Consider the following 72,089-nt stretch of genomic DNA (forward strand, 5'->3'; position numbering starts at 1 on the left):
GAAAATGTTTGTGAGTACCCATGTTCTAGCCGAAGACAACCATCAGCACTCCATCTATCTAAAGACAAGGAGCTATGTCCTGGAATGGTTTAACCCACTGTAGCTGCAGCGTCTTTTAAAACTGTGGTCTACAAAGCACCCTCGTAACCGCAATACCCAATGCTGCCGCTACCCTGTATACAATCACAGGGGGCTTGGCTAGTTGATGTGACCCTTGTATCAGACAATAAGACTGCCTTTGTGTCTCTATCATGTCCCTCAGCAGAGTCTTCTCCCTGTGATCTCCCCCCACACACCACTGCACCACATGCTGGAGTTAAGTTACTATGTAGTATAACTCCAGCTCCGGTAGCCCAAGCCGCCCTCTGTTTTATCACTTTTTAGGTTTCGCTGAGCCCAGCGCATGCGCTGGCTCGGAGAGACATTTTGTATGTGTGTTTTTTAAGTGCTGCTGGCTAGCCTAGCGCTTGCGTGCACGTGAGCGTGCACGCACCCAGCCGCCATGCGCTAGGCCAGCCAGCAGCACTGCATCATCGCGATCACTTTCGATTTCACAGCGATCGTGATCGCAATGTCTTTCGTGGCCAATGCTTGTTTTTATTATCTCTGCCGATTATCTCCAGAGAAAGCAGTCCTGAATGCGCAGCAAGTAATTAGACGCTGGTGTCAAATCCAATATGAATCCTGCCCGCACAGATCAAACCCTGCCTTAATTTGAATCCCGCCTGCTGTTCCAGCGCCTCGGTCCTGCCAGGTATTCGAGGACCGTCCATTTGGACAGCGCTCATTCGGAACAGAAACCTTCTGTTTAGTGTGCGCCTGGTTTACTCCAAGGTTTTCCAGAGTTTCTTTTGTGGCGCGCTGCACCACATCTGACGAAGGAAAGATAACACGAGCAGAGCCGAGCCGCCCCCGCTGCAGGCCCGCGGCCTCCTTTAAACAAACCCTGGAGCTGCCACTCCTGTGGAACATGCCACTCCTGTGGAACCTGCCCCCCTGCCACTTCTGTGGAATGTGCCACTCTACCACTCCTGTGGAACGTGCTACTCCTGTGGAACATGCCACTTCTGTGGAACTTGCCCCTCTGCCACTTCTGTGTGCAGCCATGCGGGTAGGCATTTGTGTACATCCGATGCGCTCTCCCTGATGCATTTTACATAGTCAGGTTGGCCAGTTGGGATGTTCTCAATATTTGAAGGGAGAAATCTTAGATGTGGCCCTTTTCAAACCTACAACTTTCAGATTGATTCTTACAACTGTTGCGTCGACCATATGTAATATCCACATTAAGTAATTTAAGTAAAAAACTGTAGCCATATACAATCTAAAATGCAGACCTTCTCAGTCGTAGTAGTAGTAGAAAGCTTTATTCGATTTTTCAAGAAAATGACAAAAGTATACACAACAAAAAAAACAACAAGCATTGGCATAGCCAACAGGTCTCGCTTTTGGGATCTTATATGTATTTAGTTATACAGCAGAATATCCTTGGTGCAACAACATCAACTGTTGCATGGCTAAACACTTATAAGTTCCCAAATGCGAGACCTTTGGCTATGCCAATGCTTGTTATGTGTATGAGCTGTACCCCATTCCTCTTACTGGCACACACTAAAGAGGACAACAGCTTATCAAATGTCTTTAAGGTTGCCTGCAGAATATGATTAATAGAATTCTGGAAAGAGTAAAGACATCTAGGGAGGAAGATCCTATTTGCCAATGCTAACCTTCCAGTCATGGAGACTGAGAGTTTATTCCAAAACCCGCCCGGTGTCCCCAGCCACTCAACCACCCTTCCCATATTATAAGAGGATTGCCACTCAGCAATGTGTGCTGTCTGTATCCCCAGATAACTAAATTTGTCAGTTTCCCATACCAGTCCTAAATCTGGCAGCTTCTGCGGTGGTCTGGCGTGGACAACAATTGGGAATAGGACTGTCTTACGCTTAGTAAATTGCAGGCTTGACAATCTTCGAATAATAGTAGTTCATGGAGTAGATCTGGGATCGCTGGCTCTGGATGAGACAGATACATTAAGCAGTGGCAGCTGGTAATCTTTGAAACTGGTGAGGCGTAATGCTTGCAGTGAATTGAAAAGAGCTAGCCCAATTTCTGCTAGAAGGGCTGGGAGTGGAGGGTTTCTTCCCTGAGAAAATATTGAAAAAAATGTGGTCTGGTAGTGTATTTTAAAGCGCAGTTTTCACATTAGAAACAAAGTATAAGCTCTGAACTGGCATTCATTAAATATTGAGTCTTTCATGGTGTGGCTAATCAATAAAGCTGGACTCTCTCTAGGGGTCGATGCCATTTTTTCAAAGTGTGCAATGGGTGCTAATATATATGAATAGTTACTCTTATTTTGCCAGGTCAACATTTTGTCATGGAACCCTCCCATGTGCATCTTACACCAATAATTACATACAATATGCTAGGCCGGAAATTTTATGTTGACTGCATCTATATACCATTTGTGACCCACATGTTGAAGTTTACCAACAGTATGCCAAGGTCAGAATTTTGTAATGATTGGCCATCTCACCACAACCCCCTGTGCACCCCAATGCTAAGAATTAGCGCCAGTATGTTAAAGCCAGCATTTTGCCACGAGTGTCCTGCATGCCAAAAAAAGTACCTCTACCGTGTCAGCGCCTGTATTTTGCTATGGGTGCTATAGCCAAAATGTACCTCCCACTTGCCACCATTTTGCCATGCGCGTGTCTCCATAAGCCAAGAATTACCTCCGGTGTGCCAGGGCCAGAAACTGACAGACAAGCAAAATACACTCACGCTGACACAGACACTTACATTCATTCACTCTTATTCTCAGTCAAACTCGTCATCACCCAGACATCTTAAAGCAACTCAGACATATGATGCCCGGAAAAAACAACAGAAATAACATTTAGAAAAAAGTAAACTCCCTGGGAGAATGCACGATGAAGAAAAAGTTGTGAAATGGAAAGAGTGACTCAGTGACTGCGTTCTTCACACGGATTACCTTAAGGGCTTTTGTAATCATCAAGAAATCGTTCTGTGCTTTTGCTTTTAAGTTAAGGGAATAAATGCCGAGGGGCCCGTTTCAAATGTAGTTTTGAATTGCTTTCCATAGAGGGCCGCTTAGCCACTGGTCATGGATTAGAGAGGGCTTGAAGGAAGGTGGAGGCCTGGGGAGAGGCCAGCAGGACGAGAGACTGATCTGTGATGGAAGGCGAGGTGAGGCCAGTCAGCTTCTACAGCTGCAGTTCTCCAGGTGATGCTGTGAAGCACAGCAGTGCTTAAAGGCGAAAGTAAAAGCATGTGGCTTGCTATTGTAAACAAATAAACCACGCACAGCTAATGCACGTGCAGTGTGCTATCTGCTTACTGCATGTGACCCGATGTCACAGTCATCACAGATCATGACTCTAATGACGCAATGGGACCCCGATCATATGGTTAAAGACTGACCTGCCCTCCTACCCACACTCAGGCAGCCTCCTGCAGCAGTCAGATATTGATAGGTAGCCCCGAGCAGTACAGGGCAGAAACACTCACCGCTCGGCTACCTAACAATGTGACACTTGATGCGCGTCATCTAGTGCACATCACCAGGAGGCCCTGAAGATGGGAGGACAGGACTGGAAGAAGTTAAGCCTTGACTTAATCAAGTCAAGCTACCATTGGTGGCACATGCGCACTAGTGCACTTGCTTGGCAAGTGCCTGACTGCCAGACCCTTGCTAAAGCGAGTGTCAGACAGTAACAAGCCATGCAATACTAATTTTCTAATTACTATTGTGATAAGTATAACAGTAATTAGAAAATTAATATGATATTCTTGCAAGGAATTTGGGTGGGCGGAGCCTCTAACACAGAGGAAACTAGCTGCCCCTTAAATGAATGAATCATCCGCGGACAAAGATACCACATGAAGCATGTTTCCCACCTTATTTTTTTTTTTTGAAGAGTTTTATATAGCGCGTACTAGACCCGAGACATCGGGTATCAGAGCGCTTTACACGAGCACCAGTTTCGTTACATGAGGATACATTCATTTTTGTTAGGCACAGGGAGATTAAGTAATTTTGCCCAGAATCACACGATGTTGACCGTCGTTACCGAGACTCGAACCCGGTTCCCCAGCTTTGAGGTTGACCGCTCTAGCCCTAAGGCTACATCCTCTCACCTTTTATACCCCCACCCACTCATGCACTCCTGGGGTCCAATGGCCAAGGTTTCTGCTGCCAGAGCAAATAGCAATGGTGAAATAGGGCAGCCCTGTGTCATGCTTCTCTCAGTGATCCAATGTTCTGAGACGTAACTCCCGGATTTCAATCAATCTATCAATAAGGGAATTGTAGCGTGCTACTCACCCGTGAGGGTCTCAAGGCGCTAAGAGTGGGGGGGGGGGGGGGTTCAGCCGAAGAGCCAAGTCTTGAGAGCCGTCCTGAAGGAGTTTAGGGAGGGGGCGCGTCTGATGTCTGTCTGCAGCTCGTTCCAGGTCTTGGCTGTAATGTGAGAGAACAATCTTCCGCCTGCTCTGGCTCTGTGGATGTGCGGGGTTTCAGCTAGTGAGAGGTTGGCAGATCGGAGGTTTCTTTTGGGTACTTGGAAGTTTATTCTGTCATTGAGGTATTTGGGCCTGTTGTTGTGTAGGCATTTGTAGGCGTGAGTGAGGATCTTGAACATAATCCTCTTCTCCTTGGGGAGCCAGTGGAGTCTCCGCAGGTGTTGGCTGATGTGTTCGTGCCGGGTGATGCTAAGGAGGAGTCTGGCTGGTGTTCTGTATCATCTAGAGTTTGTGAAGTAGGAACCTGTTGATGCCGGCGTAGAGAGCGTTTCCATAGTCCAGTCTGCTGGTGATGAGTGTGTGGGTGACTGTCTTTCTTGCCTCTGGGGAGGATCCATTTGAAGGTCCTTCGAAGGATGTGGAGAGTGTTGAAGCAGCTGGAGGTGATGGCGTTGACCTGTCGGTTCATGGTAAGTGATGAATCGAGTACGATACCAAGGTTTTTGGCATGGTCTGAGGGGGTGGGTGGGCTTCCAAAGAAAAACTTGTTGAGAACATTTATGTCTTGAATCATCTACATGAAAGGATCAAATTCACTCACCAAATGGACAAAAATGAATTGGCATTTCTGGATGTAAAAATAACCAGAAAGGATGGTCAAATAAGCACCAATGTACACATCAAAGATACTGATAGGAATAGTGGTCTTCACTATGAAAGTTTTCATCATCATTCACTGAAGACACATTTACCTTTGTCTCAATGTATTCGTTACAAAAGGATTACATCAGATCCAAATGATTTGTCCTCCACTATCGATATGCAGATCCAAAAATACACGAAACGCGGATATCCAAAAACTGTACTCCAGGAGTCAAAAACTAAAGTTTTATCCATGAGCAGAGAGTCTTTACTTAAAAAGAAAGAAAAAACAGATAAAAAACTTACAGTGTGTGTATTGAAGTACTCAGTGCAAACTGTTCAGATCACAACAATCATGAAAAAGCATTGGTCTCTTATTAAAGAGGAACCGGACCTGCAATCACTAGTCGCAAACCAAATCACGTTTGCTTATAAAAGATCTAAAAATTTGAAGGAATTAATAAAGAGTCAAAACACTAAGAGTGAGAAGATCACACACAAGGGAATGAGAAGATGTGAAAATTGCACGCATTGCAACAATGTGATAACTGGCCAACATTTTACGCATCCTATGACTGGTAAAAAGATTCCCTTATTTCATTCAAGCACCTGTGACACTAGAGGAGTAATCTATGGCATAAAGTGTCCTTGCGGGAAGTTGTACATAGGACAAACGGATCGTAAGATAAAAGTAAGAATAACCAAACACAAAAGTAATATCAGGAATAAGAATCAGAAGTCTACACTGGCCATTCATTGGATGGAAGCAGGTCATAACATCTCACAGCTACGATTTACTGTATTGGAAGTGATTAAACCACACCCAGCTATGGATGCACACAAACAAAGACTTAAAGCAGAATATTTCTGGATCAGGAAAATGGACAGCATGCAACCGTCAGGAATTAATGACAGGATAGAATTATCCTGCTTTCTTTGAACAGTAAATGAGGAGAGGGATATTGCACTTTTGCATAAACATGATACACTATCATCCCAATTCAAAATGGCTGAACTTGTAATACTACCTTGTAATTATATTTTCGATTGGTTTTCCATGAAAATATTGTTTGTATAGGGTTCCAAAATCATCTTATATTACTGTGCTTGATATACGCTAGTTAAAATTCATGTTTTCATTATGAAACGATTTCTGAATATTTGAGCGCTTATAAGGTGTAATGTTACCGTTGATAATCACTGATGCGATTATAAAGTATCTAGGAAGCTTAGCAGTGTCAAATTAATGTTTATTAAATCGTTTTTGCACTGATCGGGACCAACCGTGACACGACATCGCGATTGGACCAATCAGTTAGCAAATAAATAGTGAGGTTACGCCAAGGTTTACAAACCCGATTTTGATTGGAAGACTGAGACGCGGGAGACTTTTTCACACGGAAGTAAGTGTTCAATGTGGAACGCTATCAGAGTACCGTTACGATATTAATGTTGTAGTAACCTGGGAAGTTTTTACGATTAAAATAGGCTCACAAGCTGGTTTCATTATGTGCAACTAAACGTTGATAGAAAAATATTGTAAAACACGAAGGATTTGAGCGCACTGTTTTATAACAAACACTGCATGAGCATCATATTACCAATAGTGGTTTTATCATCGTCGTAGAAAACATGAGCAACAGCACTTGTTTTTTCAACTAAAATCGTTATATTGCAGGTGGCCTTTACAATTAGATTTTTGTTTGAGAGTGATACCGTTGGAACCAATTTGATCTAGTTAGTTTAGTACTACATTATGATGGGAACTGAGGTGAGTTATGAATGCAAGATAATTAGACTGTTGTGACACAGTTTACTCAATAGACAGTGAAGCAATTACAATAGATGTTTAAAAAAAAATTTATTAATTTGTTTTATGTCAAAAAATGGCTGAGTAGCTCAAAATATTTCTTTGTCTTTTCCATTTATAGACCCCTGAGGAAGGGTTATTTTTTAACCCGAAATGCATTGGGTTGTTGTGAAAATGTAATATATTGACGTCTCAGCAAAGAAGGAATTTGCGAAAAACAAAGAACGTCAGTAAGAATGAAATAAAATATAATGGATTTTGAATCAGATTGAAAATTTGTAATAATCTTAATTGAAAGTATTGAACTGGAAGTAGACCTTGATAGGTCTAAGTATATTTGTGCGCGCCTCCAACCTGGAAGTGGAAACCCCATTTTCTCCTAACTTACCTATTTAGAGATAGTGTTTCGAGACAAAACACTGGGAGGAAGCAGCACACAATAATAGTGGACAAAACTAACACAAATATAGTTCACACGAGTGCCAGATGGATTATTAGAAAGAGTTCCACCAGGTGTTGTCCCATGCTGAAGGGGTGGTTCAAAGGACGAGGACTTCTGTCTTTTGGGCATTGAGTTTTAGGCAGCTGTTGGTCATCTAGACTGCAACGTATTGCATTCCTCTCTGGAAGTTGAGTTTTGCAGTGGTGGGGTCACTGGTGAGGGAGAGGATGAGCTGTGTGCCGTCGGTGTAGGATACGATGTTGAGGCCTTGTCGTCGGACGATGGCTGCGAGGGGGGCCACATAGATGTTGAAGAGGGTCAGGCTCATTGATGACCCCTGTGGGACTCCGCAGGTGATTTCTGTGAGGGCAGAGAGGAAGGGTGGTAGCCTGATCCTTTGGCTTCTTCCGGTGAGGAACAATCGTATTCAGCCCAGGGCAGTTCCTTGTATGCCGACATCTTGTAGTCTGTCGACTAGTGTGCGGTGAGAGACTGTGTCGAAGGCTGCAGACAGGTCGTGGAGGATGAGGGCTGCGGAATGGCCATGGTCCAGGAGGGTGTGGATGTCATCTGTGGCGGCAAGTAGGGTGGTCTCGGTGCTGTGGTTGCTTCGAAATCCGGATAGGAACGGGTCGAGGATGGCATTCTCTTCGATGAATCATGTAATTTCCCTGTTGACTGCTTTCACTGCCACTTTGGCTGCAAAGGGGAGGAGTGAGATGGGCCGGTAGTTCCTGAGGTCGGTGGGGTCAGCCGTGACCATCCTCCCCATGATGTGGCATCCAAGCAGAAGGATCGATTTGGGAAAAAGGGGGTGGTGATGGACAGAGTTTCTGAATGATGCAGAATACTCTTACCAAGTCAAGAGATCATGGTTTTAATCCATCACCGTTTTTTAGCTCACTGCACCATCCCAGCTCAGAACCTGGCTACATGCAAATTAGTCTGTACCTGTCCCAGTGCATGATGGGAACAGGGCAAACCAAACTACCAAGCCAATTCTTATACTGGAAAGGAAACAAGCTTCCGGGGACCGGTTTCTGGCATCACAGCCTTCGTCGGCCCAGCTTGCCTGAATCCTGATGGTGCAATGAGCAAGGGACTCACGTCTGAGCATACCCTCCCACACTGAGTGTGGATAAAATCGATTTGGGAAAAAGGGGGTGGTGATGGACAGAGTTTCTGAATGATGCAGAATACTCTTACCAAGTCAAGAGATCATGGTTTTAATCCATCACCGTTTTTTAGCTCACTGCACCATCCCAGCTCAGAACCTGGCTACATGCAAATTAGTCTGTACCTGTCCCAGTGCATGATGGGAACAGGGCAAACCAAACTACCAAGCCAATTTTTATACTGGAAAGGAAACAAGCTTCCGGGGACCGGTTTCTGGCATCACAGCCTTCGTCGGCCTCTGAGGCCTGGCAGGGAGAATGCCACAGCCCCAGTCCCGGCCAACAACACAGTCCATGGCTTGCCAAGCCATCTATCAAGGGTGCCAAGATTGGCCCCTTCCTCAGCTCACCCCTCCAATTCCTCCGGCCACCAGTTAAAGAGCAAAGGCGTAATTTTCAGCCCTGGGCCCCCACAGCAACGCATCCATGTTAGACAGAGTTCAAATCCTCAGGGCCATGTAAGGATCTGGCAAGTGGCCTCAAGTCCAATTGACCATCCTCCCCATGATGTGGCATCCAAGCAGAAGGAGTCACAGCCTCAAGGCCCTCAAATCCAGGGCGGTAGGTCCAGAGGGGCCATAGTCCTCCAGACAAGGCTCCCAGAGATCTTTAAAGACTCCAGTCAATCTGCTGCCACTAAGCACTAAGTACTGGGAGAGTGTTGCCACTAAGCCAACACTCTCCCAGTACTGCTAGGCCAGCAGCGTGCTGCTTTGGTTCAAATGACCTGTGTTGTTAGGCGAAAGTGTCCGCTGTCTCTCGTCTCGCCGGGCAGCCAGAGCCTCTCCCTCTGGGTCCAGCGGCGGCCAGCAGGTCCAGGGCTTCTTCTTGCCTCCTTCCGCGACCTCATCAGGCAGGATCCATAATCCAGCTGCCTGTGGGGTAACTGCTGCACCTCACCTCGATCCGTAGGAGTCCAAGGTGTAAGCAGGGCATATAAGAGGTGATGGAGTGACTGTATCCATAATGTGTCCCCTCATGATTGTCTTGAGAACACCATGTAGATTTAATCTCACATAAAGTTACAATAATATTCAGATACATTACAATATGGCTTGCAAATATTCAACATTAGGTATAAATACAAAGCACTATTTTTCCCTTTAACTACATTGTAAGAATACAATGACAACCTACATATTAGAAATACACATATTAAATGAAAGTCTGCACTATATATATAATTGATTCAAAAATCAGACATTAAATGACAAACAAAAAGGCTGTTTGAAGTCCGATTAGAATAAACAGCCAACACGTTTCCTCTACTAGATGTCCTCGGGGTTTTTATGGTATGAAGTAAAGAAACCACCCACAAGCTGGAACCAGAACATCCGGAATATGATTTAAGAATCGATAAACACAGCATGTAATTGCTCTTTGTTCACTATAATAAGATGGCACAAGAAAGGACCACGTGCAATTTTAAATTCCACACGACCAGCCGACAAACGCTATTTTACGTAAAAACCAAAGTGGATAATGTCGTACCGGAAGTCAGAATCGACATAGGAACACTCTGTAGTGCAAGTTTGAAAGTTACTTATTTACAAGTGACATCCGTGACTTGTGATATATGATGTCAGCTCTACTCCTTAATGGCAAAATTGAACAATATCATTCACTTACCCCAGATATCTATACAGAGAAGGCAAGACAGTGTTTTTTCTATCCTATAGCTCTCTTCAAATCACTTTTACTTTTCGGACGAACAAAATTGTGCATTACAAAATCATGAAATATGCTTTCACACAACTCTTGAATTATGGACCGTTCTAAAGTCATAACAACTATTGTCAAAACGTCTAAGCTGATATTCTCAAACCTATGAGTGAATTACCAGGATGAGGAAATCTCTGGATCCTACCGACCACTCTGCAGAGAGGTGATCTATATTACATGTAATGTTAGATACTAAGTAATATCTGAAATTGTCATCAGAATCCATTGATTGCTCCAGTGAGTTAATAGAATATTGATAGAACCCAGGTGTGTTTGAGAAACCGAGTCACACTCAGACACTCACAATCTTTGCATATAACTATTTCCAGTTCCTGCAGTTGAACCGCAACCGAGACATTTCCTGAATCAACATGGTGAAAGAGGGAAGGCTGCATAGTTTGATTAAATCGTAAACTCGAATGAAAATACATTTGACTTTGTCTCCTCAGGGAAAAGCAATGCACAGGGGCAGAGGCAAAAGCCTCGAGTGACTAATGCCAAATGTATATGTCAGGTAAAAATAAAATTATTTCTGTGTTTTTATTTTTACCTTCCACTCCCAAGAGAGCGCATGGAAGAGCAGACAATAAAACCATCTTGGTACGCGAAATGGCAGCTCTCCTGGCACCCGATATTTTCCTGTTGTTTCTTCACCACTGAACAATCGAGAACACTAGAGAGAATGGAAGAAAATGCCAGTCTTGCCGGGGAAAAAATAGCGAACATCAATAAGAGGTGCGGAGAGAGGATTTGTCAACAGAGGGAGAGAGGAACAAAAACAATGTGAATGAAAAATGAAGAGAAAGAGAAAGAAAAATAACAAAACAGAAAACCCATGTTCCTCTTTCTTAAAGGGGTATTCAATTAGGCTGCTACAGACTGAGCCATCATACATGCATGTGGTGCAGGTTTCTTACTGTAGCACAGAATCCTCCTTGAGCAAGTAAGGAAAGAGGCCACTAATATGCACCGATGTGGTAAATAAAAGCCTGGTGCTAGAAGCAAGGTGTCCGCAAGGTGTCCACATGGCATGCAGTCAGTTGGTAAAACTAGCTTTCGTGCCTGACCAAGGTTCAATTATTTCACCTCCATAAAGTTGCACTAACAAACACGAGTGAGCCGAATGCGCAAAGGCTCTTTGCACGGGGTTAGAGTTCACATGATCGGCTTTCCAGCTGGTTTCTTCCAACTGAAAAACAGGCTTTAAAAACCCAAACTCGCACTTCCCCACTTTCAGTGCCAGGAAGTAGGATGTCCCCTCCTCACCAATCAGACAGTGCCTACTATTAAATCCCTCGACAGTGCCCACAGTGCACACATGATAAAAGACAAGGACATGCAGAGGGCTTGACTACTTGCTGAAGGTCAAACCCTCTGCATTATGGTAGGAGCAGGTATTCATCAACTCCAAACGCACCAGTTCAGAAGACAGGAGAAGAAGTTGCAGTGATGGAAGGTGCAAGACTTGCCGACCCTAAATCTCTATCTCTGTATCGCCTGGAGAAAGATGCCTATTGAGGCCAAAGCTGCCCACTAAACAACCTTCATCAGCAAAGCCTTTGAGAGGAGCAGGACTCTTTGTAAACCCCATGTTGGATTTACCACATTGTAAATATATGTGTCCCTTCCCAACTGATTAGGGGCTTCCAGTGCACCGACTAGTGTCGATTGTTGACATAACCATTTAGAATTTAAAAAAAAACATTGGGGCATATTATCAAGACAGGCGATAAAATTAGCGCCGCTTTAGCGGCAGAAAACTGCCGCTAAAACGTCGATAATGGGCTTGATAATATGCTCTATGGAATTCCAATTGAAGCCCAGGTTAGATGTCCTTCACATCTAACATGGGCTTCAATTGGAATTCCATAGAGCATATTATCAAGCCCATTATCGCCGTTTTAGTGGCAGTTTTCTGCCGCTAAAACAGCGATAAGTTTATCGCCTGTCTTGATAATATGCCCCATGGTTGTCAATGTCTCTGTGTCCTAGGCATAGCCCTGTGAAGCTCCCTACCTTTGTGTTTGAGACTGAAAATGACACCCCCAAATTCAGGAGATCCTTAAAGACCAGCCTCTTCACTCTGGCATTTGGTTAATCAACTTCTCTTTATGACAGCCCTTTCAGCTGTACCCATAAGTCCTACCTGTTCATATGGCTAAGACCCACTTTATTTGACTCACCCAGGCTCTCAGGACTGCTGCTCATCTTCAAGGCACTGTTATCAGCTTGGTTTGTGGACATATTTGACTGTGGGTATATTCAGGCACAATCTATCCTTTCTGAATGATTGACTAGTTATCCACCACTTGAACTTTCATATGTACTATGCTGCATCTCACCACTCCTTCCTATATGCAGCCTACCCTAAGAACTCTCAGCAGCAGTGGCCTGTCTGTAGAGGACGAGGGCCATGCCCCCACTGTAGGAAGGTGAAATCTGACTGCATGGTTACACCCACTTTTTTTTCCTGGTGTTTTGCTGGTTTTCGACTAGTCTGACTGGGATCCTGCTAATCAGGACCCCAGTTTACCTGCTTTCTCCCTAAATTGATAGCATGTCCATTAGGTACACTCCAGATTGGATTCTGGGGTACCCTTATAAGCCCCTAGTATATGGTATACTATGTACCCAGGGCCTAGGTACCCCAGAGGCCTCCCAGGGGCGGCAGCATGTATTGTGCCACCCCTGAGAGACCACTCAAAATGGCACCACAGGTCTGCTACATCAGCCTGTGTAAGGTGGTGCATGCACCCCTTACTTAGATATAGGTTCTCTATTTCTATTCTATATCACTGCACATATAAACCTATCAGTCACCCTCACCACTCCTTCCTATATGCTGCCTACCGTAAGAACTCTCAGCAGTAGCGGCCTGTCTGTAGAGGACAAGGAGCCATGGCCCCACCTTTTTCCCAGAAAAAAGACTGTGTGTTAAGTTGAACAAAGGTCAGCGTGACACACACTCTTCTGTTTTTGAGGTCAGTCAGCCTGGAGCTGGACATGTGCAAAATGTGCATGCTCCTGGCTGCCTGGGCTGAATTTTGTCAGGCTGAGGATTTCACAGCTCTGTGGGCGTGACCTCCTCAGCCTGTCAAAAATGCCTCGAGGCCATGCACCACTTGAAGAGGGGTGGTATCACCTATTGCCTCAAACCTGGGCACTACAGTTTTAAGCCCTGAAGTGCCCGGACTTAGTGTCAATCAGTGACACCTCATCACAGAGGGTGGCAGAGTCAGCAGTCTCACTGACCCCATCCCACTCTGTGACGAGGTTGGGAATGCTGGCTTCCCTCATTCCCTCCTGGGACCGCAGAGGCTTTCCTCTCGGAGATCTGCAAGTAAGGTTCTTTTTATGTTTTATTTTTTTATGTTTGGCACATGTGTGTAAGTATGTGTATTTGTGTTAGAGAGAGTTGTGAATGTGTGTGCGTGCGTGTGTGAATGCATGGGTGTGGTTGATGTGTATGTGTGCTTGTGCGTCATGTGAGGAGTGAGAACTAAATCATCCTGTTATTTTCAAGTTTCCCTGGTGGTCGTTGTTTTCCATGTTCGCCGAAAGGAAGTGCTGGAAAGAGTTGCCATTATATATATATATATATATATATATATATATATATATATATATATATATATATATATATACATATTCACTGAAAAAACCACAGGTTTCAGGCACGTTATAATTAGGAATTAGCATTTAAAAAACCTTAGAAATTCACTGAAAAAACCATAGGTTTCAGGGGCGTTATAGTTAGCTGGACATTTCCCTCATACAAAACCCTAGAAATTCCCCTGTTATAGTTAGTTCAGCTAACTATAACTCGCGCCCCCGCAATGCACTGCTGGTGACGTCACATATTACATCACTCATGACATGGTCAGTGACATCACTGATGACATCACTGATGACATCTCAAATGACATCACTCATGACATCACTGAACTTTGAATTTTTATATTTTGGAAAAAAAATTTAACATTTTATAGTTTTTTAATATATTTAAAAATCATTGTGTGTATAATTATACTTATAATTGTCTGTATTCACACATCTACTCCTGCAAATTGCAAAATATAGATATTGGATTAGAGATGTACATATAACAATGACTATGTAACTAAAATGACTTGAGAGCATAGTCTGTTGTCCCTATTTACTTCTGGGAGGGGCCAATGTTCAATTACACCTGTATTTAAACACGTAGGTGATCGGGGCATGTCATGTGATCAAGACCGGGTTTCCCGGTCGAAACGCGTCATGCTGGCTGAAAATATGGAATAAAGCACTGAAATTCAAAAGAATACTTGGCTGTGTGGTGGTCCGTTCCTGCTCTTTCGTTTAACGGATTTATGCTGGATCGTGCTCGATTTATCATTTTGGCGGTTTTTTGTTACAACCGCCACATACGGACCCCTCTTCGGAAAGCGACTGGCTCATGGTAACAAACATCGCGTTCGCGATTTGTGGAGGAACTCGGAAGGAGTATTGAGAGCCAGCCCCCCTGAAGTCACATGAGTGATACGACAACTGATTGCTGATTGCTGTGTGCTACGGCGAAACCTCGTAGGAACAACGCGGGAATTACTTTGGAGTCGGAGGACTGACCGAGGTGAAACCGGGGCGTTCTGAGGTGAGCCGCGCGCATGCAATTACATTGAACAGTGTCTACAAATAGTGACGTTTAAGAGGGTGAAGAGATTTAACACAGTCCAAAACAGGCAACACGAGCCGAGCGGAGTAAAAGCATATATACTCTTCGGCAAATAGTGCACAATACAAGTTCCATACGGAAAACGCCGTGATGGCTACAGCAGCAGACGTGCTCCGTGACCGCGAGGCAGCTGCGGACGCATTGTATTTAAATGTACCAGAAAGCAGCAATATAAACACTAAGAGCGTTCCAAATACCGATAATGGGGAAAAACAAAATGTCCAAGTACTTTTGAGGAAATTGGAGAAACTACAACGCACGGAACTAACAAAATGGTGGGAAGGAAAATCCCTGCAGAAGTACAAAGAGGCAGGAAGAGTTCCAAGGGGGTTGCGGGTCCTAATTGCACCATCGTTTGAAAACCCCAACCCCCTGATGCTACAAGAATGGGCCACAAACAATCTTGATGCATCAATGAACATGGTATGCATACTAATAAAGTACGCGGAAATTGACAGAGCGGAAATAGTCAAACAAATAGATAAACTTAATCAGGAACTTGAAACCATGGATCAACAAGATGTTATCAAAAAAGGAAAAGAGGACATTAAGAAACGTTTAGATAAACATGAGACTGTCATCAAGGAGCGAAAAATTTTCAAATTTGCGAGGGACAAGAAGGATTATGAGATGGGAAAAATATTCACTTTCTCCAGAAAGTTTGAAACTGTGAAAAAACAAGCTCTGGGTCAAAAAGCACCAATAACCCAAACACAAAATGACGACAATGCTATAGTTTTGACTGATACAGATGCAAGTTCTCTGGTAAGCAGTGGTGAATCAGATGAAGGCAGTCTTTCAAATGAAGGAATAACCAACTCTGCCAGTTTTACCCCATCTGAAGAATTGGGGTTTATCATAGAGGACCGAAAAAATACCCTAAGGCCCAGGATACAACAGAAACAAAAAGGATTAAACGAAACAAGCGCCGCAATGAGAGGCGCAAGCGGAAGAGGCAATTGGAGAGGCAAAAGAGGAAGGGGGAGACCTCTCCAGAAGTAAGCAACAAAGAAAATAAAGAAAATAAAGAAAATCAAGAAAACAAAAACACTGTAATTAACCTGACTGACTTGAACCTCGACAAGGCAGAAATTCAACTCCTGGCCTTAGGACTTTCATTCTGCCCCAAATCAGGATTTAAGTATGTACAATCGCGAATTGATGTTTTTAAATTTATACGTAAACTGAAACTTGTAAAATTTCACAAACTTAAAAGAGCAACTAACACAGCTACAGCGATCAATATTGAGACTCAGCCGAGTAATCAATTCCAGGTATCAGATGTGCCTATGTTGAGAAATGTCTATTCATTAGCAGGCCATGCAGATGAAACAGTGGGAAACACACAGGAGGAGCTTCGTGAAATGGGGATTAACAGTACCAGCCCAGCCACCAGCCCTTTCCGTTCCCCATCAACTTTCATTCCAATTATGCCACGGGATGCTATAGACATTTTCAGTGACTGTGTTGTTGATGAATTAAAAACGTTGAACAGAAATATATCATGTGAAAATAAACACAGAAGTTATAATGAACAACAATATTCGAGATTAATTAAGAAAATCAACAAGCAAAACAACATAATTGTGAAAAATGCGGACAAAGGGGGCAATATTGTGCTCTGGCCACGTGATGCCTATATTAAAGAAGCCTATAGACATCTTGGGGATCCATTATGTTATAGGAAGGCAACTTTTTCTGAATTAAGAGCAGTAAAAGATCTGGTCTTTAGGGAATTAGCACAGTGGAAAAGAATGGGTCTTATTAGCAAAGAAGAATATAATTTTCTGAAAACTGATCACCCATGTACCCCGACGCTGTACTTCATACCTAAAGTACATAAACAAATAACCCCGGTACCTGGGCGACCTATAATATCTGCCCAACGTGGACTACTAGAAACTATGTCCAAGTATGTTGATTTTTTTCTTAGAGATTTTGTGGAATTGCTTCCTTCATATATAAAGGATACTGGTCATTTTTTAACCAAACTTAGGGAGATTACATGGAACAGCGAATATTGTTTTATTGTGATGGATATATGCTCCCTTTATACCAGCATCAATCATGAAGATGGCCTTAAAGCCACAAAACAATATCTCGATAGCAGGGATGTAAAATTCAATGAACATAACAAAATGTTATTGACTATGATACATATATGCCTGAATAACAATTACTTTTTGTTCAACAAAGAAGTTTATCAACAACTACGGGGCGTGGCGATGGGAGCATGCTTCTCCCCCAGCTATGCATGTTTGCATGTAGGCTGGTGGGAGGAGCATGTCTTAAAACACATCCTGACAAACTCAGACATATCAAACATAGTAAGATGGTGGCGATTCATAGATGATGTCTGCATAATATGGCATGGCACCACTGAATCAGCACAAGAATTTGTTGACATTATTAATATCAACAATCTTAACCTGGAATTTACAGCAAACATTAGCAAAGAGAGAGTTGAGTTTCTGGATGTTGAGATATATATTACTAACAATATCATTAATACAACACTCCATAGAAAAACAACTGCTGGGAACTCGATCCTCCATGCTAGCAGCACCCACCCTGGACATTTGATCAAAAGTATTCCTTATGGGGAATTTCTTAGAATTAAAAGAATTTGCAGCAATGAACAAGATTTAACTATTTGCCTTAATGAATCAGTAGAGAGATTCTTAGCAAGAGGTTACAAAATGCATGATCTTAAAACTGCTTTAGCCAAAATACAAAGCCCTCCAGACACAACAACAAATATTGACAAAGATGTGATTCCTCTGAGCACCAATGATGAACCAAATAAAAAAGAAAAATCAGTAGTCAGACTAATAACCATGTATAGTTGTCATCACAAACGATTCAGAGGCATCATTACAAGAAATTGGCCTATTTTAAAGTCTGACATTTCGTTATCATCAGAGATACAGGACTCACCATCTATCACATTTAGAAGAGCACCCTCTATGAGGGATGCACTTGTAAAAACTAGTCCAGAAATACAAAAAGAAAAGACGAACTGGCTAACGAATAAGACAGGTTTTTACAAGTGTAGCTCATGTAGGGCTTGTAAATTTGGCACTAATAAAACAGAGTTTTTAGACGCTTTCTCTACAAACACATGCAAAATTAAAGGGCAATTCACATGTAAAACTGACTATGCGGTCTACGTTCTGGAATGTACTTGTGAACTAAAATATGTGGGCAGTACAAAACTTCAAGTTTTTAACCGCATTCTTCAGCATTTACGGGCTATTGTCAACTCTGATTCCAACTACCCGGTGGCTCGACATTTTAAACTAGTGCATCAAAACAATTTAAATGACCTCAAATATTTTGTCATAGATGCCGTACCTAAATCCATCAGGGGTGGCGACAGAGAAAAACAACTACGCAGATTAGAAAGCCAGTATATAGTACAATTAGATACTAAAATGCCAAACGGTTTAAACACTGGGGAAGATTTGCACAACTTTTTATAGTTAAACTATGGAGGGTTATTTATACAATTTCATTTAATGAACTTCATGAGAGGGCAGATAATTTCATCTTTTAACGTTGTATCTTAAACTTGCTGCAAATGATTTGATCAATGAAATTTAAGTCTATTAATATTTATTTTGTGATAATGGTTTTTAGGATTGATGTTTTAATCGTGTAAGAAGGTTTTTATATAAGCTACGATCTTCATTTTATTAGATCTTAACTAGTTTTACCTGTTTTTACTGGTTTTTATCTGGTATTTATGAGGTGGGTGGCTTTGTTAATTGCTATTTGCACACGATTTTTTATCCTTATTTATTTACCATTTTCATGCATTGTACTGTTAAGAAGCTCTTAAAAGACTTAGCGAAACTGAACAGTAGACATGATTTTCGCTGTAATAATCAGGTATAAATTTAATCACAGTTAACTTAGTATTAATGCTAAACCCCTATTGAGAAACTCGTAGTGTGTTATATTTAGATGATTTTTTGGTTTTTGCACTGGGCACTTTATATCAGAAAAGTAAATACGAAAGAAAATGCAGGTATATAAATACACATGTTCCCCTTCCTGAGTACAGACAAGGACACATATGTTAAATATTGGGCACTCGCCCATTAAACTTAACTGTTATTATGTTTACATTGGCTCTAATATGCATATTCATGCTATTTGTCTGATTCAACAAAAAATATATATATGTTGGATTATGGGCACTTGCCCACCAGAACTTTGAATTTTTATATTTTGGAAAAAAATTTTAACATTTTATAGTTTTTTAATATATTTAAAAATCATTGTGTGTATAATTATACTTATAATTGTCTGTATTCACACATCTACTCCTGCAAATTGCAAAATATAGATATTGGATTAGAGATGTACATATAACAATGACTATGTAACTAAAATGACTTGAGAGCATAGTCTGTTGTCCCTATTTACTTCTGGGAGGGGCCAATGTTCAATTACACCTGTATTTAAACACGTAGGTGATCGGGGCATGTCATGTGATCAAGACCGGGTTTCCCGGTCGAAACGCGTCATGCTGGCTGAAAATATGGAATAAAGCACTGAAATTCAAAAGAATACTTGGCTGTGTGGTGGTCCGTTCCTGCTCTTTCGTTTAACGGATTTATGCTGGATCGTGCTCGATATATATATATATATATATATATATATATATATATATATATATATATACATATTCACTGAAAAAACCACAGGTTTCAGGCACGTTATAATTAGGAATTAGCATTTAAAAAACCTTAGAAATTCACTGAAAAAACCATAGGTTTCAGGGGCGTTATAGTTAGCTGGACATTTCCCTCATACAAAACCCTAGAAATTCCCCTGTTATAGTTAGTTCAGCTAACTATAACTCGCGCCCCCGCAATGCACTGCTGGTGACGTCACATATTACATCACTCATGACATGGTCAGTGACATCACTGATGACATCACTGATGACATCTCAAATGACATCACTCATGACATCACTGATGACGTCATCCATGTGATAAATTAGTGCATCTTCTCACACCCTAATATAACCTTTGATACACCGACTCAAAATTTCAAACGGCCATTTTGACAACCATAGATACTCCAATACCAATAACTACACACCCACTCATTGACTTTTAGGTCTACATACATGTCCACTCACTCACCTTACAGTCACTCATACTTACAGTCACTCTGTGCATTTATACACCTATATAGACACTCACACACCGCCAATCATCCATTGAGGTACTGACACATCTAGTCAGTCATGCAAATAATTAATCACAGTCCAATTTACTCACCTATACAGTTAAACACACTCAAGTTCACTTACTCATAAAAATACTAACAAATTCTGTGTCTTCCTGCAGAAAAACAAACAGCACATGACACAGATATCCTTGCACTATGGCGCATACAGCCACTCCCAAAATCACACACTCTCACATATAGATAGTTATATACTCTTACACACATATACACTGCGTTTCACATATGTAGTTACTGACACATGTACAACTGAGATATACATTCAATCACTAACACACCCATACATACACTCACCCAACCATACAGTCCATCACAGATGCACTCTTAAAACCATGCACCCACTGAATCACCCACTCACACATCTAATCACAGAGTCACACACACCCTACCCACACAAACACTCAGGCACCCATACAGATACTCAGACAACCAATCAATAACCCATATAGACACTCATATAGCTATTCACAAAACCATGCAGCCACTTATACACCAACACACAGACACATACAGACATTCACACAGTTTAGTCACTAGTCTGCAGTAAGATACATTTAATGACTCACTTATAGAGTCAGTTACACACCTAAAAAATCATCCATTCACACACTTGTGCACCCACTTATCTTTCAACAGGCCTTTCCCTATATATGTTAAACATATTAAAACTGTTCAGAAACCCATACTCAATGGATGACGTCATCAGTGATGTCATCAGTGATGTCATTTGAGATGTCATCAGTGATGTCATCAGTGATGTCACTGACCATGTCATGAGTGATGTAATATGTGACGTCATCAGCAGTGCATTGCGGGGGCGCGAGTTATAGTTAGCTGAACTAACTATAACAGGGGAATTTCTAAGGTTTTGTACGAGGGAAATGTCCAGCTAACTATAATGCCCCTGAAACCTATGGTTTTTTCAGTGAATTTCTAAGGTTTCTTAAAAGCTAATTCCTAACTATAACGTGCCTGAAACCTATGGTTTTTTCAGTGAATTTCAAAGGTTTTTTAAATGCCAATTCCTAACTATAACGTGCATGAAACCTATGGTTTTTTCAGTGAATTTCAAAGGTTTTTTAAATGCTAATTCCTATCTATAACTTATCTCTAAAGATATCATGAAAAGCATTCTTTTTTAAAAGTAGGGTGCACATTAGTTTTGTGGAAAAGCATCTTTGTGATTGGTTAAGAAAAAGCAGTTTCAACGTGGAGTACATATCATAGGATAAAATTTGCTCAGCTCAACCACACCTGCTACTTGCATTTGGAAGGCACTGTTGGAACTTAAAACAATTGTGAACTTTTAACCTGCACGTGTTGTTAAATGTTCAAGAAAATGTTGCAAAAAAATATCGTTAAGTTTTAAAAAATATATGAACTTTTAACCTGCACGTGTTGTAGAATTTTCTAGAAAGTGTGTTGATAGAATACGTTGCACTTCTGACTTCTATGTGTTGTTGAATATTAAAAAAACGGTTCATATGGAAAATTAAAAAGAAACCAATAGAGAAGTTTTGAAACCTAAAAGAATCAAGGAACTATTCTAATTTATTCTTTACATGTATTTATGTGTGCAGCAACAAAATTATAGACACAACAGCACTAGGAAGAGAAAGAAGCAGGGAGCGGGGGGAGGGGGGAGATGGGCAGAATGGCACACATGCACAATTAAGTACAACACACATATAGACTAACAATGGCCAAAATGAAACACACCAACAAGGAGCACAAGTCACACAACCCACCAACATCACACCACTAAACGAGCATAGAAGTGAAAACCACGCTGCATTCATACAGGATGTGTACAAAGGCCAGTCGTTGGTGTTGTGGGATGTCTACGACCGTGGTCATCATGGATGAGATGCCCAGCATGTGGCACATGGTCGAGTTCACTGTGTGTTATGTTGCCATACGGCTGCTCCTCCCTCCCTAGAGCCCCCACACTTTTGTACGGTGCGCTGTTGTATCTCGTGCACTCGTACGGCACACCATTGTAATGCCTATTTGCGCATGTCCTGCTACATTCCAACTACACCATCACAGTGCCGTTTGGAGGTGGTGCATACCACTTTACAACATCGACTGCTGCGGCTCTTGTAGCAGGCCACACCACAACACAGAGACACACTTACCGCACTTCCTGTACACGGACATGTCCGAGACACCCCGTTCCCCTTGCCGGATAGGCACACCCCTGCACTGACCTGTGAACCCCAGACCAGCACACGCCAGCATGCAGGAGGATGCGTGCGTAGCTACACGTCCAGGCTCACTGCCAACGCTAAGGTGACAGCACACTGTGATGTTGCAGGGCTCGTGCCTATCATGCTAAGACAATGACCACAGGCACACACTTACTAAGATGTGGGTTTGGGGGGCATTGGCGGTCCTGGAGTTGTTGAGATGAGTCTTCTGGCCCTCATGGGTATCCCTGTATCATGCTCATGCTCATTGACTCTATGGCACCTGTGGGTGTTCTGGTGTGGCTCTTGGCTGAGTTCCCTTTCATGGTGCAGGTAGTTGTCCTGCTTAACACCAGCAGAAAGCAGGTGTAAAATCCCTGGTGCTAACGTGTCTTATCGCCGGAATTTGTTTCGCATTGCAATTGGTGTGAAAGTTGTGATGTGATTTTTTTCGTGTGCAGAACAATATACGAACTGAGCAGTGTATCTCGTCAAGATCCAGCACCTGACGCACTATTCCCAAACAATATAAATACAATGAGATTTCTTAATAGATTTTGTGTGTACACTGTAAGTGCAGCCAATACCTCAGTGCAATTCAATACAGGATTTTAGTATTTAGAATAAATTGGAAAGGTGCACCTCGTGTCTTTTTGCACGAGAACGGCTAGTCTCCATTTCATTATCAGCACTTTAACGGCAGTAAAGTTGAGATAAATCTAACACACTATTCAGAAGTTGGTGCAAACTGCAGATATCACCAGTATTCCAGCGATAAGTGCCCCAAAATTTAACACCATGGTGGACTCCATCAAATAACAGTAATAAGAACAAGAAAGAGTCACACAGCAGTTAAGAGAACAACCAAAAACGTTATAAATTTTTTTTTTCATACTTTATTTTTTATAATCATAAATATTTAAACGATAAACTATTTTCAAACTTTATTTTTTTATTAACATATATATGAACGATAAACTAATAAACAAAATGTAACAACAATAATACAAAACAAAAAGGTGAAACACTCCTGTGGAGACCATGGATGTCGACAACAGACCTGGAAAATCAGAAAGATTGTTAAAAAAAAAAACAACATGGTATTCTCAACAAAATACCACAAGAAACAAATCACAGATATATAAAATGCATACAGCTAACAACATTTTATAAGTTTAACTTACAAAAACTGTAAATGTTGCCGCTTTAAAATATTTACCGAATCTGAGGAAATTTTTTTGCAGAAGGCACCACGCCCACAACGTTTTTCTTCAGTGGTGAGGAAATGTTTTACTTTTCCCAAGGGGCAAACAAAGACCAATGCCACCTTGATCATGCACAAGATTTTCAAAAGAGTTCTGTTACGAGGGGATCCTAACAAAAAATACTCATGCGGCACGGCAAGTATGATGAAACACCTAAGGACCCTTCATCCGAACAATCTTGCACGAGAAGAGTGCAAACAGATGAGAAACACTCCTATTCTGTATCTGTAAAAAAGAATCACAAATAAATGTATATTTACAACTTTCAAAATTATACTATTCCATTACTGTACAAACACATTTTATATAAATACTGACTAAGAAACTATGTCCCTGAATCACAAGTGTGACGATGGTTAAAACACTACATGCAAAGTGCATACTACTTTGAAGCAGTTCATGCCATAAAGCCTACCTCATTAAAACTCTACATGCTAACTGACTAAATGATTACAGTACTATAAGGAGACACACTGGGTGAGTGACAGGGTGTTTGCTAGAAGAGTATGAATACTAACTAGGGAATTGAAGGTGTGAAACACAACTGTGTAGGTGATTAGAGGGCTGCATCCATACTGTATAGGCATTTAAAGCAGTCCATGTGCTAAGGCCTGGCTCACTGCATGACTACTTGGGTACTGACTGAATGATTAGAGTCCAGCAAGGAGAGTGCCTATGTGAATTTATAAGTGCTAGGCTTTTCGCACAGGGAATGGATTAGTACTTGGTACTGAATGGGTCACTAGAGGAGTGCAAAGGCAGTGACAAGTGCTGGACTGTATGGATACTGACTAGGAAATTGAAAGTGTGAAAGACAAGTGTCTAGGTGGTTAGAAGACTGCATGCATAGTGCATAGGGGTTTGAAGCATTCCATGTGCTAAGGCCTGGCTCAGTGCATGAATACTTAGGCACTGAGTGAATGATTAGAGTACTGCAAAGATAGTATCTTGGTGAATTTATAAGTGTTTGGGTTTTAGCACAGTGAATGGATTAGTACATGGTGCTGAATGGGTCACTAGAGGACTGCAAAGGGAGTGACAGGGTGTTTCCTGGAAGTGTATGGATACTGACTAGGGAATTGAAGGTGTGAAAGACAATTGTGTAGGTGGTTAGAGGACTGCATGCATAGTGGATAGGGGTTTGAAGCAGTCCATATACTAAGGCCTGGGTCACTGGATCAGTACTTGGGTACTGACTGAATGATTAGAGTACTGCAAGGAGTGTGCGTGGGTGAATTTATAAGTGGTTGGGTTTTGGCGCAGTGAATGGATTAGTACATGATGCTGAATGGGTCACTAGAGGAGTGCAAGGGGAGTGACAGGGTGTTTGCTGGAAGTGAATGGATACTGACTGGGGAATTGAAGGTGTGAAAGACAAGTGTGTAGGTGGTTAGAGGACTGCATGCATAGTGGATAGGGGTTTGAAGAAGTCCATGTGCTAAGACCTGGCTCAGTGCATGAATACTTAGGCAGTGACTGAATCATTAGAGTACTGGATATAGAGTGTCTTTGTGAATTTATAAGTGTTTGGGTTTTGGCACAGTGAATGGATTAGTACATGCTGTTGAATGGGTCTCTAGAGGACTGCAAAGGAAGTGACAGGGTGTTTCCTGGAAGTGTATGGATACTGACTATGGAATTGAAGGTGTAAAAGACAAGTATATAGTATGTTAGAACACTACATGCATACTGCATAGACATTTGAAGCAATCTATTTGGTACTTAGAAACTGACTAAATAATCAGACTACTTCTAGGACAGTGCTTAGGTAAAACTTTTAAATTTTCAGTTCTGCCACAGTGAAGAGAATAGTACATGGTACTGCACCTTAGTGTCAAACCCTGACTCATTTTATCAATGCATAAGCAAAGACTACCTTCTAATGCTACTAAAACCTGACAACATGACAGGTTTTAAAAGAGTTATCTGCTAAAAAATACACGATGTTACCAAATGCTTCTCTCACAGTGCTTCCCAAATGCACACAGACTCACAGTGTGATTCTAGACAACAACCACTATACCTAAGAGTTTACCAAAAATCATTCACTACTGTGGAAGTGGTAAGGGAACTGCACACAATCTTCATATTTCAGGACTGCACTTTTATGTCAAAGCCTGACTCATTTAATCAAAGCATAAGCAAAGACTGATTTCTAATGCTACTAAAACTTGACAAAATGACCGGTTTTAAAACAGTTATCTGTCAGCAAATACACGATGTTACCAAATGCTTCTCTCACAATCCTTACCCAAATGCACACAGACTCACAGTGTGATTTTAGACAAGCAACACTATCCTAGGAGTTTACCAAAACTCATTCACTAGTCTGAAAGAGTTAATGGTACTGCACACAATCTACATATTTAAGTACAGCACATCAGTGTCAAAGCATGACTCATTTAATCAACGCATAAGCAAAGACTGGATTCTAATGCTACTAAAACTTCACAACATGACAGGTTTTAAAACAGTTATCTGTCCGCAAATACATGATGTTACCAAATGCTTCTCTCACAGTGATCCCAAATACACACTAACTCACAGTGTCATTCTAGACAAACACCACTATCCCTAGGAGTTTACCAAAAATCATTCACTACTGTGAAAGTGGTAAGGGAACTGCACACAATCTTCATATTTCAGGACGGCACTTTTGTGTCAAAGCCTGACTCATTTAATCAAAGCATAAGCAAAGACTGGCTTCTAATGCTACTAAAACTTGACAACATGACCAGTTTAAAAAAAGTTATCTGTCATCAAATACACGATGTTATCAAATGCTTCTCTCACAATCTTTACCCAAATGCACACAGACTCACAGTGTGATTTTAGACAATCAACACTATCCTAGGAGTTTACCAAAACTCATTCACTAGTCTAGAAGAGTTAATGGTACTGAACATAATCTACATATTTAAGTACAGCACATCAGTGTCAAAGCATGACTTATTTAATCAACGCATAAGCAAAGACTGGATTCTAATGCTACTAAAACTTCACAACATGACAGGTTTTTAAAAAGTTATCTGTCAGCAAATACATGATGTCACCAAATGCTTCTCTCACAGTGATCCCAAATACACACTAACTCACACTGTGATTCTAGACAAGCACCACTATCCCTAGGAGTTTACCAAAACTCATTCACAACAGTGCAACTGGTAACGGAACTGCACACAATCTACATATTTCAGGACTGCACTTTTCTGTCAAAGCCTGACTCATTTAATCAAATCATAAGCCATAACTCTCTTCTAATGCTACTAAAACTTCACAACATGACAAGTTAAAACAGTTATCTGTCAGCAAATACACGATGTTACCAAATGCTTCTCTCACAGTGGTTCCCAAATGCACACAGACTCACTGTGTGATTCTAGACAAACAACACTATCCCTTGCACTATACCAAAACACATTTCTTCATCTAGAAGTAGTACTACATTTTAGTATAGAAACATAACATAACTCATTTCACAAATTCATAAACAATGACTGGTTTCTAATTCTACCAAAATATAAAAACAACACAGTTATCTGTTTGCAAACACATGAAAAACACAAATGCTTATCACAAAATGGTTTCTACATGCACACACATTGTCAATAAGATTGTAGAGAAAAAAAGTACTCCCTACACTTTAGCAGGAGAAATACATTAGTCTGATTAAAATCAAAATAGTCTACATACATCCCCTCACAATTAAATAACTCATCTTTCAAGTTCTTTTGTAGATTAAGAAGTATATCAGTCACTCACCATATTTTCTTTTACAGAATCTCTGCACTGTGCACCTCTCAGCAAAAACAAAGAATGGAAAAGATTCCCTTTCATTTTCCACACATATACATGTAAACATCAAATCACAATCCTTCACACATAAACTCAAATGCAAACACACATTTCTATTGGTTAAACATTTCAACCCTTTCCAACTGAAATACATTTCAACCCTTCCCCCAATCTGCCTTCTGCCTGTTACCATAGAAACAGCTCATGGAACACTGCACTGAGCTCACAGGTCACAAGTTCAGCACACAATGTTGCTAAACAAGTCAAGAAGTGTGCTTGACTTTTCAACATATGAGCGTATCATATATAATGTTCCTTACAATCTGTTTTTGTTAACCAATAATAATCATACCTTTAAAAAACAGAAATATACACCCTACCTTTCAGTGTAGAAAGTAGTCATACAACCAATGATTTCTTGTCTTTTTTAAAAAAACATTGCCGTGGATCCGCGCACCCAACGCGTGAGAATCCGTGCACCCAACGCGATAGGATGCGCGCACCGTGCGCGCATTTCGACGTTTTTTTTTTTTTTTAAAAGGGGGGTCCTTCTGGGATCCCCTAAGCACCTCTAGAGGGTCAGAGTATTTCCACTCTGCCCCCTTTATATGTTTTACACACTTATTCCCCTTGCTTCTTCAGCCTCGCTTCTACCGAGGCAGAAAATGGCCGCCAACAGTTCCCGGTTTCGAATGTAGACAGACACTCGACAGCCAATTAGCATTCAGCGCGTGATCGGGAGGGTGCGCTCTCGGTTCGGGGAGGGTGCGCTTACGGTGCGTGTAGGGTGCGCGGATCCTCCGCGGCCATAGATATTTATGTACTTTTAACTCTAATTTTCTCAGGAACTACTGAACGGATTCACACCATATATGCAAAAGGCACGAGTCCGAACTGAGGACTACCTCTTTTGCCAAATTTGGTATCATTCCGTTCAGCGGTTCGGGCTGTAGCTGCGACAACAGATCCTATGGGAAATTGCATGGGGAAAACGCGTTTTGGGACCCCCCTTTTCTCTCAGCCCCCGCTTGATGAATCACCACGAAACTTTCAGGGTAGGAGTGGAGCGGAGCTGGCCAAAAGTTTGGAAAATTCACGAGGATTCATCAACAGGCGCCAGACTTATTGGGAATAGAATGTTGCGGATTTCCTATGGAAAATAGGTCCTAACTATAACTACCTACTGGCGACCGCCAGTAGGTAATATATATATATATATATATATATATATATATATATATATATATATATATATATATATATATATATATATATATATATACATATATCAGAAACAACTGCTTCTCGCCTCCCACAAAATTTTCTTGAGCAAAGCAGACACAGACCCATAGTTGCACTTTAATGTCGGCCATTACGCGTTTCAGTATATATAATATATAACATATATATATTCCAAGCAGAGGTGTAATCTATAACTGCCCCAAAAACAAGACTGTAGAAATGCAACTATACTTAGCTAACACAGAATTCACCTTAAAGCAACCACCCCACGGATATTTACATAAAACTAGCTGAAAGCTGAACACTCAAACAAACTTCCTTGAGCACCTTCTATGCCGATGACTTCAGAAGTCTCTGCGACTCAATGAAGGCCATCACATAGATAGGTAGCATCCTCCCATCAACAATAATGAAGGACATCGCCAGCAGAACACCGAGAGTTACTCAAGGACAACAGCTCCTTTCAAACTAAGACCACCTTTTTGAATTGCCTCAAGATGGTATAGAATTTCCTGCTTCTTCTAAATAAGCATAAAATAGACACAGAGAATATCTCATATTACCAACCAATCACTCACCTGCGGATTTTAAGGAGGATCATTCAGAAGGCTGTCTCCAACCCGCTACAGGGACTATCAAAGGCACACATTACGGTTCTCTGTTCAGCCCACAATACAACCAGAAACAGAAATGACTCAAGTGTGTGATGAAGAATTGTAGATCACTGACAATAGTAATTGTGAGAAGGTGGCCTGATATATGCTGTCCACTATTTCTAGTGGGCACCTTGTATCAGTCCAAACAACCCCTTATGGTGATAGGTTAAACACAACCTTTATTGAAAGCTATCCTAGTGGTAGCTATGGAGAGCAGCCTTTAGGCTAAGTCTTGAAGGAATGTAAAGCAGCTTGTTTTACCAGTCTATAATCTCTTGAATGATCAAATGAAAGGACAACCACACCAGGTATATATTTAAAATATATGTATTTAGGTTAACACACACCCCTCTAGTCTCTTTATGAGACTGGAGTTCGAAGTACTTAAGTTACAAGATGGCAGTCGTCAGTAAAAGCACAAATACACGTTTGGGCCCTAGGGGCGTCCCAAAACATATACCAAAAAAGTGGTATAAGAACCACGACTGGAACAGGCACTAGGCCTATTGCCTCTAGAATCGCTGGGACCCCAAGGAACCACCCAAGGTAGTGGCACAGGGGACCCACGGGGTCTGTATGCAGTGTGTAAACACAACCGCGGGTTCCTTTTATCTTCTATGGGCAATCTCGCGGTTGGAAATGTAAAGATTAGGGACACTTCTAATCGAGTCTGGACCAAACCCTTTTTGGACTTAAGAAGTTCTAGGGCTAGCACCCACGTGAGCACCGAAGTACTCGAGTTACCTCACCCAGGGAAGCCGGGTGCATAGGTGTCTTTTGGTGTCGGGTCGTGTCGTCGATTTCAATGGAAGCCTGCAAAAAACTGCTGCTGCCATGAAGAGGAGAAGTGTCCAAAGAGATCCAAGCCTGGATCTAGGATGTAAGGGACCTGAAAGCAGAGGGGACAGAGTCTGGGTCACAAGCCAGTGACCGAGTGCAGGATGGACCAATGCCCACAGATGTCAGGTGCATCAGGTGAGTTGATGGGTGTCTTGACTCTTCAGCCACGAGGTCCAGGAGGCGTCGACGAAGTCCATGATCCGGATTCGAGCTGTCCCACAAAGTCTGTTAAATGCTGTCATGTCGGCGACCAGAAAGGACCCAACAAGCCTTGGCAACGGCAAGTAACTGGAATTTAGAGAAAGGACTGCGGTGCAGACCAGCAAGGTCTGAGGGACTCAACCAGCATGGGTAAGTCAGGGCACGTCTGGAGCAACCAGTAAAAGCCCTAGCAGAAGAAGAGTTGCCTTTGTGGGGACCTGCTAGTCAACGAGCTAGTGATCGCAAAGGAGCCTTGAGCGGTCACACTTGAAGCTGGCCCACGGATCACTTGTAGAGTGGGAGCCAACAATCTTCGGTGCAGGAGGTGCTCAAGGCTGGGGCTACTTGAAGCCCAAAGCACAACTTCGAGGAGGACCAGGAAGATAGTGTTGCTGCAATAGTTCATTGCGTCCAGGGGTCATGGTTCCACATCACCCACGATAGCCACGGGCCTCAGCTTTGCTGTGGACTCAGGGTTGCCTTGGCGAAGTCTGGAAATCTACCTCTGGGGATGCAGAGACTTCGGCATCCGGCGGGAGCTTCTGAATTGCAGACCGGTCAGTTGCTTCTTTGGTGCCTGCCAAGCAGGGGAGTCACTCCTTGACCCCAAGGGAGATTTCTTCAGTCTTCTAGTCAAAGTAGAACATCGAAGGTCCAGGATATATGTTGCAGAGTTTCGTCCAGGGTAATCTAAAGTCCTAGAGACTGGATTCCTATACTTATACTAAGTTTAGGGGATGGACTAACTCTAAGGCCCCACCTATGGGTGGGCCAGGAAAGAGGGGTGGTTACACCCATTTCCTTAGTCCAGTTTCGCACCAGAGCAGGGGCAGGTAGCCCCTGCAACTGGTTTGAACTGGGCTATGCACAGGGAGACCAAACGTGCCCCCAGTGCAGGACTTCAAAGCACCAGAGAGTGCTCCTGCCCAGCCCCAATACACATCTGCCAGTCTGGGGAGGTGGTTACACCTTCCTTCGACAGGAAACCTATTGTCCAGGCCTCCCCTGCCGGAGTTTCGGTCAGCAGCAGGAGGCCAGACCCGTGTCTGTGGCAGAGGCATCCATTTTGTGATGCCAAGGCTCAGGAAAGTCCTACCGGGTTTAGCCAGTGTGAACATGTCTCTCCCTCTAGAAGGGTGGAATGCTACCCCCACCACCAGAATTGGCGGGGGAGGGGGTAGTATTCCAAAGCGTTTGACACCAAACACAACATGTTTTGATGCAGCCATCCCAAAGTTAGCATTTACCGCAAGGTTATAAAGCACTTACGAGTATATGGTATGGCTGTATCACAGAACAGCCATAAGGAAGTATTTCTGAAAGCTGCAGAGGGGCTCAACTCATGCTTGGGCACCCTCTCACACAAAACCAAGCACTCTGCCTTCAGGATTGTCAAGGCCTGCCATAGGAGTGGCTTATAGGTTTATATGTGTCTATATATGGTAGTGATATAGGTAGCCTATACCACTGTAAGGGGTGCAAGCACACCCTTACCCAGGCTGCAGTAGCAGACCTGTGGTGCCATTTTGGAGTGCATCCCAGGGGTGGCATAATACATGCTTCAGCCCCTGGTAGGCCTCTGATACATAGTATACCATATACTAGGGGCTTATAAGGCACTCCAGAATCCAATTAGATATGTACCTAATGTACATGGAAACCATTTTAGAGAGTAAGCAGCTAGGCTGTGGTCCTGATTAGCAGGACCACAGCCAGACTAAGGTCGAAAAACAGTGAAACACCACCAAAAAGTGGGGGTACCCATGTGAAGCAGATCCTACTCTCCTACACAAATCCTTTTCTCCTAATCCTACTCAGCCTCTCTGCACTTTTTTGATATCATCAACCATTGTGCCCTTCTGAACAACATGCCCCTCTGAACAGGCTTTTGTGCCACCCGTTGATTGCTGTTATGAGCTCTGAAACCTACATTTTGCGGAGATAACCATTGGAAAACGTGAATGTACTGATGTGATATGTGATGTTATATATGTGTTAGCTTTGTACCTGCTGTGCGACTTTGTCCATAGTCTGGTTGTACCGCAATTTGTACAATGTTCCCTTCAATATTAAAACCAATAAAAAAAAAATTCTGGAAAGTATGACTTTGCACATAAATGTGTTTTTAAACTGAAATGTGGGGGTTGCATGTAAAAGTGTTTCCATTCTACCACTGATGTTGCACTAGTGGTGTTTTTGGATCTAAAAGTGATGATTTCACATAAGTGACATTTGTGCTTCTAAACATTTTCCACACTCACACAGGTGTTGAACCAAGTGTAAATTTGCAACCCAGTGTGCCATCAACTAACTGTGAGGTCATACTAATACACACATTTCATACCTAATGTTGCATCTTATTACTGCACATTTTCTCTGTACTGACAACCTATGGATTCCTGTTGCGACTGTTGCATACCACACCCCTTCTGAATATAACTATCTTATATTTTGGGTGTGATTTCTATTATGGCCACCACATTCAAAACAAACAGATATTTAAATCAGATCAGCTCAGATTCCACAATAACACACCAGAGATCCTATTTCCCTATGGCCTCTCTAAAGGTACTCTCACAAACCAGAGCCCATGTGGCCAAATCAGGAACCTTGACCCATGACAATTAATTTTTCTTTTTCTTCCTAAACACACAAAGACCACACAAATCCCTTACAGGAAATAACTTACTATCTGAGGATACCACAGCCACTAATGCAAGCTTCATATCACTCTGTATGAAAATGGGAAGGTCATGATACAAAACTCAGATAATATTCTCCATACGGTGAGCACACTGCTTGATGCCAAAATGCCCTTCAAGCTTCTACCAGAGCTATGGATATTGACACAAATACCAAGAGTCCACCTCTACTAAATACAACATCTCTAGCTCATCCACCTCCACACCCCCAGCTACCCATTATCACCTACACACCTCCCTGGGAATGTAGCCAGACAACTGAATAACTGCATAAATCAAGATAGTTTAGCCATAACCTGGAACAAAGCTACTCCTACCCTGACAAAGATCAAAATACTGTTGAAAACTAAATAGTCAATCCTACCATCCTTTTGGTAGCCACCCCCAGCCCTGTATACCGCTGACATGTGGCAACTAACCTTCTGGTCCAGTCCACCTGAACCAAAACAACAGCACACAAATTGACTCTCCATACAAAGATTTGATCACCCATAAGATTTGAATCACATGAGAGGTGTGATTACACGCTTTATACTTCAATATAACCTCTTACTAATGATGAGCGCACAAATCTCTTATGAATCCTCAAAATGAATTGCTTAACATCAAACTGAAGCTAGATCAACTGAGTAAGATGTTAAGAAATCTACAAACCACACTCTAATGTCTCTCCCATAAATACTGCTCTCCCAGGGAACACTTTCCAAACCCTCACCCCGTTACAACTCACATCACACACCTTCTATTGAAGATCCCAACATACACCAACCCCAATGATTCGGGACCCTTCCTCCATTTAGAAATGACCTCTATGAACCCCGCACACTCAAATGCTCTGTGATCTCAGCCTCACAACAAACCCTGTTTACACAATTCCCAGAGTTAAATCTTCAAAACACAATCACTGATCAATCAACCTAAACACAATGGCCAATCGTTCTGTGCCTAATGTGTGTATGCTCTTTTTTTTATTCCCAGCCTTGCAGTGCAGCAGCAGTTTATTGCATAGACTTGGGTTGCGTGTGTGGTGCAGCACTGCAAGCTTAGGGGGATATAAAATAGGGCACAGACATAGGAGACACGAGTTGAATAGAAACACGCCACAAATAGTATGTGTGCATGACCGGGTTTGTATGCAATAGCATGATAAAGCCAGACCTACGGACTTTAGCAACACTTGTTAAGAAACCATGGGGGATTTTCTCAAGAACGTGTGATAACTACCGCAAAAGTAGCATAACACAACTCTTCACATCGCAGTCCATCGCGGGAAAATAACTCTGTGTCAACGTGGTATTCCCAAGCCGGTGGCACCATGTGATAATCCCACAAGAGCGTTTCAAACCAACGCGTTAAAATCCACAAGACGCTGCAAAAATGCGAAACACCAATACGAAAAAAGCGGTGATGACGCCAATCACAATACCAAAATCAGCGAAAACCAGCCACAGGCCTGCAATCCCCACGCGACCTGTGGGAAAATGCCCTACAAAAGGTGAAAAAAAACGCATACAAAAGCCAAACAACAGCGAAGCACAATGAAGTCAGCCGGAGCAAGTGCAGAGGACTACCAGAACCCCACAAGCACCCGGGAGGTCAGCCTGGGACTTCGGGGTCAGGTAAGGGCAAGGAGAAGAAGAGTAGGAAGAAAAGGTTCGGTCCGCAGGAAAACAAGATCCTGATAACAGAGGTGATAGAACACCATCAACTACTGTTCGTCACCTTCACTGTGTCACTGGCAACTAAAAATGGAATATGGCAGACCATCGTGGACAAGGTGAATGCAGTTGGAGTGCGGAAGAGGACAATGGATGAGGTCAAGAGGTGCTGGAATGATGTCAAGCGCAAAACCAAGCAGAAGCTCGCAAACAACCGGAAGGCAGAGATGCAGACTGGAGGTGGGAGTCTAGCGCCACAGGAGTAGCTGGACGGGATGGAGGAATGGGTGTCCACAGCCATCAGTGGGGAGACAGTGGCAGGAGTTGGGGGCCTGGACACTGCTCAACAGGACCGGACACAACAGCAACAGGGTGAGTAACGACCAGGGACTGGGGGGACGGGGGGAGATGGCCACAATGGCACACATGCACAAGCAAGCATAGCACATCTTCAGACAAACCATGTCCCAGACCCCAAACTCCCACCAAGATAACAATGCACCCAAGAATGCAACATCCCAGCACTGAAGAAGCACAGAAGTCAAAGGCACACCGCATGTAAGGGATCAGGGGCAGCCACATCAGAGCTGTAGGGGCGACTCCCCCAAAAAGCAGCACACACATCACATGCAGAGCACAACATTGACAACGATGTGGCACAATCTGCAACACGTCCACAACAACACAGGGGACACAACTGGACCCGCTTGTGTGCAGTAACTGGCCAATCACATATGGCATCGCAAGGATATGTGAGTTGACAATGTACAAGTACAAACACACATCTGTGAAGTTGTCAGAATGTCCTCTGTCCCACATCACATAGGCAGCTCCCCACAAACAGTAGAATGTACACTGTCATTCAGTCTGCATGTAAACATGTACAATGCATCAACATACATGTGAACACAATGTTAAACTGCATCTCCCATTCACATTGCAGAGGAAAATTCAACTCCTCCTGCAGAGCAATGCCAACCTCTCTTCTCTGATGACGAAGAGGACAACCAGACCTTCGACTCCGACGCCCTCCAACAGCTCGTGGACAGCCTCCGCAGCCCACTTCCAGGAGCAGGGCAGCCCAGCTGCTACGAGGAGAACCCACCCCCTGCACAGCACACACAGCAGCCAGCACCCACCACCACGGCTGCTTCACAGGACCCCCACGATGAACACATGGCCTTCCAACTCCGTGTGTTGGGGTGCCAGGAGAAGCTGGCCAAACAGGTGCAGGTGGGGTTCGACCACATGGCAGCCAAACTAGACGCCATACGTGGGTGTCTATGTCCGATCAGGGACCACTCACAGTCCCTAATGGACATGGACAGTCCACTCCATGCTCTCCATCGAACCATAGCTGACATCGCCAGGGTCCTGACTCAGAGGCAAGAACGACTGCCAAGTCATAGTGGCTCCAGCGAGCTCGCCCGGGAGTTGGGACTCATGTGGAGGCTCATGGAGGACAGGGAGCATGAGCGTGCAGAAACAGCGGCTGACACGGCTGCACACCAGCAAGAGTTAGCTGGGTCCTTCAATGCCATAAAGACCATCCTCATGGCATTGCTGCCACAAGGCCTGGCGCTAATGCAGGCTGCTGCTACCACTCCATCCACATCTCCGACCCCTGATGTGTCAGTGCCACAGAGTGCGGCGGACATTCCACCTCCGGCCCCATGCGGTGTCGATGCTACACAGTGCTGGAGACAGAACACCACCACCCACATGTGAGGCATATGCAACAGCTGAGGACGAAGATGCGAAGGAATCTGCCCTCGTGGTCAGAAGGAAGCGGTAGCATTCATGTCCGCTATATGGCCTGTTTCTGTTTGGTTCTGCCCTCAGCATCATCCCCTTCCACTGTACTCCGATGCACTCTGCGACACTCACCTTGGACCTCGACGTGGACTGCCATATTCTGTTTTGTCACCAATGACACAGCTATCAGACTGCAGACTGAACTCTTCCACTGCTGATGTATATGTCATTCCCTGAAGGACTCTGGCTGGCCCTCCACGGGCCAGCTCTGCAAGGTGGGGTTTGCATGGACCTCTACTGCTCCAGCTACAACACTCCATTGAATGTGCATTAAACCTTCATTCACACAACGGAGTGTCATGTCTATGATCTTGCAAGTGTGGAGGTATGGATGCATGTTGGGTCAATAATTTCACCTTACGTCCATGTTGCTTATGTTGTAGGACTTGGGTCACAGGGTGACACATTGCCGATTGCGTGCCTGGTGGCGCCGACACTAGAATGGGGAAACACTCATTCGTTACTTTCTTGTCCAGGCCACAATGGAGGCACGCTCAGAGCCCCGAGGTCATTGTTCACACCCTTACGCTGGACTGGCAAACACCAGGCCAGCCCAACTTCGCTCACGCTTACAGGGGGAGACGACAACGCTACATGTCACAGGTCTTCCCTGAAGGGATCTGCGGCTCACAGGTCTAATTGTCCGCATGCCACAGCCACTCCTTACGGATGGTTCACACCCACACCACACCCATTCGGGACTGGCGTCACAGGACATGTGACCCTGTCAATAAAAATTGCCTGGCGCACGTGATGGATGCCATTTCCACTCTCCAAATGATTGTCTCTGTGTGGGTATCCGTTATGCATAAGGGCCTAAGGCCCTGCCACGTCACATTGCCCAGTGCCGATGGTGACATGATGGCATCCGCACCACGGGACTCAATCATAAAGGGTCCATGGCTAGCGGTGCACAGACTTGGTGGTACCGGATGCACTGCGGCAGGAACAGGCACACCACCACGGGACGGTGTCTTGCGGTGCACTGAGGTAGAGGCACCTTCAGTGCTGATCGGGTATGAAGCCTGCAATGATGCGCCGCCCGGGTGGTCCGGAATGGTGGCATTGGTGTGAGCCCTGCTGGACCGCACTGTAGGCCTAAGCCAGTGGTAAGTGCGGGCCTCCCACCACTTGGTGTTGCCTCGCAGTTCACAGGGTTAGTGGCACCTATCGGGCTGAGTGGGTGTGCAGCCTGCGATGATGCCCTGTGCACTGATGTGTTCTCTGCCATTGCAAAATCAAGTCCCAGAATCAAATGTGTGACCTGGTGGCCCACGGTGCATAGCTGCATGATGTGGAGGGTGCAATGGTTGCGGGCCCCGGGCTTGGAGCACCCCCTGGCACGTGGTGGGCCCTCTTGGAGACACGCTGGTGGCAGAAGGTGAGCAGGGTGGCCTGGTCGCACAGGGGCAGGCAGTCTCCGCTGGGCGGTGGGAGGGGCTGGGGTGCAGCAGCCTGTGTGCGCAGGGGTGGGCATGCGATGATGGCGTGGACTACTGTATGGACCCTGCCATTCATATCTCTGGCAACTGTTTCAGATGAGTGACCTGGGGGACTGCAGTGTGTACCGGCACGTGGTTGGAGACACACCAGTGGCTGCAGGTGAGCTGTGAGGACTGGGTCCGCAGTGTCTGCACTCTCCCTCCCTCTCTTCCTCTCTCTCCTTCGTTCCTTTCTCCCTCTCTTCCTCTCTCCCTCTCTCTTTCTCTCTCTCTCTCTCTCTCTCTCTCTCTCTATCGCTTTCTCTCCCTCTCTCTTTCTCTCTCCCTCTCTCCCTCTCCCTCTCTCTCTCTCTCCCTCTCTCTCCCTCTCCCCCTCTCTCTCTCACTCACTCTCTCTCTCTCTCTCTCTCTCTCTCTCTCTCTCTCTCTGTCCCGCTCCCTCTCTGTCCTTTGATGGGCGCATGTCACACCTTCTTATCTGTCTTTCTGTCTTGCAGGCTGTGACTTACAGAATTCCCGGAGAAAACCCACCGTGCCTCTTCATGATTGTTTTTTTTGTGTCATCTGTAATAAATGTTTTTTTTGGGTTATGTGATGTGGATGTGTGTTTTCCATTTTTGTGGCTGCACCTGTATGTTAGGTGTTGTGGTTGTGCGACTTCAGGCAATTTGTTTGGGTCATGGTTTCGTGGAGTTGATGTGCATTCTCTTTGTCGGAAGGGAGTTGGGGTAGTGGGGTCTGTGGGGAGAGGTGGCGGTGTGTGTTGTTGCCCTCTCGGTGCTCTGGGCTGCATGTTCGGTTGCTGGGGGGCATCTGTTGTTCTTCATGTTTGGCTATGGGCTGTGCTCCCTTGGCTGCTGCCGGTTGTCTTCATCAGAGCAGGTGTTAGTTTCCTGCTGCTAACGTGCCTTATCGCCTGTTTTGTGTTGTGAATGTTGCGGAGTGGTGTTGTCGCGGCTTTTTGCTTGGGAACGCCTACTCTGCATCTCATTAGCGATAGTTGCCGGGGTCATCCGTGGCGATGTTTTTTGAGGATGCAATCGCTGGAAAACTGGTGGTATCGGCTGTTTGCACCAGCTTGTGAATGGGGCGGTAATTTTATCGTGACTTTGGCTGCGCTGAAGTGCCCATAACTCGGCGTTAGCTCCTTGAGAATATGCCCCCTAGTTGATTAAAGGTAACTACACTGTACTAGCAATTTGGAAATACCAGTATTGTTTGCACATTTAAAAGCATAGTCAGCTCCCCTGAGTTTCTGCCTATTTGAACGTGTGGCACCCTAGAGTCAAAGGGTTGTGTATACTTTTTGCGCACAACAACATATGGGTTCTTTATTTGAGAAAGATATGTTTTGCAGTAAAAAGCTGTATATTTATAAGAATGTATTTCTTCTTTAAAACATAATGTACTCACTCCCGAAGGAGTATGCCGGCCCTGGAATAAGGGAATCTAGGAAAATAATAAAAGAAATATAGAAAAGCCAAGCTTTCAGCAGTTTTTTAAACCTTCCAAATTCGTGGCAGGCACATAAAATAACAGCAGTATACAATAGAACATACATTACAAGATATACATTTGTGTTACTGTTATTCATTACCCTGCAGTTGTGAGGAATGGAGATGGGATCATGGGTATGTTTCTTGTAGTTTTCTTTAGTAGCTCTTGATAATATTGCATTTGTTCTTTTGTGTGGATTCCAGTTGATATTTTCTATTTTAGAAGAACTAAATAGGTACTTCAGTTCACAGTAACCCGATTCAGCATCCTTCCTCACAAATGTTCAGTCTGCAGTTTACAGCAGCAATGAGATCAACATTTCTACATACGTCATTCCAAAAGCGATTAGCACTTTAGAAGTGACAGGCAGCATTCCTAATGCAGTAAGTAGACATGCCGCAGTGGTTATGGGAGGCTGTTGTCAATGTGTGTATTGCATACTCTGGAAAATTGTTCTCTCGGAGCAGAGTGCTTTTGCATCTGAAGGATTGACTAGATAATTGTGCTGTCCCTGAGGAGGCCCTGGCTTTCTTCCACACTCCTGCCTACGGCCCTTGCGCTGGGATCAGGACAGAAATATTGATCAGAGACTAGAGGGAGTAGCTGCATACCTCCAGGGGCTCTGGTGTCAACGCCTATTTGGCTCCAACAAATGGCATCCTTAATTGACCCCGCAGCCTAACCTCTCTACCGCAGAGGTGGCCGGAGGAAGGAAAGTACGACCGAGAGAGCACACAACTACCTTTAAAATGTTCAGTACAAGGCTCAAATGCAATCAGGGACCATAAAGATCGAGTAGTGGGTTTTTCTGTGTTCCCTCTGGGCTGCTCTGGTTGCGGGTGAAATCAATGTGTGCCCCTTTCAAACTACTTGAGTCTGGCCGCATCTGCTTGCTTTGCAGGGCCTACGTGTACGAGGTGTAGCTGCACTCACCAAGACAAAGAAAAACGTGTGGAGGAGAAAAAGAGTAAAACATCCACGGCCTTATTTATATAGGCCTGCGTCACTTTTGCGCTACCGTTGCATTACTTTTAGTGACACAGCGGTGGCGTAAATAATGCGCCATGTTGCGCCATATTTATGATTAAGATAACAATGGAAGAATAAGATGATAGTGTTATTGGGAAAAATCTATAAAAATGTGTTTTAAAAAAAAATATTGCGCCATATTTAGGAAGTGAAGCATCTAGGAGACGTGTCACTTCATAAACCCCTGCGCTACATTATACCTGCGTCAGGTATAATGTATGCAGGGTAGGCATTCCCCCGCAAGAAAAGGTCGTAGGAGTGGCGCGGTGAAATCTATGAGATTTCGCTGCGCCACTTCTAGGACGCAAATGCATCAAAACCTTACGCCTGCCTCCTAGTAGGCGTAAGGGTGACGTAGGCCCTTTCACATGGGGCTTGCCCCATGTGAAAGGAACATTGCTGGAGTTGCGTCACGCTTCCGACACAACTCCAGAAATGCGCCACTTTTGCGTCGACAGATAAGTCAGTAATACTGACGTATTTGTCATTCCTTGTGACATGATGCGTCATACAATAAACATGACACATCATTTGTGTCGCAACGAGGGCGCACAGAGAAGTGTTGCATCGCTGCTTTCACGCAGCGATGCAACACTTCTCATAAATGAGGCCCTCAATGGGTGCGACAAGTGAATAAAAGAATTCCGAGCATCTCAGGTTGATAACTCACATTGTACAGACACCAGGGGACTGTCACCTCACAGATATTGTACTTTTATCGATAACCAAGGGCCTTAGTTTAGTTTGATTCACAAAATCGGAGCCTGCGCAACAGCAAAATAGCATTTGAGTATATAAAAAACCCAAGTAGGGATTCAGTGAAACGTTACCAAATTGCAAAATAGGTTTCTGAGTAGATACAGAATCACAAATTGGAAGGGGCTTGGTTAGGGCATTCCTTCCTATCTGCGATTTCTTAAGGTATGTATCAATGTTTTGCAACCACAATTGCAGATGCAAACCATTGATAAATTAATGACACCTCAAAGGAGGTCAGAAATCATTTGCAAAGGGAAAGTTGTCCCCAGTGGACCCCTTGCTCTTTGTGAATGTTGACCATTGGACTACTGCGTATTGCTAAAAAGACTTTGTAAGTGTGTGTGCTTTTATTTCTAAACACTTCCCGTTTTATTTTAAGGAGAATGAGCTGTATTAAAAAAAAAAAAACTTTATTTTAAAGCAATCACAGACAAAGTGGTCTGCTGAATCCAGCAGGTCACCATAGCTGTGGTGGCAGCGAATCGTAGTGGGTCGCAGTATGCAACCTTCATTACTAATATTCATGAGGTAGGTCAAATTGTGATCCGCTATGGTTCAGTATTTTGCAAACTGACCTGTTGGTACATGGGCTGGTTGGAAAATGCCCATGCATTCAGTAAAATTGCAACCACTGTTACCAAATACATGGTTAGTACATAGCGCACCAAGTGACCAGAAGGTAGTAGTGAAAAGTAAAATATGGCCTCACAGGTTAGTAGTTTCTTTGGTCTTTGAAGAAATAGCAAATAATAGTAGCATTTAACATTATATTGAAAAAACATAGATTAGTGGTAGAGAACAGACTAACATTTTGAGAGTTTTGAAAATAGTCCTGTTATGAGATTACTATTGCTCCAGCTGCAGAGATGGTAGGATTGGGAATGATATTCTGTCAACAGACATGTAAGAATCCTAACAAAAGTACAAATATAAAGAGAATCCAAATCGAAAGAACTTGCTTTCTGCCTGTGCCTGACCGCGTGTAGTCATCAAACCATGTTCCTCAGGTGTTAGGTTCAGTGATTGACCACAATGCCTTAGGAAAGTGTTCAAGAGGCTGGGATTGAGAAGATTATAGTCAATTTTGGTTTGAAAGTCTGAGGTGAGGTTAATTAGTATGGTAGCCTTCGGTAGCCCCAGCAGAATTAGTAATGTCCATAATGGGCATGAGGCCATCACACTAGGAACACTTTTCGACATCTAAAAACAGGGTAACTTAGTGCCCCTGTGAGCCACTGGCGGCAGGAAAGCTATTATGATGGAAGATCTGGTGACAATGAGAAAACAGCAATAAGCAAGGGGACCATAACACAGTGAGTGGGGGCCTCAAACCATGGGGGTAGCACCATACATATGGATGGGCTTCACACTAATTTTTGGTTTCTTACAGCAAATGCGGTGACAATCTGAGCTTCTGGATGGCTCCAGGTGGGTAGGCAGTGAGCACTGCTATCCTAAAAATCTGTGTATTTCTCTTCTTTGCAGGGATCCAGACAGAGTTGACCACAACATAGGTCTACTATACTTAGGATCCAGATCAGATCATGAGGTATACACATTCCGCCATCCAGTTCTCAGAGTGAGTTGTTGTTTAACTTGTCTCACTCCATCGCCTGGCATAGGAAAGGGATGGGGTTTGCTCACACTTCATTTGAGTAAAACATTCCCCCGTGCTCTAACCGAGGTATAGTCAGAGATGTTTTTGTTTGAGTCTTACCTCAATGTACTGTGTGAGGAAGAACTGGAGCTATATTATTGCGCCTCGCCCTAGAGTCTCTGGAAAGATGGTTGCAATTGTGTGACTAGAAGCTTCAAGAATGAGTTGAATCGCAAGTGTGTGAACCGTGTGAACTTATATCATGTTCCATGTAATAAATCAGTGTCTATTCTCTAGTTGAAGAAGGAGCCAGTTGCTACGGTAGGTAGCCGTAATTGTCAAATTCCTTGTCTATAACACACACATGTATATTTAATGCAGTCTAACTTCCAGAGTGATCATTGCTTTATAAAGAGAGTTATCTTGCTAATAAGTGATTATAAGTCCCCCTTCAGCCATCACTGTTGGGGTATTGCGAGCGAGGTACACACACTTTTGTAACATATCATTAGGGAAACATGGAAATATGACAATCATATACCAACATACAATGTATGGATATTGTTGGTTTTTATCTATTGTGGGGTTTTTGTATATCACTCATTCTCATTTTCCAGGCCCCATATATATTGGGTTAGAGTGAGGGGTCTCTTAACAGCTGTTACCTCTTTTAAAACTTTTCTCAATGACTCCTAATCTGTATTTCTATCAGTCAGTGTACCACCAATTTGTACTTCCTGTAAGACGCCCTAGTGCTATCACATTACCATTGCCACTGGAATTGTGCAGTATGGGAGGGCCAAAGTATGCAGCAGGGTGGATTAAATTATGCTGCTAAAAGAAGAAAAGTATGTGGCGCAATGCTGCACATTTTATGATAGCAATACTTCATTATTTTGTCTTTTGAACACTTGTTACCACTGCCTGAGCATTGGTTGTACCTCATTAGTAACAGTTCAACACACAATTTTAGCAACAAGCAACAAAAGGTGACCAGTCAGGCTTTGCAGAGAGCCTTTAATTGCGCAGCAACATGCACCTCTTTTTAGTCAATTTTGAACCATTAGAGCTGGAAGCAAAATTTGGGGGTGATTACGATGGCCACTGTCAAAACCAAGAACACTGTTGCACACCAAACAAGGCTATTGATCTAGTATCATCAAGTTCATTTGATTCACGTCGAGTTGTTATTGATTGACTTTTATTCCAAATTCATATAAGAACAGCAATTTTCAATTCACAGCCAGCCGACGCGCGTTTCGCCCAACGGGCTTCCTCAAGGCTGTAAAGATCATATAAAACAATCAACACTTCATTCTTTACTAATAATAAATATCAATAGAGAATCATTAATTAATTCACAACTTTTTCTATACATGTATGTATAAGACAAATTATTACAGAAGATTGAAGAAGGACACATCTGTGTCAATAATCGCTATCGCAGAATATAACATCAATGTACAGTATACAAAGGACAATTATCACGATAAACTAACCAGAAATTGGATATTTGATGAGAGACAATAGATGTAGAATTATCCGGTGTTGGAGGTGAGATGCATTTTGTCTCACATTCACAGTGTATTCTTTATGCATACTTACATGGCAGCACTAACGAAATGGGTGATACATATAGTGGACAACTCAACTTTCACTCACTACTCACGGGTGATTTGTAAAAATTTAAACAGTTTGTACAATTTGGGTTCACGTGAATGGTCTATTCCACTTTTTCTGGTGAAGGTCTAATCTCTGTGCAATGAGACAATGAGATCTTGTTTATTCCTTCTTTTTGTCCTTTGTATACTGTATATTGATATTATATTCTGCGATAGCTATTATTGACACAGATGTGTCCTTCCTCAATCTTCTGTAATAATTTGTCTTTAACACACATGTATAGAAAAAGTTGTGAATTAATTAATGATTCTCTATTGATATTTATTATTAGTAAAGAACGAAGTGTTGATTGTTTTATATAATCTTTACAGCCTTGAGGAAGCCCGTTGGGCGAAACGCGCGTCGGCTGGCTGTGAATTGAAAATGGCTGTTCTTATATGAATTTGGAATAAAAGTCAATCAATAACAATTTGACGTGAATCAAATGAACTTGATGATACTAGATCAATAACCTTGTGTGGTGTGCTACAGTGTTCTTTGTTTTGGTATCGATTATTGAGAGTTAATTGTGATCTCAATACTTGGCATACTTGAGGTGGATAAGTATCAAACACTGTGTAGCACCCTATATATTATATCTTTCATACTATTTGTGATGAATCATGTTTTAGAACTTAGGATGATGTGCAGGTCAATATAACATATCCACTTTGTCTGTTTTTGTATACGATGGCCACTGTAGCAGTGATTGGGACCACCCGGCAAACATGTGGCGGTCCCACCACTGTGATTAGGATGCGCCCGCCTTACTGGTGGGCGCATCCTGGGCCTTTAACATTGCGGGCGGTGCTGCTGGCTGCAGCACTGTCCACAATGTTAAAGGTGCTTGCACTGCATTTCCCTGCACCACGTGGCAGGCACCATGCGGTGCCTGCCACTTAGTGCATGGAACTTCAGGGGGGTACCATGGGTACCCCTCCAGTGCACCCCTCTCCCACACACAGTGGGGGCCCGCAACGGGCCCCCAAAGCCAGTCTCCACCTGTCTTTTTGCAGCGGGATATCCGCCCCAAAAAGACAGGCGGAAAGGGAGACCGTAATCCCCACGGCAGTGCCTGCACGTCACTGCCGCAATGTTGCCCTGGTTCTGGGTTCCGCAAGGCGGGCAGAAAAGGATCGCCTTGCGGAACCATGGCGGATGGACTTTCTGTCCGCCGCGGAAACATTGGGATTCCCACAGCCATCCTAATTTGGAGGTGGGAATTTTCAGTATGATGGCGGAAAGAACGCCACTACCGGCCCGGCGGTGGCAGACCTTCCGCCATCATAATGAACCCCTTAGATTTTTGTTAAAATCTGCTTATTATGTAGCAGATGATGGCTTATGTTGCTTATGTTGCTAATTTATAATCATGCGAAAAACACTGCAGCTGCATAAATACATAATTCCAGTGGGTCTGCACATTACTAATACGCTGTGGTATTCCTGCTATTTGATTTAATCACAATTTCACCTAACATATTTTAGCATTATATAAGAAAGGTTACCAACCCTGGCTGGCATACATCATGAGCGGGCAGTGTCTGATCTTTTAAAAATTTTGCAAAGGATATTGGCATCAGTCTCTCATCTATCTCCAAATGGCCTGTTGCAGCACAATAAAGCAGGAGACATTTCTGTAGTATATACCATTTTACATACCACATAAAGAGGTATCCTAACTCATATATCATCTAGAGTCATTCTTTGCTTTCATTTGTACAGTTTTTTAACTGATTATATTCAATAAAGGCTTCTCTCGTAAATCCTTGATTAAAGACGTTGCATTATGTATGCATTCTAACTGATTGTATGATGGAACCACGTATTCAATTACCACGCATGCCTTTACAACGCCATCAGTATAAGGCCTGCGTCATTACCACGCATGCATTTTGTATACATTTTTTTACAACTTGTTTGCTTTTACCATGAAAATTTAGTTGAAAAGGCATGCTTGATAAGGGAACATATGTGGGCAAAATTTGGCATGTGTGATAAAGGTATATATATGCTTGGTAATGGAATGCTTGCAGTAGAGATGCACTGGCCAGTTGAGTTTGCTCATTACAGAATGAACGTTCTAGTTTTCAAGTATTTGTCCTCACGTGATCCACTCACAGTGGTTAATAGACAGTGTGAACAGACTTCCATCTAATGATTGAATACTGGGAAAGAGAGGCCAGACCTAGAGAAACGGAACCAGTGAGGGTAAACCGGGACAGAGAGAACCAAAACCGGCCCAGAACTTGACCAGAGAGGGCTTCCAAAAGAGAGTCTGAAAGGCACCGTGGCGCAGAGGTGTGTTGAACGCTGTGTGTTGCCACACATATGCCTTTACCTGCCCTAAGCCCTAAAGCCACCCCCTGCTGCAGCCCCCTGCTCCGGCCCTGAATCCTAAATCCGTCCCTTTTCCTGGCCCTGAGCTTTAACACCACCCCCAGCCGCACCCTTTGGGTGTACAATGCAGTCCATGACCATTACCACACATCTAATGAACATGCCTTGACCATGTATACCCGATTTCATATTAAAAGCATGTGTGGTAAAGGTGTATTCTTCATAAATGCTTTGTGGTAAAGGCATATGCATAGTAAAGGCAAGCGTGGTAACGCTTGCGTTCTAATAGCATGCGTGGTTGAGACTGCATGGTACATGCTGTTTTCCCATTCTAACTGCCTGAATCTCAGTAATGTTAAAGCAGTGTTCATGTATGTAGGTATGACTGACCAAATCAATTGTGATTCTGTATATAGTATACCTTACATTGAACTGCTAACACACTCCTCCCTTTTAAATGACAGGAAGTTACTTTGGTCTTACCTTCACAAAACACATCTTTCCACGTAAACGAGTGACAGCCACTTAATAAGTTTTGATTATTTGTAGGTTTAACTGCTGCTTTAGCTGTCTGCCAGTCTTTCATAATACAAAAAAAAAGTTTACAGAGAGGGACTTTGGAATTTTGATTAGCCTCCTTATGGGACCTGGTGATGTGATTGGTCAGTAATTGAATGAGATCTCCTAGGGAGAGGCACACTCTATTTAAGTCAAGCTAGAGACAGCTATAGCTGTGTGCCAGAGTTCGTGGGATGAACAAAGAAAGTATACAGAAAGGGGCTTTAGTTCTGCCCATGTTTGTCCACAGCTACACCAACAGTTGCAAGCACTGCAGAGACCATGGCAGTAACCACAGCTGAAATGACTAAAGTGAACAAAGCATGGAGCACAGCTGCAACCAAAGATGAGGTCACAGTAGTTACCAATAATGCCACCTCGGAAGTGACAGCAGCAGTGACAGCACCCACCACCACAGCAGGGACAGCAGCAGCAACCACTTATCACAGCTTATCACAGCTATCACAAGGGAAGAGACAATAGTAGTGACCACGATGCAACCTCACTAGTAACAACATCAAACCACAACTACCACCACAGCAGTAGCAAGAGCAAAAAAATTACTTCTGTCACAGTGCATACTTCAGCCCTAGCCGCAGCAGCTGTGACTACAGCCACAATGACAGTAACAACAGCTGCAACAATATATTGAAGCACAGCAGGGACAACAGCAATTATATCTTCCTTCACAGGTGTAAGCACAGCAGTGACCATAATAGTTACCACAGATGGCAACTACATGAGGGATAACTTGAACAACAACAGCTGTACAGACCATACCTGCCACTATGGCATGGATAATGGCAGCAACGACAGCTTCAAAGAAGGAACCACAACAGCTGACAGCACAGTAGGGACCGAATCAGTTGAAGCACATGCAGCAACCATAGCAGCAATCACAGGCGTATGCAGCAGGGGTGACGGTAACAATCATCTCTACTACTAGAGGAGCAACCACAACAGCTACAACACCTATCAGAACAGCAACTGACACAGCTGCCACACAACAGGGACCACAGCAGCGACAACAGCTGGAACCACAGCAGCGACCACAGCTGCCACAATGACAATGACAAGCGCAATTGCAGTAACATCGACCTACAAGACAGCGACCACAGTTGCAATCATAATAGAGACAATATCTATAACAATAATTGTCAAAACAGTAGAAACCACAGACAGTGAGAAGAGCAGCAATACAGGGATCTCCAACACCGAAACAAAAGCACAAACTGCCATAACAGCAATATCAACAAGAAGAGCGAAAGCAGTGACCACAGACGTTGCCACCAGAGACACCATTACAACAGAAGCAAGACTAGCAAAAATAGTTGCAAGCATAGCAGAGACCAACGCATTGGCCATAGTTTACACAATAGCTGTATCCACAAAAGGGATCATACTGCCACTCAACAGGGGCAGTGGAAGCAACCACATCTGAAAGGACAGCTGCCATTACGGCAGGTACAACAGCAGTCCACTACAGGTTTAGCAAACAGATCAAAATCTAATTTCTTAAACACTTTCATTTTATGATTACTTGTTATAAGGGTTCTTGTTTCATGCTGTTCTTTCATAAAGCAAGGTTTGTTTACTTTGTTAGACAATGTAATATCAAATACTTCACTCATGAAGTCCAGTTCGTTTGCCTACATAAATAGTACCCAGGCCAGAGCACACTTTATGTCAGAAGCGGTGGCATGGCGTACTTTTCATGTGTTTGTTTAAGTAGTCTGTAATGCTATGTTATACTCTGCTCAGATTCCAGTACTTTATAGCTTCCGAGGCCTCCATTTAGAGTCATTCAGAGCAACATTAGTGCATTGTTTCATCGGTTAATTTCGCTGTGCCCTAATTAATCCATATATGATTTTTTCGCTTGTGGAATTTCACAGGGGTTTATAGTGTGTGGTTTTATCATTTGGAAAATCCTGCTCTAATTCCGCGTTCTTAAAGTCATCCTCGAAAAAACGCATTTATTATATTACAAGTTTCAGGGAAGCAAGATGTGTTGATGGTAATATCAGCGAACAAATCCTTCTGCTCAGAGATGGCGTTCATTGTAGATATTCATGTATTTAAACAATGTATATGCAGAATCCTCATTCTATATAAGTTTACTTTTTGAAAATGTTTCACGATGCAAAAAATGAGATATTTCTCAAAGTGAAGATATTTTTTTCTGCACGAGTATTAAGTGCTGTTATATGCCCTATGAGACACAACACCTTTGCTAAATTTCAAGATAAGTTTTTCACCATATGTAAGCTGCGTATGGTATGAATCTATGGTTCGTATGAGATGTATGTAAGAAGCGCAGCAAAGAGAAAAGCTCAGCAAGGCTGTTCTCTATATCTGGCTTGAAGATAATCTCAACCAGAACACAAAGAACACAGGTGAAGAGCTGAGCCCAAGCAAAAGCTTCTTCTCATCAACAGGGAGGAAAGTCAAACACCTGGCAAGGTGGGTTTGCTTGGGTTTGCTTTGATATACTACAGGATCCTTGAATCCAGCAGTAGATACTCTAATCCTAAAATCCTTAAATCTTAGAGCACTTCCTCAGATCACAAGATCCTTGAAACCTACAGTAGATCCTTGGAGTGCACTTGTAAGAAATTGGTCTATTTATTTCAAGGGGACGAGGACTCACTTTAGGAAATAATCATAATCCTTGTCAGGATGAGCCACAAATGTCAATATATAAACCTGGGCTTAACTCGCTGACAGCCTGGCACAAAAGCAGTGAGGCTTAACTTAGAGACAATTCACAAAGTATTTATGCAGCACTCACACAACAATACAGTGAAACCCCAACACACAAACAATCCCAAACCAGTACGGAAAAATAGAGAATATTCTAATAATTTAATGACACTAGGATTAACGCCGGGACACTCCTACTAGCATCTGAATGCTTTATAAAACTGTTTCATCATCATAATCACCCTGAAACAACAAAAATCCAATCAGTATAAGCAAAGTTTGATTTTTTTTAAAAGTTTAAGGTAAAAATAGCACCAAAAGGTGTGAAGTGGCAGCTGCAGGTATCTTGTTGCGCCGGACCAGGACAAAGTCAAACTTCAGGCCGATCCTGACAGAGCTCGGGACAGATATGGGATCAGTTTCACACTCTGGTAGTTGTACATTCTGTCCTTGGTGCAGGGCTCTGTGGTCCTGTGATGCAAAGCTCTACATCAGTATACGTCGGATCTGGTGAAATCACCAATGAAAGTTGCACGGTGCTGCGTGCTATGCTCTTCACTTTGTGCTGCAGCTTTGGCCAGACGTGTTTCTCGTGCTCTCCATGCCACTGGAGTTAAAGCTTGCCTGGCTGATGAGGGGTGAAACCCAGAAACTGGTCCCAGGATGCTTGTTTCTGGTCCAGGGAGGACCTGGCCTGGCAGTTCGGGCTGGAATGTTCCCATGGGGAGCTGGGTCAAGACTGATTTGCATATGGCTGGGTTTAAACTTGAATGGCATGGGGAGCCAAAAAACGATGGATTTAGGCCCAGATCTCCGTACTGGGGTGAATAGTTGATATTGTTCAACATTCTGTCCATCAATTGTTCTTTTTGCATTTGTCACCCAGAGTGGGGCAGGTATGCCCAGACATGGGTCCCGTGCACTCCATGCCATTGGAGTCAAGCTAGCCTGGCTGATGAGGGTGAAACCCCCGAAACCGGTCCCAGGATTCATGTTTCTGGTACAGGAAGGACCTGGCCTGACAGCTCAGGCTGGACTGTTTCCATGGGAAGCAGGGTCAAGACTGATTTGCATATGGCTGAGTTTAAATTGGAATGGCATGGGTAGCAAAAAAATGATGGAATTAGGCACAGATCTCTGTACTGGGGTGAATGTTTGCAACTGTTCAACATTCTGTCCATCAATTGTTCTTCTGCCAAAGGACTTGCAGCCATGGACTAAAAAGGAAAGTGAGGAGGAGGAGGAAGAACTGCAAAATAAGCCCATCCTTCCCCACTGTGCTCTTTCAAATGCCCGTATTAAAACTATGACTAGCCCACGCATAGCAAGTAACCTTGAATCCCTGACCAATGGAATGTCTATGTTAAAGTACAATTTAATAAAAGTTAAAGTGGACTGCCCTCCCTAACGGGAGAGGTACCACGTCTTTATAACCAATGTATCGCAAACCTTTAAACACTTAATAAAATATTTGACAACACACTAAAAAAAAAGAGAAAATGGTCCCAGGATGATTGTTACTGGTCCAGGGAGGACTTGGCCTGGCAGTTCGGGCTGGACTGTTTCCATGGGGAGCAGGGTCAGGTCTGATTTGCATATGGCTGGTTTTAAACTGGAATGGCATGGGGTACAAAAAAACGATGGATTTAGGCCCTGACCTCTGTACTGGGGTAAATGTTTGACATTGCTCAACATTCTGTCCATCAATTGTCCTTTTTGCCTTCATCACTTTGTGTTGGATTCAGTGAAGCAGCCTGCCAGAAATTGAGTTTTTGGTAGACTTGGATGTGAGCCCTGGGCAAGCAGCAACCACAATCCTTGTAATAATGCGGTACTAGTCAACCCCAAATTAGCTTGCGCTCAACCCTCTGGCAGCTTGACACAGAGCAGTCAAGTTTAACTTAGAGGCAATGTGTAAAGCATTTGCGCAACGCTTCAAACAGTAATAAAGTCAAAATACCACACATAAAGGATCCCAGAGTGAGGTGGATCCTCTCAAAAGCGGAGGAGCGTCGCCCCACTGAGCAGGCCAAAAAGAAAAAAGAAAATGATAATAACTCATTGTTGTTATTATCATTTTATTTTCCGTCCTTTCTCAGCAGGGTAGGGGCGGGGCGCGACTGCTCTACTCACAGAGCAGGAAAGATTTTTGTTTGCCCACTCCAAGTGTGCAAGATGCTTTGGCCGGCCGTATCGGGCCGGCCAACAGTCATGCACACTTTGCATGTTCTGCCCCAGGCTCCATTACAGCCTGGTTGCAGAACAGGCCCAGCCTCCCATTCACCGGCTGAGCGCCCAACCACGGCGGTCAGACCAACCACAACGCTGCATTGCAGCATTGTGATTGGCCATGGGGAGCCGGGTGCTTCCTGCACTAGAAGGGGGCGAAGAGGACTGAGAGGGTGCGACAACAGGTTAGTGTTTTAATTTTTTTTGTATACCCTCCCCCCAGCGACCGAGCCCACACCTCCATTAAATACCAGCCATCACTGATCCCAGACCAAGTTAGAAAAATAGAACTTTCTTTAATTAATATAAAACAAGACCAAAACAACTAAAATCCAATCAGCAGAGTCAGAGATATGCAGTTTTAAAGATTCTAGTGAAAATAGCAGCAAAAAGCACAAAGTGCAAACTGTTGATATTTGGTCACACTGGACCAAGACAAAGTCACAAGTTCAGGCTTACTGCAATGGAACACATGCCAGCTACAGGGACACAGCTTGGCCCGCTCAACACAGTACCTTAAATCCTGGTTTGCGGAACGCGTTGCAAGGATCTGCATCGAAAATGCGTTGGGCAGCTGAAGCGATGCTTCGGTTCTGAGATGTGGCGTGGCTGCAATGCAAGGGCCATCGTCAAGGATCCTGTCAATGGGGCTTGCAATGTGAAGTCCTGCATCAGGGACATAGTGTGCAGTCGGTGATGTGTCGGTTCCGATGAGCTGCGAGTCTGCGATTCAGAGTCTGTTGTCATCATCGAGGCTGCTGTCGGCGTGCGATGCGAGAGCCTTCACCGAGGATGCATCAAGCAGTGGCAGTTTCGGGGTCTGTGATGCGATGCAGAGGTCTTTGCAACAAGTTCAATCCACGCATCAGCGGCAATGTGTTGATTCTGCTTGGGTTTGCGCCATGCTACAGAGAAGATAAGTCAGTTCCGCTGGATCCACAGAGGCTAGCAGAGATACCTGAAGCCCACTTCCAAGGGTCCAGGATTGGGGTGGTACCACTTGGCATGGTAGACTCAGACATTGGCAGAGACCAGGTGCAGATCCAAGGTTGTTGGAAACCCTGTGATTTAAGATCAGGAGACTAGCCAACTAGTTCTTAGAGTCACTCTGGGTTCAAGAATACAGGTCCAGTCCTTCTCACCCAGGCAAGAGGGCAGCAGGCAACAAGTCGGCACAGCAGGGCAGCAGACCTTCAGAGCAGCAGTCCAGCAGAGTGGCAGTCCTTTTAGCAGCGCGACAGTCCTCCTTTGTGGCGGACTATCCACAGGTCCAGAAGTGTACTGAAGAGTTTCTGTCAAGTTCAGTATTCATACCCAGTTGTTCCTTTGAAGTAGGGATAAGCTTCTAGAGGCATGCCGTTGAAGTGCACATGTGCCCTGCCTTCTCTGCCCAGGCTCCAGACTAACTACAGGAAGCATGCAGCCCTTTGTGTGGAGACAGGACACAGCTTATTCAAGTGTAAGTGGGACTGGGTCCAAGTCCTCTCACCCATCCTGGCAGCGATGGCCCTTCCAGGTGTACCTAGGCTCCCCATTGTGTGTGGCTCCCTAAAAGGAATGCGGAAAGCCAAACTGTCATCCACACCCAGTCATGTGACCCAGAGACGGGCTGCAGGTCCCAAATGGCTAAGGCAAGCAAATGCCAACTTTCTAAAAGTGTCATTTTCAGAATTGCAGTTTAAAGCCCGACTTCACCATAAGTTTGGATTTTAAATTGTGATTCCAAAGTCACCAAACTTGAAGGGGCCATCTCTTCCCTTTTGGAAATTGAACTTGTAAGAGTTTTTCACTACCAGGACATGTAAAACTTAAAAGTACATGTCCTACTTTTCGAATAAAATGCACCCTGGGCTGTCAAGGGCCTACCCTAGGAGTGACTTATATGTATAAAAAAGGAACGTTTGAGCCTGGCAAAAGGTTTATTTTGCTACGTCAAAATGGCAGTATAAACTACACACACAGGCTCTGCAATGGCAGGCCTGAGTCATGTTTAAAGGGGTACTTAAGCGGGTGGCACAATCAGTGTTGCAGACCCACCAATAGCATTTAATTTAAAGGCCCTGGGAACCACAACCGTCCTGGCAAAGTGCTCGGCCGCCCCCCCTCCTCCCGGGGGGAGGTGGGGTGCCGCCAAGCACTTTGCAAGGGCCGGTTTTCGGCCGATTTAGTTACAAGGCCGATTTTGCAGCTATGCTAAAAAAAAACGGCCCTGTAACAAAAGCGGCCCCCAGGGGCCCAAAACCGGCCCCCATCCGTGCGGCGCACCGGGGAATTGCCCGGTGCCCGCTACGGCCAGTCCGGCCCTGGCCCTGGGCACATGTAGTGCACTGTACTGGGGACTTACAAGTAAATGAAATATACCAATTGGGTAGGAGCCAATCTTACCTTGTTTAGAGGAGAGAGCACATGCACTTTAGCACTCGTGAGCAGTGGTAAAGTGCTCTGTGTCCCTAGCAGGCCTGGGTGGTGAACTATGCTCCGTTCGCGGAGTTTGCAGAGTTTTCTGCACTCCGCAGAGCTCGCGGAGTGCAGAAAACTTTGCTTTGCAATGTACAACGGAGTTTTTTCCCTGCTCGAGATCGCAAATTTTAAGTTCGCGATCACAAATGGCAAGTACAAGGCACAAGACAACAATCAGTGTTCATTTATCAAAAGCTAAGCCATCACAGTTGCAGTCTTTGAAGTGTGGAAAATCATTAGAGGCATGCCTTTGAAGAGCACAAATGCCCTGCTTTCCCTACCCTGGCTCCAGACTAACTACAGGGCTATGCATGCTATATGTGGAGACAGGACACTGCCTATTCAGGTGTAAGGGAGGCTGGGCCCAGCTCCTCCCTCTCCTCCTGCCAGTGAAGCCCCACTCAGTCACACCTCAGCCCCCATTGTCTGTAGCTGTCTGTGAGGAATACACAAAGTCCAACTGTCAACTGCACCCAGTCATGTGACCAGAGACAGGCTGTGTTCACCAAATAGCTAAGGCAAGAAAATGACAACTTTTTTCAGATTTCAAATTAAAAACCGACTTCACCATAAGTTAGGATTTTAAATTGTAATTCAAGAGTCGCCAAGCTGGAAAGGGTTATCTCTTCCCTTTTGGAAATTGCACTTATAAAATGTAAAAAAGTAACTTCAGTGTTATCCTATGTCATAGATAGGCCTTGCAGTAGTGAAAAACAAATGTAAAAGTTTTTCAATACAAGGACATGTAAAACTTGAACGTAAATGGCCTACTTTTCAAATGTCTTACTTTTCAAATAATGGCTGTCCAGTGCCTACTGTATGGGTGACGTATATTTATTAAAAAGGAAGGTTTGTGCCTGTCAAAAGGTTTATTTTACCAGGTCAAAATGGCAGTATAAACTGCACCCACAGGCTCTGCAATGGCAGGCCTGAAAGGTTAAAGGGCTACTGAACTGGATGGCACAATCAGTGCTGCAGGCCCTCTAGTAGCATTTAATTGACAGACCCTGGGCACATGTAGTGCACTTTACTAGGGACTTACATTTTATCTCAGAAACTAACTACATGTTTTTGGGTGATTTCAACTACCATCTAGAGGAGAATAAAATCTCTAAAACTGCAGCACTACTGCAAACTTTTTCAGCCCTAGTTTTAGATCAAGTAGTTCTAGAACCAAGACCCCAGGCAGGTCACACCCTGGATGGGACTTTCTCTAATAATCCCGACATAATGAACGTAAAGACTTCTCAAATTGTATGGTCTGACCATAGAGCAGTCTTCTTTGAACTATCCCTTCCACAAATTAATCCTAATGTATATAAAATGCCATCTACCTTCTTGTCAAGAGCTGGCGAAATGTGCAGCCAGATTATCAAATGAAGTACTAGAGAACACACCCCTAGATTTGTAAAAGATGTTGAAGCAGCAGCTAAACAATATAATCACTGGTGAATGCTTCAAATCAAGTAGCCCCTGTCAAAACAGTTAAAATTAAAACAACAACGTCCCTCGCCACCATGATTTTCATTGGAACTTATGAAATGTAAGCAAGACTATAGAAAACAAGAAAGAAGATGGAGAACGGCATATAAAGAGGAAGAAAAGATAAAATATAAACAATCTATAGCCATCTAAAAAGATCTTATTTTGAAAGCTAAGGCACTAAATTTTACTAAAAAGATCGAGGAAGCTAAAGATTCCACTAAGGAACTTTTCTGGACAATCACTGAATTTACCAACAATGTCAACAAAAAATCTTTGATTGCCAATCAATCTTTCTGTGATGAGTTGGCAAAGCTCTTTTTCGAAAAGGTGGAAACTATTTTTTTTTAATTTGCCAATTCTAAATCATTGCCTATTCTATTATCGGCCAACATGAGTAATCAGCCTTTGGAGGCAACCAAAATCTTGACAGAATTTACTGCTCCATCAAACGAGGATACGATAAACCTGCTGAAAAAGTTACCTCGGGTTCCCCATACGAACCCTGCCCACCCAATAAAACTAAACTGGCAGCAGAAGTCATTGCGCCCAAACTAACGCATATTTTTCAAACCATGTGCAAAAGAGGCATTTTTCCCAAGTATCTGGAAGAAAGCAGCATTGATTCCCCTCTTAAAAAAGCCTCACTGGACCAAAAGGACCCGACAAGCTATTGCCCAATCTCCCATCTTTCACTGATGGCCTAAATAGCTGAAAAATTCCTGAATGACCAGCTGATAACCTTCATTGAGTCTAACAAACTTCTAGACATGACCCAATTTGGCTTTAGGAAAGGCCATAGCACGGAGACTGTCTTGATAAAGGCAACCAAAGAGATTAGGCACACCTTATATCAAGGGAAAGGGGCAGCCTTAAATTGAATGCTTTTTGGACCACAGTTGCCCTTTTGGGGTCCAGCAGTCTGGCTGGCTATTATATCCCCCCCAGTGGAAAAGGCTTGAAACCTGAGCATGATCAGTGATAACAAACTGAACTTTACAGATCAGATAAATGAGCTCACTTCATCTACTTTCAACACTCTTAGAATGATTAAAAGGTTCTGCCTTTCATACCACCCAAACTACAAAAGACTTAGGTCAACTTGTTAATTCTGTCTAAGACAGACTATTGTAAAAGTCTGCTTCTGACTACCCACAAGTATAATATCAACACACTTCAGGTTCTGCAAAATGTTGCAGCTAGACTTCTGTTAAAAATTCTCAAATATTATTCAGTGGCTCAAGAACTAAATTTTTTGCATTGGCCTCCTGTTAACAAAGAATCACCTTTAAGGTGCTTTGTCTAGTTTATAAAGCATTCTATGATCTCGGTCCTGAATCCCTCAATCAGAGTTTCAAACGGTATCTTCCTGTCAGAAATCTTCAATCAGGATATGCTAATCTAGAAATACTACTAAGTTACAAACAAGTACAATGGGGTGGAAATAGCATAGTGCTGGAAGCATCTAAAGCATGGAACAAACTGCATCTCTGCATAAAAACAGCACCCAGCCTCCTAGTCTTCAGGAAAGCTGTAAAGTCCTGGTTGTTCAGGTCCTGGTAACCTCTGTGGCCCTGTGACACAGCCTGAACTGAATAGTGCTTAGATGCCTCAGGGCAGTGATGCGCTATACAAATCCTGTTAGCATAACAAGTAAATTAAATATGCCAATTGGATATGAGCCAATGTTACTATGCTTAGAGTAGAGAGCACATGCTCTTTAGCACTTGTTAGCAGTGGTAAAGTGCTCAGAGACCCAAGGTCAGCAAAATTGAATTTAGCAAAAAGGGGAGGAGTGAGGCAAAAAGATTTGGTGATAAACCTGCAGAAAAGGCATTTTCCAACAGTATGAAATTACAAATATAAGTCCAATTAGTTAGAAATCAATGATCCTCTTACCAGAGGTGTAACACAGGCCCCCGCAGCCCCAGCGGTGCGGGTGGCCCCCACGCTCCAGGGGCCCCCTAAATCTCAGTGGAGGGAGACGGCTCTTCAGTCTTCGCAAATAAAATGGTGCTCCTGCGCGCACGGCCTCCCCAAGTCCCCATAAATTAAACTGTGCGCGCACGCCACGGTGACGGCCTCTAAGCCTCCGAGTCTTCCCTCTCTTTCTGTCTCGCTCCTCAGTTAGTGAAAACCGAGACTTCAAGAAACGGGTATTACCCTCTCTTTCCTCCTTTCGTTTATTTGCTCCCCTGTGAAATGGATCCAAAAAAGAAAAACATTTTTGCTGGAAACGTTGTCTTTTTCTGACACAAGTGCAGACTCGGGGTGGAGAGAAATAAAACATTCCAAATGTGAAAAAAATAACTAATTAAAGCAAGACAGAGTGGTTGCAAGGTGGCCAGATTGATTTATTTACACCTAAACACATTAGCGCCACTTTACAGTGTTTGCCAGTGAAGTGATACTTTTGTTTTCTACTCTCTCTTTGAACAACATTGTTTTCTCTGTGTGGGAAAGTGCACCTTCCTGGAGGTACTGAAATACCTGCTTGATGGGTGAATTAGAAAACAAAACGTGTACAGCGACTGTGTGTTTACGAATGTGGTCTTTTTAAACCATACTGCCTATGTTTTGAAAGGATATAAGCAATGGGCACTGAAACGGGTCCCTTCCGGGCCCTGTAGTCATGGCCTTACCTTTTCATGCAAAAGCACTCACTAATTTCAGAATAATGAGTGTGAAAGGAAAAAGGTAACCATGTTGTTCCTGCTTACATTTCACATGCTTTACTTAATCTTGCATTCCTTATGAGTGTTTGCTTTTTCTAGGATGTTGTTAATTTTTATTAGGCAGCATATTGCTCTTGTCTAGTGCGTAATTAGAATTGAGTCACATCCAGGTGTTTATAGTGGGCCAGTGCAGTGCAAGTTTCTCTAAGTGGGGCAGTATGGTGTTCAGTGGGGGAGAGGATGTGGCGCTATGGTCAGAGCTGCTGAAGAGGAACTGGTGAACCAGGTTCAGCCTTAATGACCAGGCTCCCAGACCACTCTTCTGAGGGAGCACATTCCTGTGCCACACCTTAGAAGGCGCCGCAAGACTTTAGATGCCCAGGTGTCTTAGCACCAGCAGGTGGACCCTAACGGTGGCAAGTGTGGATTAACCTTGAAGGCCTGTCCACCACTATCCATGAAGTTCACCTCCAGTCTTGGGGACAGACCTATGAAGCAGCACACCATAGAGTGGCAGTGACTCTGTCACTGAGGTCACAGGACCCTTGAGCAGGGCGGCTCTAGGGCAGTGCGACCGCACCGGGCGCAAACATCAGGTGGGGGCATCGTGTTTGTAAGTATAATATGGTTTTAAAAGCACTTGCTGCCTCCTTCCTGGCCACCAACATTTTTGGGCAACAATAAAAATGTCTTGATAACTCCAGTGATTAATGTTCTTAGTAGAGCGAGATGGTGTTTTGTCTAGTGGAAGGGTTGACTCATGAAAAGGAATGGCAGAGGTGTAATGTGCCTGCTGCTAAGAACATGTACCATGCAGATCACAAAGTGCACATGATGTAAATAGGTTAGTGGGTCACTGCTTTTGCCAGAGAGACCCTATTGTTACTTGCAGTTAATAAGTTAAAATCCTAGCATAGAACAGTGAGCTATTAACTGTCATGTAAGAGCTGCATGCAAACTCCAAGGTATAAATTAGAGCGTTATGTTTTTTTCCCCAGTCTTCGATTATCCTAATGTTGCAAAAAAGGGTTCATTTGGGTAGAAATCAATTCTGATTATTAAAGAGAACCCCCAACCATGGTATTATGTTTTTAATTCTGAGTTTGTGTTTCTGCAGACCAATCACTATTAAACTATGCTGCCTACTAGTATGGTTGTCATGTGACTCCTACACCTTGTAGTCCTTTGTCTTATGTAATATTTCCTACACAGTGAATGATTGTCTCTGTGTAATATGTATGATGTAAAGTGCTCTGACACCCTACACTGGTATTAGTGGTGCTGTAAATTTTCTGATAATTTATTATTTTGAAATTTTTATACATGCTAACATGCAAAGAATTTTCCTTATTAGTACTAGTGGAACATACAACTGCAGCAATGAGAAAAGTGACCAGTCAACCCAATATAAAGTGCCCTCCACTTCACAGCAGCACAAATCACATTTTTTAGTAACTCTTGATGTGTTTGAGCTATAAACAATTTATTAGTTAAAATCGTCAGATTATGCAGCAGATGATGTATTATGTGGCAAATATGGCAAAGCCATAGTTATGTGGAAAACATTTGCAAACTAGGATATTTTGCCATTCATGTTTGAACTGCTCTTGTGGAAAAAGGGAGGAGAAGTGCTGATGACAGAAACTCCATGGCTGGGAGACAAATGGCTTGCGATTCCACTTTTAAGGATATTTGGGACATTCTGTGATTGGTAACGTATCCCACTTTGTGAATGTATTTTAATGACAATAACACATATTTAACCTTAAATAAACATGTGTATCTCTTGGTTAAATTAAATAATGTAATAAGCTGTAACCGGTTAGTGAAACGAATACTAAAAATTGGGATATTTTGCTCTTTCTGCCACACCTCTCACTCCGCCCACTGACACAATCCATTGGTTATTCCCGCCCTCTGATTCTCCTCCCACAGTTCCCCTACTTTTTATCCCCCACTTCCACCACTGCCTGGCACTAACATGCATTAGAGACAACTGTGGTCTTTTACCACTGGGTCTCTTAGAGAATGATACCTCAGGTCCATACACGGGGGCTAAACACAGCACGTTTCTGGGTTCTCCGCACAACGTGTTTGCTATTTGATGCCAGACTTCTGCAGCTTGTGTTGAGGAAATTAAACATCCCTTGTGCTTGTATAAAACATAGCTGCCAAGTGTCGTTGGCACCATGTCGTGTCCATTCGTAGCTTTTATCCAACAACACTTTGCATGCTGGAATGTTTAACCTCTTACTTAGATGGTCACAGCACAACTCCCAGAATGCAAGGCGCTGTTGGCTTAAAATCCAGGCCTGGCTGGCGGTGTCACACGTGACGATAGAGCCATTTGGAGGCAATGGTGAATCTGTAATTTAGCAGGCGTGTCTATACTCCTAGTAAATTGTAAATACCGCCAGTGTTGACACACTGAGGTCTGAGGCCTCTGTTTGTTATGAAGTAAGGCCCAGTCTGGTTGTTCAGGTCAGTCCTTGTGAGGGAAACTGCTGGACTTGTTTTTACCATGCACTTTGAAAGTATTTTCACCTTGATGCAAGAAGAACGTTGGATTGTTTTACAAAACATGCTTGATTTTTGTTGATTGGCGGACTGGTGATTGCTTTATTTTGTACTTTGAAAGTATTTGCACTTTTTCTTTTGCTTTACCAGCTACAGTTTGTATAGATTGTCATTAGGTACTTGCTGATATGGTTTGTTTTTATTCTACATGCAGTGTTATTTATGGTTTTGCTTACACTTGTCTGTAATATGCGTACCTTAAATTTTGTATGTAGCATTGTTTACAATGCAGAAATGATAAATTAAAACAGACAAACATCTGCATCAATGTTCTGAACCATCCAAACAGTTTTCTTCCTCAGCCTTGTTTGCCTGCCTGTTTTGTAGTGCTTACTAATAAAGACATTATGATTTAAATTGCTTCCTCAGTTTGCGTTATTATCATGCACAACCCTTGACAGTAGCTAGTGTGTGGCATGCTGATAATTCACCAGTCTATTTCTCTTGACTTTCGCAGGATACTGAGTTATAGCTTGTGTACTTCTCATGTATATTGTCAGTCGAGTTTTTATGGAATTGCAGGTTTGGGTTGGTCTTTCAAAGTTTCAAGGTATTTTCAATTCTATTTCAGACCCTTCTTTGTTCTTCAGCCATAGGCAGTTCCTGAGACAATAGGATTGCTCCTTGGCATTGTTCTGATTGCTGCCTCAGTTAAATAATCTGCTTTTGACAGTATTGTTACAAATGGCATTGCTTGTATGTTAGTGTTTCCCATTTTCTCATTAGAACTTAGAGAAAGACAATATAGAGTCATTTCATTTAAATGTTGGAGGTTTCAAATCAAAATATGCTAGATTTCTGGGTGGTAGGGTAAAATGGTAGATGGTGGGCCGTGACGCCGAGGGAGGGGGGCCCCCTCCATATGCGTTGCAGGGGGGCCCCCTCAAGTTTCATTACGCCACTGCCTCTTACCTTCTGTGGTGCTGATGGTGGTATATATGGGCATACAAAATTACTAAGAGTACTACATTTGTGTCTTGATAAAATATTAATGTTGGTGATGCACAGAAAGTTATGCAGTAACAGAGTAAAACTCTACTGTCACTATGCCAATTTTTCACATATAAAGAGGTAATGTATGCACATGTCCATAATGCACCTATGGAAATACTAAAAGATGCACATATAATGTAAAGAAACATAACATTTCCGCTTTGTGTGAATGTGAAATAACACACAAATCACCTTAATCATTTGCTTTGCAGTGGTGAAAATGAATACATAACTATTTCTGACTCACACATTTCACCTTGTGAGGCACAAGGCAACATTCAATGTCCATTTATCAAAATCTAAACCATCATATATACAGACACAAAAACAAAGTGATGGGGAAATGTGTTTTTAGATGAATAGTAGTTCATCAAGCGTCAATTGATATAAACAAGCAACCTTCATTGTCGTAGCAATGTAATCAGTATGTGTTCAACGAAATGTATACCATACATAAATATATTGCTGATTTATAACCAAACAAATTTGAACGTATATGGTGCACGGACAGTAATGGATACATTTTCCAAGACACAACATTTTTAAAATGCTAAATTTCAATCTAAGCCTCAGCAATCTTTGAGGTATTGAGGAAAATCTTTGTGTAAAGATACCTTAGTAATATTTGTGTGACTGAAAATGTGGGAGTTACTGATCCTACAATAAAAAGTTATCTTATGTCATTAATGTATTTCCATCAGTGGGCATCATGTCATCACTAATGTGTACATTTACATGAATAACTGAAGTAAATGTTTAAGGATGCAAACAATTATTAACTGTATATGTCAAATTATAGCTTGTATGCTGATTAGCAGTAGACCTTACACTGATAAACATATGTCAACAGTACCATAAATGTAAAGGAATGTTTACAAATATTTTGTACAGAAACTCATGAGTTGTTTGTCATCAAATGTACACTTGCTTGATAGTTGTTAAACATATATGATAAACATCGCAAGTGATGTTAAGTTCACATCTAATCGTAATATATAATTATAAAACATATTTGAGATGATCAAGGCTATTGACTGCAGCCATGGATTATGACCCCCTTCACACATCCACAGAATGAAGGACAGAAGAGATATAATTCATCATTAAGAAAAACACACAATTTTGTTGAGCACTTGTTTTTGGTACTTAAATCTCGGTTTCGATGCCTGTGTCAATCAGGCAGAAATCAACATCACTCACAAGCAATGGTGTGAAATTTGTCTTAGTGTGTACAAAATTGCAGAACACATGTCTAAAGACTAATGGTCAATGGACTAGGAATGTACTGTCACACCAGAGGTTAAAGAGGATGAATATTCAAATTATGAAATAGCGCACTAAATGGCAAGCCCTGCCTGACGAGACAATATAGTTGAAAATGTATTTTCCTGAATGTAATAAAACTTATTCAAACTCGTTTGGATAATTGTGCAGTGTCAATAAACCAGTAATGAAAAATCAAAATATAGGTAGTTATGGTGTTTCTTTGTCGTCTATGTCGATAAATGGGTTTGGGAATTATTTAGGAATAATTTTATTATATTGAAAATGTGTTTAATGGGGAACAACCTTTACAACGCAACTTTTACAACGCACTACCATTACAACGCATTTTTTACAACGCATAATCCATTACAACGCATGATATTACAACGCATGACACTACAACGCATTTTTAAAAACTACCTTTACAACGCATTCCATTACAACGCATACTACCATTACAACGCATACCATTACAACGCATAATATTACACTATACTATCCAACACTTACCCTACTGATGCACCCCCTGGAGTTAGAATAGTAATTTTTACCCCTATACTATCCAACACTTACCCTACTGATGCACCCCCTGGAGTTAGAATAGTAATTTTTACCCCTATACTATCCAACACTTACCCTACTGATGCACCCCCTGGAGTTAGAATAGTAATTTTTACCCCTATACTATCCAACACTTACCCTACTGATGCACCCCCTGGAGTTAGAATAGTAATTTTTACCCCTATACTATCCAACACTTACCCTACTGATGCACCCCCTGGAGTTAGAATAGTAATTTTTACCCCTATACTATCCAACACTTACCCTACTGATGCACCCCCTGGAGTTAGAATAGTAATTTGTACCCCTATACTATCCAACACTTACCCTACTGATGCACCCCCTGGAGTTAGAATAGTAATTTTTACCCCTCTACTATCCAACACTTACCCTACTGATGCACCCCCTGGAGTTAGAATAGTAATTTTTACCCCTATACTATCCAACACTTACCCTACTGATGCACCCCCTGGAGTTAGAATAGTAATTTTTACCCCTATACTATCCAACACTTTCCCTACTGTTGCACCCCCTGGAGTTAGAATAGTAATTTTTACCCCTACACTATCCAACACTTACCCTACTGTTGCACCCCCTGGAGTTAGAATAGTAATTTTTACCCCTACACTATCCAACACTTACTCTACTGTTGCACCCCCTGGAGTTAGAATAGTAATTTTTACCCCTACACTATCCAACACTTACCCTACTGTTGCACCCCCTGGAGTTAGAATAGTAATTTTTACCCCTATACTATCTAATACTTACCTTAAATGTAATTTAATATTATGCGTTGTAATGGTATGTGTTGTAAAGGTAGTATGCGTTGTAATGGTAGTGCGTTGTAAAGGTATTTTTTAAAAATGCGTTGTAGTGTCATGCGTTGTAATGTCATGCGTTGTAATGGATTATGCGTTGTAAAAAATGCGTTGTAAGTGCATGCGTTGTAATAGTGTGCGTTGTAACGTCATACATCCGTGTTTAGTGGTTACATTACAATGTCAGGCATCATAATCAGAAATAGGCAAAATAATATGACACAGCCAGAGGATGTAGCCTTATGGCTAGAGCGATCGACCGCGAAGCTAGGGAACCAGGTTTGAGTCTTGGTAACGACGCTCAACATCCTGTGATTCTGGGCAAATCACGTAATCTACCTGTGCCTAATAAAAATGAATGTGTCCATCTGTAACAAAACTGATGCTCATGTAAAGCGCTCCGATGTCTCAGGTCTAGTTCGCGCTATATAAAACTCTTTACAAAAAATGCATTTGCGGATGTATGATGAAACATAAGTACAGGAACTTAGATACATCTAATTTTGTCTTGTATGTAGGAAATAATTAGGGGTGGGCGGAATTTGCGGAATTAACCTTCGCAAATTATCGCGAGAATGTTTAAAATTATCGCAAACAAGCAGAAATATCGCGAAGATGCGGAAGTTTTTTTCCGGCATGTTCGCGCGATTTTCTGCATGGTTGCGGGTCGCCAACTTACCCATGTGGCTGCTTGCGGGCGCGGCCATCTTGTTTTGAGTTGTTCTCGCGGTGCATGATCGCGAGAAGAAAGACGTGATCGCGCGACGCATGACGTCACTGCGGGCGCGAACTGTCGCGAGACAGCGCAAATGGCTAAAAACAATACAACATCTCATGGAGAACGCGACCGGATCAAGAAAACTTGTCGGCGAACGCAGGGATTCAGGTAAGGCGATCGCGCGCGCGCGAGAATGTATCATTTTACAGCGCGAGCAAGAAACAAATTATCGCCAAGCTGCGGAAACCGGAATTTTTGACATTTTCGCGCTCTCCGCGGAACGCAAAAATGTCAAATTATCGCAATTTCCGCGAACGGAACGAAATTTTTGCCCAGGCCTAGAAATAATACACATAGTAGTTGAGGAAGTGAATTGTATGAATAAATGAGTAAGGTACAAATGATTTGTACTGTTCAATTATAAAGCGCACTGTCACTCAAACAAATAGGCATCCTGGCACTAATATTAAACAGCAGTGTGAGCCCTTTACCTTAGCCTAAGAGAGATGGTTTATCATCCGTATGTATAAATCGGAGATGCATTGTCAGTTGATTCCATGCCTTTGAGCCTTTTACCATGAGGGGTTTCCACCTCGAGTTTTTAATCTAATAGAGGGGGGCTTCAATAGATTTGCATTTGAGGATCCCAGTGTTCTCAGGGTCATGTAGTGGGTGAATCTGGCAGTGAGATATTTCAGCCCCATGGCCTTGAAGGCCCTAAAGACTAGTAGCAATGTCTTAAACAAAAGTATTTTATGTATGTGTAGCCAGTGAAGTGTTTTTAATGCAGCTGATACCGAGCTCCATTTAGGGAGCTGTAGCACCATTCTAGCTCCTGCATGTTGGACCATCTGACGTTTATGTATTAGCTGTTTTACACATCCCACATACAAGCTGTTACAATAATCCAATCTCAACATGATAAGTGCAAATGCTACAGTCTTCCTGGCATTCAGGGGAAGAAAATGAAGACATTTATTAAGGGATTTGATCAGGTTGAAAAACATCCTGGCTACTGCCGCCTCTTGAGGTTGAAAGGATAGTTTGGTGTCAAATCTGACCCCCAGATTCTTGGCAACTTTACTGTATCTGGTGGAGTGGGGACTGATTTTGGCCACAGCGTGTAGGATAAAAGAGATTCAATTTTCTAAAGAGGAGAATTTCCATTTTCCCGGAGTTATGTTGCAGGTGATTGTTTTGCATCCATAAAATCATGTTAGAGAGAAATCTTTTAAAGTTCAGTTCTGGACTAGTTGACCCCTGACCTAGACAAAGGATCAACTGGGTGTCATTTGCGTAAGATGTAGTTGCAACTCCATAGGAGTCAATTAGCAAGATAAGATGGGCAATATAGATATTAAATAGGGAAAGGCTGAAGGAATATCCCTGTAGTACGCCCCTGGTAATCAGTTTTTCTTTGGAGGAAAATTCCCTTAGGACAAACATTTGTCTCCTATTGGTTAGAAATGATCTAAGCCAGGATAAGGCTTTGTGAGAGATCCCCTTCTCTTATGTATCAATACTGCATCATTCCCAGTGTCCTGGGACATTTAATGGTCTCTGTGACCCCAAGTAAGGCAGACTCTGTAGAATATTTAGGCCTCAAGCCCTATTGGCATGTGTGGATGGTAGTAGAGCTTTCCCCAAAAAGTGATGAATTGCTGATATATTTTGGACCGTGCAGGCAGCAGAGAGATAGGCCTAAGATTGGACAAAATTGCAGGATCTGCTGGGTACTTTTTTGTAGCAGTCTAACAACTGCCAGTTTCCAGTCTTGAGGCACTCAAGCAGTAACTAAAGAGTTGTTCAAAATGTGTTTGATGAGCTGTTTTACGATGTCGATATCCTCATGAAGGATCGCTGGTAGACATGGATCATGGGTGAGCCTGGTTTACATGAAAGAATAGCTTGTCGGGATAATGACAGGGAAATATCTGCAAATGTGGTAAGACTAGCCTTAGTCTTATTGTCAGGGTTGCTCATCACTGCATTCCTTAAGGGGTCAGTGAGAGGAGTAGAGGTGAATCCGTACTGTATAGCCAGGACAGTTTATGCAAAAAATGTTGAGATCTGGTCACAAAGGGTTTGGGAGAGGGATCTTGCTTGAAAGGGTCTTGGGCTGCATAAACATTTTAGATATACCAAGGATGGTTTTGGGGCCTTGGTTAGCCTCTTCAATTTTTGGGGTGAAATAAGATTTATTTGTTGTTTTAATTAGTTTGTGATACATTTTCTGCGACTCTCTAGAAGGGAGCAAATCGCCCATGTTGTAGGATAGGCACCATTTATGTTCAAGGTGTTTACAACAGTGCTTTCTGTTCATAGGTTAATGTATGCGAGTCACTGCAAAATCTCTTAACTCATGTTACGTTACATAACTCTCAGTTGTGGGTATTTACAAATACTTGTAACACAGGGACAGTGCTGATATCCTAGGTGAGTAAGCAGTTATTGATCAATGTACATAGGTATATATTTATCAATATTTGTCATTACCATTGCGCCATACAATGTGCTGCATGGTGACACCAAACCTAGAATGAGATTTTCAAACCACGCAAGGTCACCTCACTTGGACCTGTATGGCCCATTAATTCTGGACTAATGCAATGCTGTGCAAGTCGCTGCATCCGCCCGCGGATTTTGATGCTTTCCCAGATTTACCAAGACTGGTAAAACTGGGAATGTGTAAAAATCTTTCCGGGCAAATGTGCAAAAAGGACAAATATTAATATTTCTCCTTGTTGTCTACAGAACACGTAGAATGGAGAAAATGCCTCTGATGATTACTTTTGTGCAGGGAGGTTGCTCTACCTGCACACAAACAATCCTGCCTACAATGCAGACACCCTTGTAAAATGGCGCAGGCAGCCCATTGTGTGTCAGTGCAAGGAGGGAACAGCAGTGCACCATATAATGTTTAATAAGGTGCATTCCTGCTCTCTCCCTTTCATGCAGTGTAGCATGTGATCTTCTGCATTGCGTTGTGTGAAACCTTGCAAAATTGGCCCCAGAGTACTTTGTATATAACTTGTCAATGAATAATTTCATAATACAATGTAAAAGGCTACACACATAGATATTGCGATGTAAGTAGATGTACAAAATGTTGTTTTGAAAGGTGTCCCTGGGTGTTAAGCATCAAACATGCCTCTAACCCAGTGGTCTTCAAACTTTTTGATCTCAAGACCCTCTTGTCAAACCTTTTTAGGCGTAAGGACCCTTTCTGCCAAAATTTTCTAGAAACTGGTTCTCCTCATCATCAACATCTATCGACAACCATAAATGCCCCTGTTAAACCTGACATCTTTTGGCATGTTTCCCATGTTTTTTTCCTTTCTGATCTCCTAGTTTTGACTCTTTGCTGGTTCAGTGTCTCTTCGCACTTTCTCACTGCTTTCAGTGTTGAAGTGCAAGTGCTCCTATTGTAAATTGTATTATGGATTGGTGTTTCCATGATTGGCATGTTTGACTTACTAGTAAGTCCCTAGTAAAGTGCACTGAGGGTGTCCGGGCCTGTAAATCAAATGCTGCTTGTGGGCCTGCAGTACTGATTGTGTCACTCACCCATGCAGCCCTGAAAAGGGTTATCAGGCCTGCCATTGTAGTGTCTGCGCGGTTTGTAACTGCCATGACGACCTGGCAAGTGCACCCACTTGCCAGGCCCTAATCTTCACTTTTCTTAAATGTAAGTCATCCCTAAGGTAGGTCCAAGGTACCCCTGTGGGCAGGGTGCCATGTATATTAAAGGTAGGACATGTACTGGTGTGTGTGACATGTCCTGGCAGTGAATTACAGTGTTTTTCATTTTTCACTATGGAAAGGCTATCTGTCCCATAGGATAGAATGGGATTTTACTTATAACATCTTATAAGCATATCTTACCATTGGGACAAGATAGAGAAATGGGGTTTAGTATGCCTGAACTCAGAATATAAAAATGCATCTTTTAGTAAAGATGATATTTATTTTCTGTGTTTGAAAATACTACTTTTAGAAAGTAGGTATTTTCTTGCTTAGCCATCCTGTGTCCCTCTGCTGGGTTTGTGGATTGACTGTCTGGCTTTCGGAGTGACAGGGTGTGCATTCTCATCAGACAGTCACTGGGGGGATCAAGGTGTGTCCTGCCTTTCCTGGATGAGGCAGGGCTGGGCTGAAAAGACCTGGCCTGTATTTATTTATTTTTTTAAATACATTTTTTATTATTTTCCATTTCCATCTCCACATCATGTCTTACACAGGTGTTGTAAGCATTATTCAGGAAGATTGTGCTCCACCCTTCATCCCTACAAAGTTGTCATATTATGCAACCACAATGATTTACATTATTACCCACAGTCTCGTTGCCTATTATTCGCCAACTTCCGCCCTACCATCCCCCTTAAGCCCTTTTCCCCACAACCCTCCCGAAATCCAGAACTACTATTTCTACCCACCCCTACCCTCCCCACCAGTGTGCTCCCCCCCCCAGTTGTTAATCTCAATGTGCCTTGATCTATAGGTGTGTGTTCTCTGTGCACTCTTGCAGTTGCTCGGCTTCTCTCCCCCTGCCACCCATCTTCCTCTCCTTCGGTTGTGCTTTCGATCCCCTCATGCTCCCTTGCGCTGTTAACCACCCGTGGTCTAACTGTCGGCCGGCTCATCGTCTTGGTCTCCTCCAGAACCGCGTAACGCTTCAATTTCACCTCCCAGGCTCGTGCCACTTCCAACATCGTCTCCTTCTGGGACCTATGCGCCAGTCGTAGCTTGATCACACTCTCACTCGCCGCCCACTTAAGGAATTCGTGTTTCCACCTCTGCACTCTAGGTCCCTGACTATGCTTCCAGTGGCTGGTTATTTCCCTTTTGGCTAGTATCAGTCCCAAATCTACAAATTTGCTGGTTACTTTATTGCGTTTCGTCCACGGGAACCAGTGCAATAAACCCACCGCCATATCTTTATTAAGTGTTCGCTCTGTTACCTGGGCTGTATTTATAGTAGTGGGAGGAAATTTCTTTGCACCTGCATGGGGCTGGTCTGCCTTGGACAATGCTGTCTCCACCTCCTGCCATGAAGCTGGGCCAGAGAGAATGGAACTGGTTTGGGCTGGGCACAGGCACTTTCTGCCCAAAAGCACAAAGAGAAACTGAGTATAGATATTGGGGTCCAGACACCAGAAGTTTAGAACTCGCTGGAATCAAGGAACCTGCCAAGAAGAAGAGCTGGAAGAACTGCCAAGAGGAGTACCGCAACTTTGCTATGCTGTTGCTTTGTTGGTTAGGCCTACAGTTGCTGCTTCTGCCTTGGCCAATGAAAGGACCGTGACCTGAGGGCACCGCACTCCGCCTCGCTAGACTTCGCCGCACTGGTCTCACCAATGCGTCGCTGACTTCGACAACCGGGACCGCACCGTGGCTTGGGGACACTGCTCGTAAGTCTTGTGACACACTGCTCGTCCCACACCGCAGTCCAGACCAACCGACACCAGCGCTCCTCAAAGTGCATATTTTTAAGTACTGTATGTTGAATTTATATCGTTTTGGTCTTGTTTTGAATATATAAAGTATTGGAGATGTTTCTAAACTGGTTTGGTGTCCTTTTGTAGTGTTTTCACTATATTACTGTTGGTTATGTGCAAATCCTTTACACACTGCTTCTGAAATAAGCCTCGCTGCTCGTGCTAAGCTACCAAGGGGGTGAGCAAGGGTTATTATTTCAGTAGTATATCCCTCTTACCCGGACCAGAAGGAAGGGTCCCTACTTGAACAAAGGTGCAAACCATTGCCAACTAGAGACCCCCATTTCTAACAGCCCCCAATTACCACAGCAAATAATTTTTACAGTGGGGAAATTATATCAAACCGTGTTTAGCAAAGGTCATTGAGCGTAGGGGTGTAGCCAAAGGTGTAGCTAAAAATATAGGGCCTCATTTATGAGGAATTGGCGTCGGGCAGCGCAGCAAGTCTTCTTGCGGCGTTGCCCTATGCCAATGTGAAAGGGCAGAAATGCACCATATATATGAAATACGGTCCATTCCAGTCCTTTTTCCTTCACAAATTGCTGCCTAGCACCAAGGTAGGCAGGATTGTTTTTGTACGGGAAAACAAAACAATCCTGAGGGG

The sequence above is a fragment of the Triturus cristatus genome, chromosome 3_1 (assembly GCF_964204655.1).
Source record: "Triturus cristatus chromosome 3_1, aTriCri1.1, whole genome shotgun sequence".
NCBI classification, from domain to species: Eukaryota; Metazoa; Chordata; class Amphibia; order Caudata; family Salamandridae; genus Triturus; species Triturus cristatus.